The sequence below is a fragment of the Monodon monoceros genome, unplaced genomic scaffold (genome assembly GCF_005190385.1).
Source record: "Monodon monoceros isolate NGI ecotype Baffin Bay Population unplaced genomic scaffold, NGI_Narwhal_1 Super_Scaffold_22, whole genome shotgun sequence".
Lineage (NCBI taxonomy): Eukaryota > Metazoa > Chordata > Mammalia > Artiodactyla > Monodontidae > Monodon > Monodon monoceros.
In genome coordinates, this window is record NW_021703779.1 from 66569991 (window position 1) to 66642079 (window position 72089).

General features: G+C 35.5%; 1 pseudogene; it reads right to left on the reverse strand.

The window, feature by feature from the left end:
• Positions 1-4605: 4605 nt before the first annotated feature.
• On the reverse strand, positions 4606-35116 carry LOC114906372 (annotated as a pseudogene).
• Between the last annotated feature and the right edge of the window lie 36973 nt (positions 35117-72089).

Consider the following 72089-nt stretch of genomic DNA (forward strand, 5'->3'; position numbering starts at 1 on the left):
TTGTACCTGCTAGTACAGTAGAGAAGTAGTATACTGACAAGAATATAGACAGTATCATCAGTAGGTAGTAGGCTGGATAGATTTTATTCTTGTAATTTTAGTCAAATGACTTTGACCAATATATAGTTTTGCTTGGGAGCATTTCCCAGTGTGGAAGATGAAAAGCTTGATTATGAATACAACTTAGTTAACTTTGCAACAAATTGATTCCATTTGTTAACTTATGGAAAAACGGCTATGATTTCCAAACTGAAATAAAATCATATTTTTCTGATAGCTCAAACTGGAGAAGAAAGAAATAGGAGAAGAAAGAACCAATCTTCACCTAGAACACCTATTTGTCTCAGGATGAACTACCCTCTAGTCAAGAATTTGATTAGTTGCTTTCACTGTCTCAGCAATAAAATCAGAAAATTATATATTGGGAATAGAATGTGGATGAGGTATAACAAGACTTCTCTTGTAATTCCAGTTAGAATCCAGTATAGTACAGTGCCATGAGCACTGAATTTGAAGTCAGACATATCAGTAATAAAATCCAAGCTCTGTTTCTCAGTTGCTGTATGACTCTTCACCATCTACTTCAACTATCAGCCTATTTCCTGTTCTCTAAAAATTGGGATAACAATCATCCAACTGCTCACAGGATTTTGAGGATTAAATAAACCACAATATATCAAAGTACCCAGAACCATTTCTAACACATAGTAGATGCCCAACAAATGTGGTAGATCTGAACCTCTCTGGTTTCCTCTTCTGTAAAATGAGTTATGGGGTGGATTAGATGTTCTCTAGCTCTCCTGAGACAAAAGACTCTAAGACTCATAACATCTTAACACTGCATTTAGCAATCTTTTGGGTGAATAGTAGAAAACAGAAAAGAATGGAGGTAATGTACTGTACTACAGCAACTCACTTCAGTTTATGCAACCAATGTACTCTAAAAAGATTTGTAGAAAGGGAATATAAGGCCCAGATGGCGGTAAGAGAATTATCTAAGTTAGAAGTCAGTATCAGAGCTAGAGCTAGAAATCCAAATCAATCACTGTAGATCAGATCTGGGGCTTTTTCCTCTACAGTCTACACTAGAGCCAATTTAAGACTCTCTTGGAACAGTTATTTACTAACTTGAGCAAATCCACCGAAAACTAGGCTAGGTTTGTCTTTGGCAACCTATCAATCATTTTCTTATTTTCTTTATAGATAACTAGTACCCTTAAGACTCTCTTCAGATAGTCCATCCAGATGTCCTTTCCCATAACTTTCTAAATTGTAAAGCAAACTCATCTCTCATCGTAATTTACCTGTTCTATCTCCTATTTGTTTCTTTGTAGCAATGACTGGTAATAAATTAGCAGTTAAAATAATCCAGCCCACAATGCTTACTTAAGAAAGTGGAAAATTTTAGGCATTGAGGCATATAGGAGCAGGGATATAATTTTTGTCAGGGGTCCTTTTTAAGATTGCTTTAAATAATAGCCACATCGTCTAAAGGGTGAAGGTGCAGCAAAATATTTCTGAGCTTTTAACCTTATACATTTTACCAAATGATATAATCAAATACTTAGAAAAAAATCTGGAGAAAAGTAGATTGATAGGGAACTAAAACTGAAGGTAAATGAAAGGTGCTGTGATGTCTACTTTTCATGATAGTATAGTTTGATGTGTTACTTTTCAATGATTGAATCACTTATCAAAGTAGAAATATAACTTGTACTAACAAGGTAAGAAAGAGTTCACAGTTTGTGGGGCTGTTGGTCTAAGAACAAATTGTAAGAAAGAAAAATTTATTATAAGATAATAAATGAATCCAAAAGCAAAACTTTGTGTCTATCAGAGAACAATAGTTTTAAAAGACAAATCTGATTCGGTTGTTAAATAAAACTATGAGCAGTTATCTTTAGATCAGAGTCATTTATATTTCTAGATGTAAGTAAGCCATATTTGCAATTTAACAATTTGCATTAAAGTCAAAAAAGAAAAAAAAAAGCTACAATTCCCACCAATGGAAAATAAGAAAACTCTATTTCACAGATATTTTAGTCTGTAATAATCTCTTCTATGCTTCTCTGGGATGTTCCAAATGTAAATAAACTTACCCTTTAAGTAGAAAAGACAAAGCATCAATGATAAACAAAATGGAAGATTACCACATTGAAGTCACATCATATAGTCAAATTATGAATTAGCAAGAAAGTTAAATAGGTTTAACCCAAACATAGCAAAAAAGTAATTTCTCATTTCATTAACCAGTGAAAATAATCTTCATTTATACATGCTCTCTTTTACAATAGGAAACATCACATATGAATAGTGAGTACTTAGCAAAAAAACGAATCGATGGAAAAAGGATTAATCTCCAAAATATATAAACAGCTCATCCAGCTCAATATTAAAAAAACAAAAAACCCAATCCAAAACTGGGCAGAAGACCTAAATAGACATTTCTCCAAAGAAGACATACAGATGGCCAAGAAGCACATGAAAAGCTGCTCAATATCACTAATTATTAGAGAAATGCAAATCAAAACTACAGTGAGGTATCACTTCACACCAGTTACGATGGGCATCTTCAGAAAATCTACAAACAACAAATGCTGGAGAGGGTGTGGAGAAAAGGGAACCCTCTTGCACTGTTGGTGGGAATGTAAATTGATACAGCCACTATGGAGAACAGTATGGAGGTTCCTTAAAAAATTAAAAATATAATTACCATATGACCCAGTAATCCCACTACTGGGCATATACCCAGAGGAAACCATAATTCAAAAAGACACATGCACCCCAATGTTCACTGAAGCACTATTTACAATAGCCAGGTCATGGAAGCAACCTAAATGCCCATCAACAGACGAATGGATAAGGAAGATGTGGTACATATATACAATGGAATATTACTCAGCCATAAAAAGGAACAAAATTGGGTCATTTGTAGAGACATGGATGGATCTAGAGACTGTCATACAGAGTGAAGTAAGTCAGAAAGAGAAAAACAAATATCATACATTAATGCATATATGTGGAACCTAGAAAAATGGTACAGATGAACCGGTTTGCAGGGCAGAAATAGAGACAGAAATGTAGAGAACAAACGTATGGACACCAAGGGGGGAAAGCGGCGGGGGGGTGGGGGTGGCAGTGTGATGAATTGGGAGATTGGTATTGACATATATACACTAATATGTATAAAATGGATAACTAATAAGAACCTGCTGTATAAAAAAATAAATTAAATTAAATTTAAAAATTAAAAGAAAAAGAGCCTCCATAATTGCACTTTGAACGAAGAATGCCTAAACAGACGTGCTCTTAATAGAATTTCATGAAATATTGGCATTCTTTCATGGATCAATCATACATTAAGTAAGGAAAAACACTTTACCTACTTAACCTAGATTAGTAGTACACTTTCTAAAATCTAACTTGGTCACTTCTCCACATTTGAGACTGCTACATCAGAAAAGTGCAGGCACATGTTAATTTGTTCATCTTAGTTGGGTAAAATATAGATATTCCTGGGGAGATGGCAAGTAGTACAGCTGGTCATCAAATACTTTCCCCCAAGAATCCTGGCCTTCAAGAGTCTAGTCTTCTTTACAATCTTATGAGTTTTCTGCCCACCGTGTATGTTATGCTCCTGACCTCCATTAGGCTGGAAGTTATTTGCATAGCTGGGCAAAACATTTTATTCCAATTTATTTATTTTCCACTTTATTTCTTCCAGTTATGAGTTGTTTAAGATAAAAGATGAACACATTTAACCAGGACTTATAGTACAGTTGACCCCTGAACAACACAGGTTTGAATTGTGTGGGTCCACTTATACACAGATTTTTTTCAATAAACACTACAGTACTACACAACCTGTGTTTTGTTGAATCTGCGAATGTGGAACCACAGATACAGAGGGCCAGCTATAAAGTTATACGCAGATTTTCAACTGCAAAGGGGGCTTGAAACCCATAACCTCTACGTTGTTCAAGGATCAACAATAGTTGTAACTTGAGTCGGTTCAATTTTGTTGTTATTTTTTGTTGGTTGGTTTAAAAACACTGGCCAAGATTTTTGAAAACCAATCAACAATTCTGTGAGAAATGTAAATGATGTTAAGGCCATGCAAATTAATCTCCTTTTAAAATACAACCTAACAAGGGTTGAGTGCAAATTGGGTAATCATTAAAAATGTGTTTCACTTTCATTTAAAAGTATGAAATGTTGAATTTCTTGGTGAGTCTTAACAGTGATATTTACCAAAGAGAAAAATATTTAATGAGCAAACCTTAATTTCTTTGATTTAATTTTGCAGATTTTTTATCAATGAAACATTTTTTTATTTAAGGAATTCAATTAATAGTCATTAAATTACTAGGTAAAGATTCTCATAGTAATCTAAATTTAAAAGTTGATGAATACAGATTAAAAGTCAACTGAATTTCTGCTTGAATAGCAAAAACAAACATAAAACACAAAAAGTAGCACTGTCCATTGTATGATGCTAAATGAGGTGTTTTTGGTTATGTAAACATATTAAGTAAACATATTTTCCCTGTTTTTATTTTTATGCATCACATGTGAATGTAGACAGAGATTTAAAACTACCTTGAGTTAAAAAGAAACCAAAACTTTTATTCTATACTTTATTCTGTATAAAGTACTTTATTCTGTAGTACTTTGGTCCTAGATTTTTTAATGTAATTTTTGAGGAAGATATTTCATATACAACAAGTTAATGCTAGCTCAGTCTAAGACACCTACAAAAACCCGTCTCTTGCACTTTTCAACATAATATACAAAACTGTAAAATCTGTCAAGGTGGAAACTCTCTGGAATTAAAGTACTGGAAAGTACAGCAAGGTAAAAGAAAGCATTATATACAAATAGTGTTAAGCATTCTGTAATGTATGGCATTCTTATTGTAATTGGAGTGAAACTTATCTATACATACACACAAAATATTTCAGAAGCCAGTGAAGTAAACAAAAGCGCCAGTTCTTTAAATTACACTTGATCACGCAGACGAGCAAGTCTCTGTGATAGTTCATCCTGGAGAAAGCAAAAATTAAAAGTCACAGGGCTGTGACAAATATAAATCACTAATATTTTAAATAGCTCATATTCAAATAAGATTTAAAATCTTGTCTCAAAAATTCACACAAAAATATTAAGAATTTACTTTTTTTAAACATTTCAAAATAAATGGAGAACTTAATAGAGCAGAAGGCTATGAAGGGGAACAAATTCAATTGTTAAATGAAATATGCATGCAATGTCCATCATTAAGGAGTTAAAGGCTAATTACATCTTGCTTATTTACGATGATGTCATATTATAGTAGAAAAATACTCTTTATAATAGATAAAAGGAGAATATATTTGCTTATATATACATATAAATACACATATATTTAATTCATTCATCAAGTTCATACAAATCAAGATAAAATCCAACTTCTACCTGTTCCATGGAAGTTAACACCTGTGCCAAAAGAACCTGTTTGACCTTGTGGTAGTTCCATACTGAGATCAAGGCTACAATTTTAAAATAATTAACATAAATGAATGTTAATATAAGCATTTTTCTCCTTATCTAATTATAACAAGCTTATAATTGTTATTATAAATTACAAAAACATGCTTATTGCAAATTTGAATATTCTACCTAGCATTTTACCTTAATTTAAATAAACATAATACTGGTTCAATTTTATAGATGCAAATAGAACTTAAAAATATTCTGGGGACTTTCCTGGTGGTGCAGTGGTTAAGAATCCGCCTGCCAGTACAGGGGACATGGGTTCGATCCCTGGTCCTGGAATATCCCACATGCAGTGGAGCAACTAAGCCCCTGTGCCACAACTACTGAGCCTGCGCTCTAGAGCCCGCACACCCAGAGCCGGTGCTCTGCAACAAGAGAAGCCACTGCAATGAGAAGCCCGCTCATCACAACGAAGAGTAGCCCCCCCACGCCGCAACTAGAGAAAGCCCGTGCACAGCACAAAGACCCAATGCAGCCAAAAATAAATTAATTAATTAATTCAAAAATACAAATTCTGGGCTTCCCTGGTGGTGCAGTGGTTGAGAGTCTGCCTGCTGATGCAGGGGGCACGGGTTCGTGTCCCGGTCTGGGAAGATCCCACATGCCACAGAGCGGCTGGGCCCATGAGCCATGGCCGCTGAGCCTGTGCGTCCAGAGCCTGTACTCCGCAACAGGAGAGGCCACAACAGTGAGAGGCCCGCGTACAGCAAAAAAAAAATAATAATAATACATATTCTGAATGTCCATCTTAGGATAAATGAATTACTAATTTTAAAGAGTTTTTGATGAGCCCTAGTGGCAACCCATGTGTATGATAATCTTATGATAGAAAAGTGAATAAAATATAGGATAATGATCTGGTCATCTGAACAAAAAGAAAGACCAAAACAATGGTTATCCAATGTACTGAATTTACTGGAGATTACTATGTGTCTTCTACTGTAAAGAAAATTAATGTGCCAAAAAAAGATAAAACAGGCTAGACATATGTAGCCTCAGGATCAATATCCACATCTAACATTTGAGCTAACTACAAGTTCAGTGTTTAGATCCTGAGCTACCCTTGCTAGAAATCATTACTTGCATCTACCCATATAACTGAAGTTTAGAAAAGTTAAGTACACTTGCCCAAGATCACTCTAGTGACAGATAGGATTCAAATCCAGGTTTGTCTCCTTCCAAGGCCACGATTTTAATCTCCATTATAAATACTCCTGAGGATACAAACTACTCTTTCTGCCTGTCTCTAGACGAGTGTATGCCAATTCCAGTTTGAAAACACTACAGTGAATACAGTAACTTCGTCATTAGGAGATTCTAGAGACAGATTGTTATTTAAAAGGTAAAGATATAGTATACTAAAATTTTGCTATACTTAAACATCTATAAGGATGGGTATTTCGACATCAATGGTTCTACCTATTTCTACTGCTCCAGTCACCACCCATTATTGACAGAAGTAATCACTCGATTTTGGCTCCCTACACTCAAGGAACATTTGTCATTGTATGGAGGCATTTTTGGCTGTCACACCTGGGGGGGAGGGGTGATATTACTTGTGGGTAGATGCCAGGGACACTACTAAACATCCTACATACATAGGACAGCCCCTAGGATTATTAGCCCAAAATGTCAACAGTGTCAAGTTTGAGAAATCCTATTCTAAATTTTATAAAAAAGTTGTCTACTGAACTTGATTTCCACTGAGAGTCAGTAAGGCTGTGATACGGCAATATTCGTTTTGAAAGACCTCCCTTGCTCTATTTTCAAGCCCAATCTTCTTATTTCGTCTTTGGTACAAAGAGAAACAAGTTCTTAGCCTCATATTAATAAAATGGAGTCTTTTTACACATGCCTTAGTCTCTCCTATAATACTTAAAAATCATCCTTCTTACTAACTCCTTGTTGGATATGGGCTATATTAGATACTAACAAAGCAAAATAGTGTACCACCTACCCTCTGGCCCTGTTCTCAAATATTGCAAACCTGTTTTATTAACCTAGGTTTTAACCCACTAATGAGAGATACAACAGTGAACTAAAGAGCTGGTAACTAATTAAGTTCTTTCTAATTAAGCATTAGTTTCAACACTAGAATAATATTAATCAACTCTATTTTCCAGGTGTCTTTAAGAACCTTATTTCAACCTATTACTCTACATTTGAAGATAAAGCATAAAACTTTAGTATCACCCAGTTTTAATCTTTATCTTTGAAAAAATATTTTTAATTCTTTACTATAATGTTCTCTTGAACTGAGTAAAATACCAGAGAATACTGATATAACATGACTTCTGTAGCACTGATAATATTACAGTCAAGTCATTCCCCTCAAACATGAAGAGCCTAAAATAAATAGCCTAACAGATACCCTATTTCTAATAGCTGGGCCAGAAAGGGTGTTAATTATTTACTTTTTTAAACAACAAATAACCATGTACAACAATGAAATGCTGCCATCTTTTGAACTCCTTGGATGTTTTGCACATATTGCTCAGTTTGCAGGACTCAAACTTGGCTTAAGACTTAATGGCCTGATCATAGTAGAATTCTTTTGGAAGATCCTATTAAAAACAATTAAACATTTGAGATATGCTGAACACAGACCGTACAGAGGAAACTTTTTAAACACTCCTGCCTCCCTCAGTCACCTTCCTTCATTTCTTATCACACACTAACCGAATCTATCTCCAGAGATTTTTAAGAAAATACTAAGATGATTGGAACAAAGTCATATTTTTATGAGCATGACAAAGAGCTGGATGTTCTAAAGGTCCTTGAAGCACTAAATTCTAGGGTCAAAAACCTAACTCTGACCATTGGTGATATTTTTATCCACATTACATAATTGTAGGACTTGTAGATATTAAATCAAGATTATTTCAAAAGCATCTGAATAATTTCTTACCCAGCTTCATCTGCCATTTATTGAAGCAGCATATCCACCTGGTTCTAGAATAAAAAAATAAGAATTTGTATTTGAATGGTATTTGCTTTTTGGGTAGTTTTTGTTTCTGACCTAGCTTTAAAAAGGGGGAACTGATCTACAGTTTTTAAAAGAAAGTTTTTAAAAAAATTTTTACCACCAGAGGGAGCTGAATTATCTCATAAAATGATTTATTTATGAATGTTAAATTATAAAGCCTTAAACTATGAGGTTATGTGAAAAATATTCACAGTGATATTCACATATAATTTGAATCTGAGTAATGTAGCTCTCTAATGGAGTGAACCAACTTTGCTCGTATTTAAAATGTAACAGACTTAAATTTTAGATTAATCATAACTGTCCTTTCTGCTAGTTGATGCAAATTTGATATTAAGGATTACTTTTTTTTTTTTAAGGATTACTTTTTAAAGTATCTAGAGATGAATAAAATATAAGTATTTAGATATTTACAACAGTACAGGAGTTCTCAGGGAATAGAGTCCAATTAATTTAAAAAAACTTGTTTTTAACTTATTTAAAATATTTTGAACATACAGGTAGGAGCTCTAAGACATAGTTACAGCTCTACCACAAGGTACCAAATTTTAAGCAAACCTCTAATAATGTTGTTGGGCCTTAGTCTCTCTTGTCTTTCATTCACCTGCAAAATATAAAGAAGTTCAGAAAATAATAGATCAAATACTTCTGTGCATTTAGATTGTGTTGTTTTTACTTCATATCTAAAATACCATTATTTGTGTTTTTAAAATTTACTTAAATGGCATTATACTAAGTATACTATTCTGCACCTTGTTTTTTTTAATTCAACCTTATAAGATCTAATTATATTGAGATCTAGAGCTCTAGTTCATTAACTTTCACTCCTGTATAGTACTGTAATATAAAATACTCTCAACTGTATTTATCCATTTTATTTCTGGACATTTAGACATTTTCTCCTAATTTCTCCTGATTATAGACAATAGTGCAATGAACATTCTTATGTAGAAGTATGTTTATACACATGTAGGTCTTTTGTGTATAAATTTAAAAATAGAAGTACTAGGTTATAGGTCACATGCATTTTCATATACTCTGATTTATTCAACAAATATTAACTGAGCACCTACTTTATGCCAGATATCATTTTAAGTGTTAGGGATACATCAGTAAACAAAAATAATTAAAAATATCCCTGCCTTCATTAAGCTTACATTCTAGTGTGTGCACATGAAAGGGAGGGGCAAATAAAAACTTTTTAAATTATGTGGTTTATTAGAAGGTGATATGTACAATGCAGAAAAATAAAGCAGGGATGGTAGATAGGGAGTACAGCACTCAGTGGATGTGCCACTGGTGTACTTCTAAGTAGGATGATCTTAAAAGACCTCACTGAGAAAATGACATTTGAACAAAGAACTGAAGGAGGTGGGGGAGTGGGCAATGAGGATGAGTGCAAGACAGATGAAGAAGATTCAGGCAGAGGAACCTGCAAGTGAATGGCTTTGAGGAAGAAATGTACATGGTGTGTTTGAGAAATAACAAGGAAGCCAATATCTTAGTAGAGTGATGAGCAATAATAGGAGATAAGGTCAGAGAAGCAGGATGAGGCAGATCCTAGAGGGCACTATAGGCCACCATAAAGAATTTGGCTTTTATTTTGAGAGACATGCAGAGCCACTGAAGGGTTCTGAGCAGAAGAATGACATGATCTGACTTGTTTTATCAGGATTGCTCTGGCTGCTATGTTAAGAATGGACTGTAGATATTACCGCATTGCTTTTCCAAAGTGAATATGCTAATTTAAATTCTAATTACTCATTAGCAAGGTATGAGAATTTGGGCATCTAAGCATGCCCATTTCTGTTGTAAATTTTGGTTGACTCTTTATGAAAAATGTTTTGTATATACTTGAATATCCCCAGCACCTAGCACAATACCTGAAACAGGAGAAGGTGCTTAGCAAATGTTAGGTGAATGAATCTCAAGATTTTTCAGAGCTAAAAGGCATTTAGATATCATCAAATCCAACCCTACATTTTACAGCTATGAATACTGAGGCCCAAGGTAGTGAGTATCTTAAGGTCCCAAACTTAATTAGTGACAGAGTAGGGATTAGAAATCCAAGTGTCCTGACTTCAAGTCATTTTTCCAGTCCCCTTGTGTTTTCCTAATCTTGACCATAAAATCACCTAAGGTGCCTGAATAAGAATCAGAAACTCTAGGACAGTGCTTCTCAAAATCAGGGCATAAATATCACCTGTAAATCTTATTAAAATGATTCCAATTCAATGTATCTGTGGATAGGGTCTGAATTTCTGCATTGCTAATAAGCTCCCAGATGATACAGATGTTCCTGATTTTTGCACCACACTTTGGGGAAGCAAGGCTCTGGAGGAGGTATAAACGTAATGACTATATATATGCTCTCTATAAGACATATACATGAATACTTTCTTCTTAACTCTAAAACATGAATATAAGCTTGTTCTCTTATTATTTACCTCTTAGTGAAAGGCATCACCTTCAGTAAAATTCTGATGGATGGCTATTGATTTTTCTCCTAACCTGTTTTGTAAATTATCCATATTATCATCTTATGTAGTGATAACAAGTTTTTTATTTGATGAACTATGTGATAGGTGCTGGGATCAAAAAGAAGATTGGTAATGATATAAATCTTCTATTTTAATATTCAAGTTTCACAAAATCTTTATTTCTGGCTCACATGACATCCAAACTAGTTTCAAATTTAATTTTCTCTGTAGCACATCTCTAAGCTGCAGATGTAACAACATCCTAGAAAACATCCTAGTTTTCTGAAAAATAATTCATCTTATAATTTACTATTTGTTCATCTGTGATCTATGCCTAATAACATACCTAAAGAGTAGGCAGGAAGCAGAATATCTGCAATGAGATGACTTAACTGGGGTTAGGATAATACCTAATACCCACTGGCCTCAGTGAGTCCCTAGTTCAATGCTTTTATCAATAAGGACCACTGGCAGCAGGGCAGAACCAAGTTCCATACTCTCTAGACATGTGACCTATAATAATTCTTAGAACTTCAAAACAAGATAGGAAATGTCATCTTCTAACATGTCCTTAGGAATCCAGGGTCAGAGCATAACTTCCTACTTGCATTTTGGGGATACACCATGTTTACTTCACATTCTAGAGATGATTTAGGTTCACAAAGCCATTATATTTTGAACTTGGGTAATTTTTAAAAGTTAGTGTAAGTAGAGAAACTATTCTTACTTGTGGTGTTGTTAGGGTTGTAGTACTACTCATTGTGTCTTCCATTTGTTGCGTTTGAACATCCAGTGTTTCAAACTGCTGTTCAAATTTGTCCATCAGGGCAGAAATCTGCAAAAAGAAATATGGTCATAAGAAAAAAACTTACTCTGAAAAGATATTATCTGAACATCAATATATTTATTTATCTTTTTTACCTTTTCAAGGTTCATACTCCTCAATGTAGCATCCATAGACTTAACTACATCTGCCATGGACTTGGTTACCTATTGGGAGTATAAAAAAAAAGACTGAGAATCCTATAATATAAACAACCTCAAAATTTATGTAGTTTCTTATATTACTTGTAGATCATCTTATAAAATTTATCTATCGTTTCCTTAACAGTAAAAGTACACTATGTATTTCTGGTCTAGGCATCGACTATCTTTTATCTTTGACTATTCATTGGAAGACAACTAATTAGACCTTAGCTGAAAAGCCACTGCCAAAATCGGTTTCCTCAGTAAGCATTTTGACTATCTTTCTCCTGCCCAGGAAGGCGAGTACCTTTGTAACACTTTGCAGTAGATTTAGATTTCTGACAATTCTTAATACCTCCAATAACTTAAATCAAGAGTTCCTATTATTTACAGATATTAAGGCTTACCTTGCCCATTGTAACTGCAGTTTGAACTCTGGCTGCCACAGCATCAACCCTAGCACTCATTCTCAAGAAATTAATTGTTTGATTCTTCTAGCGGATTGCATTTTCAGCATGTATTCTTGCAACTTCTGTATTGCCTTTCTGAATGGCCTGTTTTAAACACAGCAAAAGTAAACAGTGAAGACAAACACCAAAAGTAAATATAGGGAGCAAAAGTAGATATTTTAGAAAGAGGAAAACAATGCCCAACTAACATATTTTTAATATTTAAGAGCTTTTACAATTAGTATTTTTAGGAAATAAAAGGAGAATTTATAGCCCTTTAATTTTTTATTTATGACTAAAAGATATATACTCATTAACATTTTAACAAATTAGAATATAGAGTTTAAAATTTTTCCCATAATCACTCAGCCATTACCACTATTAATATTTCAGTATAAAGTATTCCAAGTACATAAACCTATTTATTGAAATATTACAATATAAATTACAAGAGTATATGCATCAGAGCATACTGTTTTCTCACCTAATTAAAATTTTTTAAGTCAATAAATATATAACTACATCATCACTCTAAAGACTGTGTTGAAAGAAAAAAAGAGGCTGTGTTGTATGCATGTACCATTAATCAGGGCTTTCCTCATGTGTGGTAAAAACACTACTGATAGTACATAAAATTATTTTAGATGTTACACAGACATAAGTATCTTCATTTTAATCATGCATTTATTTAAATGTATATCTGAAATGGATATGACTAGCACAGATCCATGCTTTCTGCTATACTGTAATAGCTATGGCCAGGTATGAAGTTAAAAGTCAATTTAAAGAAAAATGTTAAATAGCTCAGATGGTACCCCAGTATAGCAAAATCGATAGGGTACATAAGTGACTGAAATTAGAGCACATGGAACAGTTAAGATCCCTGTTTGCTGGGTATTTAGTTTGTTTCCAATTCTTCAATAATATAAACACCAATGTGATAAATACATTAGTATATGCAACCTCAAACACTTTCCAAGTTTTTTTCCTAGTTAACATCCATAACTACATATAGCTACAATTTTTTTTCTTGTGATGAGAACTTTTAAGATCTCTTAGCAACTTTCAAATATATAATAAAGTATTATTAACTGTAGTCACCACGCTGTACATTATATTCCCAGGACTTATAACTGATAGTTTGTACCTTTCAGCCATCTTCACCCATTTCACACACACCCACCCCCCACCTCCTTCCTCTGGCAACCACAAATCTATTCTCTTTATCCATGAGTTTTTTTTTTTAAGATTCCACATAAGTTAGATCACATGGCATCTGCCTTTCTCTCTCTGACTTATTTCACTTAGCATAATATGCTCAAGGTCCATCCATGTTGTTGCAAATGGCAGGATTTCCTTGTTTATGGGTGAATAATATTCGACTTTATATATATATATATATATATGTGTGTGTATATATATATATATATATATATATATTCCAAATTTTCTTTTTCCATTCATCCATTGATGGACACTTAGGTTGTTTTCATGTCTTTCTTAAAAAATTAATTTATTTATTTTTGGCTGCATTGGGTCTTCATCACGGTGTGCAGGCTCCTCATTGCGGTGGCTTGTCTTGTTGCAGAGCACGGGCTCTAGGCGCGCAGGCTTCAGCAGTTGTGGCATGTGGGCTCAGTAGTTGTGGCTCACGGGCTCTACAGCACAGGCTCGGTACTTGTGGCACATTGACATAGTTGCTCTGTAGCATGTGGGATCCTTCCTGGACCAGGGCTTGAATCCGTGCCCCCTGCATTGGCCGGTGGATTCTTAAGCACTGCACCACCAGGGAAGCCCCGCATGTCTTGGCTATTGTAAATAATGCTGCAATGAACGTGGGGGTGTATATATCTTTCTGAGTTAGTGTTTTTGTTTCCTTCAGATAAATACCCAGAAGTGGAATTGCTGGACCATATGGTAGGTTCTAATTTTCACTTTTCAAGGAACATCCATACTGTTTTCCATAGTGGCTGCACCAATTTATATTCCCACCAATAGTGCACAAGGGTTCCCTTTGCTCCACAACCTCTCCAACACTTTTTGCTTTTTGTCTTTTGTGTGTGTGTGTGTGTGTGTGTGTGTGTGTGTGTGTATGTGTGTGTGTGTGGTACGCAGGCCTCTCACTGTTGTGGCCTCTCCCATTGCAGAGCACAGGCTCCGGACGCGCAGGCCCAGCAGCCATGGCTCACAGGCCTAGCCGCTCTGTGGCATGTGGGATCTTCCTGGACCGGAGCATGAACCTGTGTCCCCTGCATTGGCAGGCGGACTCTCAACCACTGCGCCACCAGGGAAGCCACTTTTTGTCTTTTTGATGACAGTCATTTGATAACAGGTGTGAAGTGATGTCTTATTGTGCTTTGATTTGCATTTCCCTGATGATGCGTGATATTGAGAACATTTTCATGTACCTGTTGGCAAATTGGTATGTCTTTTTATGAAAAATGTATATTCAGATCCTCTACACATTTTTAAATCAGATTGTTTGGTATTTTGCTTTTGACTTGTATAAATTCTTTACATATTTCAGATGTAAACGCCTTATCAGCTGTATGGTTTTCAAATATTTTCTCCCACTTTTAACTTAGGATAGAGTTAGTTGCCTTTTAAATTTTTTCATGGCTTCCTTTGCTGCGCAGAAGCTTTTTTGTTTGATGAAGTCCCACTTCTTTATTTTTGCTTTTGTTGCCTCTGCTTTTGGTGTCGATTCCAAAAAATCACTGCCAAGACCAGTATCAAGGAGTTTACCATCTACGTTTTCTTCTAGAGTTTTATGACTTCACGTTTAAAGTTCAAGTCTTTAATCCATTTTGAGATAACTGCTGTATATGTTTTAAGACAGTGGTCCAGTTTTATTCTTTTGCATGTGGCTGTCCAGCTTTCCCAACACTATTTACTGAAGAGACTGTCCTTTCCCCATTGTATATTCTTGGGTCCTTTGTTGCAAATAAATTACCATAAATGTGTGGGTTTATTTCTGATTTCTCTATTCTGTTTCATTGATCTACGTGTCTGTTTTTATGTCAATATCATGCTGTCTCATTTACCACAGCTTGGTAATATAGTTTGAAATCAGGAAGCATGATGTTTGAGCCTTGTTCTTTCTCAAGATGGCCTTGGATATTCAGAGTCTTTTGTGGTTCCATATAAATTTTAGGACTGTTTGTTCTATTTCTATGAAAACTGCCATTGGCATCTTCATAGGGATTGAACTGAATTTGTAGATTGCTTTGAGCAGTATGGACATTCTAACAATATTAATTGTCCCAACCCATGAGAATGGAATATCTTTCCATTTATTTGCATCTTCTTCAATTTCTTTCATCAATGTCTTATAGTTTTCAGTGTAGTCTTTCAGGTCCTTGGTTAAGTTTCCCTAGGTATTTTATTTTTAATGAAATTGTAAATAAGATTGTTTTCTTAACTTCTCTGATAGTTCATTATTAGTTATAGAAACACAACTGATTTTTGTATATTGATTTTGTATCCTGCAACTTTATTGCATCTATTCTAATTTTTTTTTGGTGGATTCTTCTATATATAATGCCATGGGTTTTTTTATATGTAATACATGTTATCTGCTAATAGAGACAGTTTTACTTCTTCCTTTCTGATTTGGATGTCTTTTATTTCTTTTTCTTGCCTAACTGCTCTGGCTAGGACTTCCAGCAGTATGTGGAACAGAAGTGGTAAAAGTCGGCATCCTTATCTTCATCTTAGAGGAAAACCTTTTAGCTTTTTTTCCTTGGGTATGATGCTAACTGTGGGCTTGTCATCTATGGCTTTCATTATGGTGAGGTACATTCCCCCTACATCCACTTTGTTGAGAGCTGTTATCATGAATGAATGTTGAATTTTGTCACATGCCTTTTCTGCATCTATTGAGATGATTATATGATTTTTATCCTTCATTTTGTTAATGTGGTATATCACCCTGATTGACTTGTGGATGGTGAACCATCCCCACATCCCTGGAATAAATTCCATTTAATCATGGTGTATGACCCTTTTAATGCATTGTTGAATTTGGTTTGCTACTATTTTGTTGAGGATTTTTACATCTATGTTCATCAGGGCTATTGGCCTATAATGTTCTTTTCTTGTAGTTTCCTTGTTTGGTTTTGGTATCAGGGTAATGCTGGCCTCATAGAGTGAGTTTGGATGTGTCCCCTCCTCTTTAATTTTTTGGATGAGTGAGTTTGAGGTTGATTGGTATTACAGTTGACCCTTGAACAACACGGGGCTAGGGGTGCCAAACCCCACTCAGTCAAAAATCCATGTATAGCTTTACAGTTGGCCTTCTGTATCTACAGTTCTGCATCTGTGGATTCAACCGACCATAAATAGTGTAGTACTATAGTACATCTTGGTTGAAAAAAATATGTGCACAAGTGGACCTGTGAAGTTCAAACCTGTGTTGTTCAAAGGTGTACTTTAATTCTTTAAATGTCTGGTATAATTCACCGGTAAAACTATCTGGGCCTGGACTTTGTTTGTTGGGAATATGCACGTTTTAATACTGCTGTGCTTGCCTGAGATTTGAAAATTCAAAAATTATTTTTAGATTATTTCTAATTTCCTCAATATACAAAAATGTAAGACCAAAATCTTTTTTATGCTTTCTCTTTCCTTGAAATAGTTGGGCTTATACTTTTAGAAAAGGATGATGCTAATACATCAATTTTAAGTATTTTTTCTTCTAACTCAGCCTAACTATTTCTTTCTCCTTTTCTGAAAGTTTTCTTCCCATAAAGTTTTCTCTATTAAGAGCATAAAATACCCAAAGTGACTCAATTTATGGGTAGGATATACGCTATTACCAAAGATCAGAGTAAGTTAATAAAATATTAAAAATAGATATAAAAATACACGTGTGCAGAAAAGAGTTAACACAGCAAGCCTGAGTCTGCTGTCCTTCGAAACGTCTGTTTGCAAGTTTGGCGTGTAACTAGCATCTAGGAACTTGGATTTGGGGAAGGTTTCCATCTTTCCCAGAACAGTTAAGAATGGCTCACTGTGTCTAAACTCTTTATACAAACAATGTGGTTTATGCCAAACAATGGATTTCCTTCTGGGAGACTGGAATTTTGGTGTGTGCTAGGCAGAGGATCCCTGCGTGACTACCAATAAAAGCCTTGGACTCCTAGTCACAGGAGAACTTACTTGGTAGACAACATTTAACATATGTTGTCACAATTTGTTGCTGCAGGAATTAAGCTTGTCCTGTGTGTTTCCACTGAGAACTCTTGGAAGCTTAAGCCTGGATTCCTCCAGACATCACCCCATGTGTTTTCCCTTTGTATCCTTTAGTGTAATATGTCATAGCCATGAGTCCAACTATATGCTGAGTCCTGTGAATCCTAGAAAATACACAATGCACAAGTCACAATATACATTAATTCTATGTACTATGTATATATAAAACTTATATTCAATGGAATATTACTCAGCCATAAAAAGAAATGAAATTGAGTTATTTGTAGTGAGGGGGATGGACCTAGAGTCTGTCATACAGAATGAAGTCAGTCAGAAAGAGAAAATCAAATACCGTATGCTAACACATATATGTATGAAATCTTTAAAAAAATGGTTCTAATGAACCTAGGGGCAGGACAAGAATAAAGACGCAGATGTAGAGAATGGACTTGAGGACATGGGAAGGGGAAGGGTAAGCTGCAACGAAGTGAGAGAGTAGCACTGACATATATACACCATCAAATGTAAAACAGCTAGTGGGAAGCAGCCGCATAGCACAGGGAGATCAGCTGGGTGCTCTGTGACCACCTAGAGGGGTGGGATAGGGAGGGTGGGAAGGAGACGCAAGAGGGAGAGGATATGGGGATATATGTATACACATAGCTGATTCACTTTATTATACAGCAGAAACTGACACATGATTGTAAAGCAATTATACTCCAATAAAGATGTTAAAAAAATAAAACCTTGGGCTTCCCTGGTGGCGCAGTGGTTGAGAGTCCACCTGCCGATGCAGGGGACACAGGTTCGTGCCCTGGTCTGGCAAGATCCCACATGCTGCAGAGCGGCTGGGCCCGTGAGCCATGGCCGCTGAGCCTGCGCGTCCGGAGCCTGTGCTCTGCAACGGGAGAGGCCGCAACAGTGAGAGGCCCACGTACCGCAAAAAAAAACAAAACAAAAAAAACAAAAAAAACACAAAACTTTAGAGACTAAAGAAATTCAAATGAGCCAAAAAATGTGAAATATTATTCTGACATACAGACTTTATACTTCTCAGTAACAGTGGTTCTGGCTACAAACCAAAGGACAGTCATTAGATCTAGGCAATAGAACAGTTAGGTAACAGTACAGTTATACTCTGTGTTATGAGCCATACTTGCACACATAAGTAGAAATAAACAAAAAAGCCATTATTAATTATGTCAAATAATAAATAATTTACTTAATAGATATTTGGCTTAAAATGCTAAAGCCAGTCATCCTTCTTCAATGTAAAATAAACTAAAACAACCACTCTTCCATCATATAACTGTGCTCATTTCATGAGTTTAAAAAAAAGTAAAAAGATTAAAAATTACTTACCTTGGGGCTTCCGTGGTGGCGCAGTGGTTGAGAGTCCGCCTGCCGATGCAGGGGACACGGGTTCGTGCCCCGGTCCGGAAGATCCCACATGCTGTGGAGCAGCTGGGCCCAGGAGCCATGGCCACTGAGCCCGCGTGTCTGGAGCCTGTGCTCTGCAACGGGAAAGGCCACAACAGTGAGAGGTCCGCATACCACAAAAAAAAAAAAAATTACTTACCTTTTTAATCTTGGCCTTTTCAGCATTTTCTTCTTTATCACATTTCTTGGCATTCCTATTAAGTTCCTTTGCAGCAAACTTCAAGTTAAATAGGTGTTCTGAAATTATATGTTAAGGTTTAAAAAAAAAAAGTCATTTCCCAACCTAACTGAAAACAAGATGTTAAAATTAGAAAACTTATAAGATTATGCTATTTACACCAAATATTCACAAAGTATTTGAGGAAACAGAACAATTTTTATCTCTTCCACGTTTGTTTTCTGTTAAAATTAAGTTAATTATTTTAAGAAATAATTTTAGAAGAAAATAAGTAAGAAAAAGAAATAAATAAAACTTAATAATTTTAAGAAACTTAATTATTTCTATTAAAACAAACTGATGGTTTTCAAGGGGAAAGGTGGGGGGAGGGATAAATTAGGAGTTTGGGATTAACATACACACTACTATATATAAAACAGATAATCAACAAGGACCTACTGTATAGCACAGGGAAATCTACTCAATACTCTGTAATAACCTATATGGGAAAAGAATCTGAAAAATAATATATGTATATGTTTAACTAAATCACTTGGCTGTATACCTGAAACTAACACAACATTGTAAATCAACCATACTCCAATATAAAATAAAAATTTTAAAAATTAAAGTAATGGCAAGAAAGATTAATTACAAAGGGAAAAAGAGCAACTTTATAGTAGAGAAACCTGGCAGATACCACCTTACCGAGGATGATATCACCAGTAATAAAACATTTCAACACCATTTACCTTCTGAAATGATGAACTGGGAAGAGTACAGCATACTTATATGGTGGTGTTGTCAAAAACATAACCTCAATTTACTCCAGAGAAACCGTCAGGGAATCCTGTACTGAGAGAGACATTCTATGTAAGATATAACTGACCAGTGTTCTTGTCAAGCGTCAAGTTCATGTAAAGCAAAGAAAGACTGAAGAACTGTTATAGAATGGAGAAGACGAAGGAGCCATGCCAACTAAATGCAATGCGTGATTGGATTCTGAAACAGAAAAAGGACATTAGGGGAAAAACTGGTGAAATCCAAATAAGATCTGTAGTTTAGTTAATATTGTAGTGATGTGGATTTCCTTTGGTTTATGATTATGTTTATGTAAGGTGTTAACATTAGGAGAAGCTCGGTAAAGGGAATAAAAGAAATCTCTGTACATTTCTGCAATTTCTCTTTAAGTCTAAAACTATTTTAAGATTAAACATTTTTAATTAAAAACGACAAAAATATAATGGAAATAAGACCCAAATAAGCAATACCACAAATCATTCATTTTCATGACACAAGCAAAAACAAATATGAAGTAATGCACATGAATCTGACAAAGCAATGTGGATTATTTCAAAACCAACTGCTTTATATCATGATTAAATCACTATTAAGAATGATTCTATGTGTTTTCTGCCCTTTAGAAAAAGGTAAAATCTATTTTTTTAAACCCTGATTCTATATTTCTTTGGGACATTTATAAAGGATGCAGGGTTCATTTTTTTGAAAGGCACACATACACTATATAGTTTAAAGAGCTGTTAGTTTGATTATATCACTATCAGAAAATAAGCATTATTCGATTATTTACCAAAGCTAAACCATAAATTAACCTTGTTCATCTCTCAAAGGCTTCATGGTTTTAATTTAACACCTTATATTTATGGATAATGAGAGGGAAGACTTGCTACCATGAGTATTTTTCATCAACAACAGATATAACTAGAATTGTTAAGAAAATAAGTATATGTGTATGAATTTCTGGGTAATTTTAATGTATCATATACATTACATTTTTAAGTAAGATTTATCAATTTCAGCTAGGTAACTGAGAAAATTATAGCTCCTTTTATAAACAGGGTTTTTTAACCTAAGCACTACTGATATTTTGGGCTAGATAATACTTTGTTGTGGGGGATGTCTTATGTATTCTACGAAGTTTATAAGCATTCCTGGCTTTATCCACTAGATGACACTAGCAACCCCTCTGTTTTACGAATTACAATAACCAAAAATTTCTCCAGACATTGTCAAATGCTACCTGGGGAGGGGGGCAAAATCGAACCCTGCAGAGAACCTGAATCACTGAGATAGATGGAAATAAAGAAAAAGGTAATGATTTTTTTATTTTTCAAATCATCTCCCAAATAGAATTGCTGTCTCTGTAGAAAAAGTCACTATTGTTAAAAGCTGAATTAAGAAGCCAACTATTTTAGATGAATTCATATATATATTCATTGTTGTTTTTAAAGAATGATTTCAGTTTCCCTTAAACCTGAAATTTACTACAAACTGCAGATACTGAGGACTGACTACCTACTATAGCCAACTCTAATTTAATATTAATGGTTAAGAATGATCATGATATAAAATATTAGCCAAAAATATTAATAGGAGATCCATTACTAAAGTCCATTTAATACCATAAAGCTTTTCCCCCTTCATCCTAAAAAGACATGAACCACTTCCATTAATATGGAGGCCTACACATTTATAATAACACCTTGAAATACTGGATAAACTACAACAAATGCCCTTTTAAATACAGAGCTTAGATTGTAAAAATGGAAGGAAAATCCTCAGGAGACAGAAACAAGGAGGAAGAAGTAAATATTAGTAGTAGGTAAGCACTGAAGCCCCTGAAGACAAAGCCCCCTATGGAGCTCATGAGATGAGACGCTGGAACTGAATTTTCTGAATAAACCTAGAACCTTGAAGGCTATAACATTAGCATAAGGGTGTCATAGAAAGAAGTCTTATCAGCTGGCAAAGGAAGATGAGATGACAAGGTTAACTGTCATTACGGGCCTTGGCTCACAGCTGGGGGTGGAGCAAACTAGATAAAAGAAAATTAGACAAAGCTGAGGAGAAAATTAGCAAACTGGAGAGGCCCACGTACAGAAAAAAAAAAAAATAGCAAACTGACTATAGATCTGAATTAAGATTAGAGTGTAAAAATAAGGTTAATATGAAAGAGAGGACAAGAAATAAAGAAAACAGAATAAAAAGGTCTAATATCTGCAATACCACAAAGATATAATAAAGACAATGTGCAAAATGTTACATTCAGAGATAATACTTGAGAGTCTTCCATAACTGATGAGAATAAAATCTTTAGACTCAAGAAACACAAATAAACAAAAAATCAAACAAAAAAACAATCGCAAGCAGAACATATAAAAATCAATCCAGAGAGGCAGAGTCAAGATGGTGGTGTGGGAGGATGTGGAGTTAGCTCCCCCAACAACTAGGGAGCCTGCTGGCCGCTGGTGGTGTATTCTAATGCCCAAGGAGACAGGAGGAACCCCAGAGTGAACCAGTTTGCAGGATCTTGGTTCGCAAGCCTGGGGTTAGGCAGAAGCTACTGCGGTGGGAGCTCCAAGTCTGAACCACTGGACTAACAGAGAACCTCAGACCCCAGGGAATATTCATAGGAGTGAGGTCGCACAGAGCTCCCCATCTCAGCACCAAGACCCATCTCAGGTCTACCCAGTAGCCTACAAACTGCAGTGTTGGGAGCCTCAGGCCAAACAACCAGTAAAACAGCAGCACAATTTCACTTAAAAAAAAATAAGATGGCAAAAAATATGCCACAGATGAAGGAGCAAGGTAAAAATCTACAAGACCAAATAAATGAAGAGGAAATGGGCAATCTACCTGAAAAAGAATTCAGAGTAATGATAGTAAAAATCATCCAGAATCTCAGTAACAGAATGGAAGTACAGATTGAGAAAATACAAGAAATGTTTAACAAAGATCTAGAAGAAGTAAAGAACAAACATAGATGAACACCACAATAACTGAAATGAAAAATACACTAGAAGGAATCAATAACAGAATAACTGAGGCAGAAGGATGAATAAGTGAGCTGGAAGACAAAATGGTAGAAATAACTGCTGAGGAGCAGAATAAAGAAAAAGGAATGAAAAGAATTCAGAACAAGCTCAGACACCTCTGGGACAACACTAAACACAACAACATTTGAATTATAGGGGTCCCAGAAGACAAAGAGAAAAAGAAAAGGTCTGAGAAAATATTTGAGGAGATTATAGTTGAAAACGTTCCTAACATGGGAAAGGAAATAGTCACCCAAGTCCAGGAAGCACAGAGAGTCCCATACAGGATGAACCCAAGGAAAAACACACCAAGATGCATATTAATCATATTAACAAAAATTAAATTCAAAGAAAAAAATATTAAAAGCAGCAAGGGAAAACCAAAAAATAACATATAAAGGAATCCCCATAAGGTTATCAGCTGATTTTTCAATGGAAACTGCAGGCAAGAAGGGGTGGCAGGATATACTTAAAGTGATGAAAGAGAAAAACCTACAACCTAGATTACTCTACCCAGCAAGGATCTCATTCAGATTCAATAAAGAAGTCAAAAGCTTTTCAGACAAGCAAAAGCTAAGAGAATTCAGCACCACCAAACCAGCTTTACAACAAATGCTAAAGAAACTTCTTGAAGCAGGAAACACAAGAGAAGAAAAAGACTCACAAAAACAAACCCAAAACAATTAAGAAAGTGGTCATAGGAACATACATATCGATAATAACCTTGAATGTAAATGGATTAAATGCCCCAGCCAAAAGACACAGACTGGCTGAATGGATACAAAAACACGACCCATATATATGTTGTCTACAACAGACCCATTTCAGACCTAGGGACATATACAGACTGAAAGTGAAGGGATGGAAAAAGATATTCCATGCAAATGGAAATCAAAAGAAAGCTGGAGTAGCAATACTCATATCAGATAAAATAGACTTTAAAATAAAGACTGTTACAAAAGATAAGGAGGGACAGTACATAATGATCAAAGGAACAATCCAAGAAGAAGACAAAACAATTATAAATGTTTATGCACCCAACACAGGAGCACCTCAATACATAAGGCAAATGCTAACAACCATGAAAGGAGAAATCGACAGTGACACAATAACAGTAGAGGACTTTAACAATGGACAAATCATCCAAACAGAAAATAAATAAGGAAACTCAAGCTTTAAATGACACAATAGACAAGATAGATCTTATTGATATTTATAGAACATTCTACCCCAAAGTGGCAGAATACACTTTCTTCTCAAGTGCACACGAAACATTCTCCATGATAGATCACATCTTGGGTCACAAATCAATCCTCAAAAAATTTAAGAAAATTGAAATCATATCAAGCATGTTTTTTGACCACAACGCTATAAGACTGGAAATCAATTACAGGAAAAAAATTGTAAAAAACAAATACAAGGAGGCTAAACAGTGCACTACTAAATAACCAAGAGGTCACTGAAGAAATCAAAGAAGAAATTTAAAAAATTCATAGAAAAAATTGACAATGAAAACACAATGACCCAAAACCTATGGGATGCAGTAAAAACATTTCTAGGAGGAAAGTTTATAGCAATTCAATCTCACCTCAAGAAACAAGAAAAATCTCAAATAAACAATCTAGCCCTACACTTAAAGCAACTAGAGAAAGAAGAACAAAGAAAACCCAAAAACAGTAGAAGGAAAGAAATCATAAAGAACAGAGCAGAAATAAATGAAATAATAATGAAGAAAACAATAGCAAAGATCAATGAAACTAAAAGCTGGTTCTTTGAGAAGATAAACAAAATTGATAAACCCTTAGCCAGACGGATCAAGAAAAAAAGGGAGGGGAGGCAAATCAATAAAATTAGAAATGAAAAAGGAGAAATCACAACTGACACTGCAGAAATACAAAGGATTATAAGAGACTACTACAAACAACTATATGCCAGTAAAATGGACAACCATGAAGAAATAGACACATTCTTGGAAAGGTACAATTTTCCAAGACTGAACAAGGAAGAATTAGATAATATAAACAGACCTATCACAAGTAATGAAATTGAAACTGTAATTAAAAATCTTCCAACAAACAAAAGTCCAGGACCAGATGGCTTCACAGGTGAATTCTATCAAACATTTAGAGAAGAGCTAACACTGATCCTTCTCAAACTCTTCCAAAAAACTGCAGAGGGAGAAACACTCCCAAATTCATTCTACAAAGCCCCCGTCACCCTGATACCAAAACCAGAAAAAGATACCACAAAAAAAGAAAATTATAGACCAATATCACTGATGAACATAGATGCAAAAATCCTCAACATAACACTAGCAAACAGAAACAAACAGCACATTAAAAGGATCAAAAACCATGATCAAGTGGGATTTAACCCAGGGATGCAAGGATTCTTCAATATATACAAATCAAACAATGTGATACACCACATTGATAAATTAAGGAATAAAAACCATAGGATCTTCTCAATAGATGCAGAACAGCTTTTGACAAAATTCAACACCCATTCATGATAGAAATTCTCCAGAAAATGGGCATAGAGGGAACATACCTCAACATAATAAAGGCCATATATGACAAACCCACAGCAAGCATCAAACACAATGGTGAAAAATTGAAAGCATTTCCACTAAGATCAGGAAAAAGACAAAGATGTCCACTCTCACCACTCTTATTCAACATAGTTTTGGAAGTCCTGGCACAGCAATCAGAGAAGAAAACGAAATAAAAGGAATACAAATTGGAAAAGAAGAAGTACAACTGTCACTGTTTGCCGATGACATGATAATATGCATAGAAAATCCTAAAGATGTCACCAGAAAATTACTAGATCTAATCAATGCATTTGGTAAGACTGCAGGATACAAAATTAATGCACAGAAGTCTCTGGCATTCCTATATACCAACAATGAAAAAAACACATAGAGAAATTAAGGAAACACTCCCATTTACCACTGTAACAAAAAGAATAAAATACCTAGGAACAAACCTGCCTAAGGAGGTGAAAGACTGGTACTCAGAAAACTATAAAGCACTGATGAAAGTAATCAAAGATGACATAAACAGATGGAGACATATACCATGTTCTTGGATTGGAAGAATCAATATTTTGAAAATGACTATACTACACAAAGCAATCTACAGATTCAATGCAATACCTATCAAACTACTTATGGCATTCTTCACAGAATTAGAATAAAATATCTTACAATTCATATGGAAACACAAAAGAACCCGAATAGCCAAAGCAATCTTGAGAAAGAAAAACAGAGTCAGAGGAATCAGGCTCCCGGACTTCTGACTATACTACAAAGCTACAGTAATCAAGACAGTATGGTACTGGCACAAAAACAGAAATATAGATCAATGGAACAGGATAGAAAGCCCAGAGATTAACCCACACACATATGGTCACCTTATCTTTGATAAAGGAGGCAAGAATATACAAAGGAGAAAAGACAGCCTCTTCAATAAGTGGTGCTGGGAAAACAGGACAGCTACATGTAAAAGAATGAAATTAGAACACTCCCTAACACCATACATAAAAATAAACTCAAAATGGATTAAAGACCTAAATGTAAGGCCAGACACTATCAAACTCTTAGAGGAAAACATAGGCAGAACACTCTATGACATAAATCACAGCAAGATACTTTTTGACCCACCTCCTAGAGAAATGGAAATAAAAACAAAAATAAACAAATGGGACCTAATGAAAGTTAAGAGCTTTTGCACAGCAAAGGAAACCATAAACAAGACCAAAAGACAACCTTCAGAATGGGAGAAAATATTTACAAATGAAGCAACTGACAAAGGATTAATCTTCAAACTTTACAAGCAGCTCATGTAGCTCAATATCAAAAAAACAAGCAACCCAATCCAAAAATGGGCAGAAGACCTAAACAGACATTTCTCCAAAGAAGATATACAGATTGCCAACAAACACATGTAAGAATGCTCAACATCATTAATCATTAGAGAAATGCAAATCAAAACTACAATGAGATATCATCTCACACTGGTCAGAATGGCCATCATCAAAAAATCTAGAAACAATAAATGCTGGAGAGGCTGTGGAGAAAAGGGAACACTCTTGCACTGTTGGTGGGAATGTAAATTGATACAGCCACTATGGAGAACACTATGGAGGTTCCTTAAAAAACTACAAATAGAACTACCATACGACCCAGCAATCCCACTACTGGGCATATACCCTGAGAAAACCATAATTCAAAAAGAGTCATGTACCAAAATGTTCATTGCAGCTCTATTTACAATAGCCAGGACATGGAAGCAACCTAAGTGTCCATCAACAAATGAATAGATAAAGATGTGGCACATATATACAATGGAATATTACTTACCCATAAAAAGAAACGAAATTGAGTTATTTGTGGTGAGGTGGATGGACCTAGAGTCTGTCATACAGAGTGAAGTAAGTCAGAAAGAGAAAAACAAATACCATATGCTAACACATATATATATAGAATCTAAGAAAAAAAATGTCATGAAGAACCTAGGGGTAAGATGGGAATAAAGACACAGACCTACTAGAGCATGGACTTGAGGATATGGGGAGGGGGAAGGGTAAGCTGTGACAAAGTGAGAGAGTGGCATGGACATATATACACTACCAAACGTAAAATAGATAGCTAGTGGGAAGCAGCCGCATAGCACAGGGAGATCAGCTAGGTGGTTTGTGACCACCTAGAGGGGTGGGATAGGGAGGGTGGGAGGGAGGGAGACGCAAGAGGGAAGAGATGTGGGAACATGTGTATATGTATAACTGATTCACTTTGTTATAAAGTGGAAACTAACACACCACTGTAAAGCAATTATACTCCGATAAAGATGTTAAAAAAAAATTTCACATGAAAACAAAAACAAAAGCTCGAGCAATCATCAACCTTAACAGTGAATAATTAGAATTCCTTTTAAAATCAGTACAGTCATCCCTCTGTATCCATGGATTTGCATCTGCAAATAGAGGCCCAACTAAGAGATGTGCATATCTGCAGATCTGGGTATCTGTGAGGGGAGGGGGGTGTTGGAACCAATCCCCTGCAGATACCCAGGGATGACTGTAACAAGAAAGTGATCATGATATATATATATATATATATGTATATATATATATATATATATACACACACATATTTTTTTAAATTAAGCATTGTTCTGGAGTCCTACCAAGCATGATAAGAAAATAAAAGGTATATAGATTACAATGGAAATCATCAAAAAATCATTACTTGAAAATACCCATAGTCTCCAACCCAGCAATCCCACTCCTAGGTATATACCATAGAGAAACTGTCCCCAGCTGACACAGCAAATATGTACAAGTGATCATAGCAGTATTGTTTATAATGACAGAAAACCATGGAAACAACCTAAATGTTCATCACTAAATAGAATGGATAAATTGTATGATATTTCTACAATAAAGCAATTATACTCCAATAAAGATGTTTAAAAAAAAAAGGTACAGATGTTAAAAAAAAAAAAAACTACATAGAGGTGAAAGTGAAAATGACATAATGAATGAATCTGAAGAACCATCTTGAATAAAAAATTATACCACACACATAAAATTGGAAAATATGCAAGGCATTAATTATATCCTAAGAATGTACACGTATGTTGTCAAATATAAACAAATGCATGGAAATGATAAATATGAACTTTTAGACAGTGGTTGCCTTTGGTGGGGAAATAAGGGAGATGAGTTGGTAATGTTTTATTTCTTAAGCCCAGTGGCAGGTAACTGGTCTTTTATTCTTTTTTGTACTTGCTCTTGGGGAGGTGAGGATTAAAGTTACATGATTTTTGTAAAAAATTCATTTCAAATAAAAGGTTAGATTGAGAGTTTATAGTCCTGTTCCATGAGATGGTATCCTTGCAATTTAAAAAAGAGGGTTGCTTGAAAATTAAAAGAAAAAAACCCAAAAGCATGTATTAAATAATACTGGTATATGGACAACACTGTTAGGAATGTGTAGTAGTATTATAACTTGGATACACTGAACCTGTTTGTGCTTGATATAAATTTAATATAAAATAGCTCTTCTCCAAGGCTGTCTTCAAACATTCTGGTCCTAAATTTTAAGTATACTCTGTGGAAACACTAATTTGAAATTTACAGTGTCAGTAGCTACTTACTCTGTATTCCCATGTTACTTTATATATGATGTACTTTTCTGTATTTCATTATAATTCTTTGTTTACACGTCTACTTCTTTAACTAGACTATGGACACCCTGAGAATATGGATGAACCCTAATTATCCTTATACCATCAGCTTAGTGCATTGATTAACGGAAGTACTCAATAGTTTTAAGTAAACGAATAGTAGAAAAAATGTTTTGCAATGGTACCTGATATACTGGGGAAAAAGCATCACTGATGTTGGGCAAGAGGACTCAATTACACATATAAGCTTACGAATAAGTTTACACTAATACAATGATGTTTATTTCTGTAGTATATTAGGATTCTACATGATTCCATTCAGGAAAAAAAAGGGCTCTGTGGCTAAGAGTGAGAAAACCAATGTCATAGCAGATCCCAGACTTTTTAAAAAATCCTTGGACTGGTATAATTAACAGAAAGAATAGCGCAGCACCAAAAATGTAGGAAGGAGAGTCTCACAATAAAGGACGGCTTTTAAAATTGAAGACATTTGGTTTCGGAAAATACTTTTTACATGGTCTCTTCTTATTTTTCCCATTTTGACTCATAAATATAGTGTAAAGCACATGATTCCATAGAGGTGGACTACATACTTTAGACTACCACCCCTGCCAAATATATTCATATGTGTCTATGTATCCCAGGCAACCTGTAAAACCAGTGTTTTTCTGATGATGTATCTTTTGTCCTAGGCCAGAAATCAAAACACTCCTCCGTCTAAAACCTTGCCTCTAACTCTCGGGTACCTTCTACAACCAGGGTAGGCGATTCTTAAATTCAGGTGCCTGCTATTCAAATAATCACCCGCTGTATACACTACAATAAGTGAATATCCTCTATTGCTAATGTGGAAAATAATGGCGTTGATTCAACCACTAAATTGAACTATGAACCAGAGTTGATATACTGTGAAATATTTTAGATATTTTAGTTAGCTGTAAATCCTTGGAGTATTTTTCTATTTGGAAAAAATAAAACTGGCAGAATAATCTCCTTCACTGACTAATCATAAATTCAATTTGGCAAAGTGGTTGCTATTAAGACAGTATTTATTTTTCTTTGCCAACTGAAAAGACAATGACTGAAATACTTTATTTTTGATGGATTGAAGGTTTAGAAAGGCTGAACAGTAATACATATTAACATAGAATAATGCATAAGGCCCTAAACTAGATCTTGGGTAATCCCAGGCTCCAGCAACTTGTGCTTCAGTGATGATGGCCTCCACCAGTTACCTGACTCTGTGTCTTCACATACAGCCCCTTTGCCCAGTGTACCCTTCTTCCTCCCCTCCCTACCATCTTCCTCTTAACCACTATGAGGTTTATTATACACCACCATGCCTGCTTTTTTGCTAACATAAACACTGACTCTGAAAAATTGGTCTCAAAGATCTCCATTAATGGCAGTAGGTTTCCCTCCTCCTGCCAAAATCCATGCAAAAGGAAAACACTAACTCACTTAGCCCTTGGGATTGATAAATAAGAAAAATCAATGAATCATCTGAACAATTATTTCAAATTTTCAGAAAGTAGTATTCCCTACCTTCTAACTCTATAAAATTAAAATTTAGAACATTACGTCATACAGGTGTACCTCTTTCTTTTTTTTTTTTTGCAGAACGCGGGCCTCTCACTGCTGTGGCCTCTCCCGTTGCGGAGCACAGGCTCCGCACACGCAGGCTCAGCGGCCATGGCTCACGGGCCTAGCCGCTCTGTGGCATGTGGGATCTTCCCGGACCGGGGCATGAACCCGTGTCCCCTGCATCGGCAGGCGGACTCTCAACCACTGTGCCACCAGGGAAGCCCAGGTGTACCTCTTAATAGGAAATATATCTATGAATAGACTTGTCTTCGAGAAAATCTAAGCTAGGTCCTCCCTAAAGTGATTGTGTTGATTCATGGTTTTCCAAACTCTTTTTAAAGCAAAAATCTCAAATGGAATGTCAATATATAGAAAGAGTAGCTCTGCATAACCCTAGGACTTGATCAAATATAACTGAAATGTGCTGTAAGTTCTGGAGGCACTATGGAAACGTGAACACACCAGAGACTTTGGAGCCGAGCTCAGATCCTTTACACTTACAAGCTCTGTAGCTTTCTTAGCTTTAATTGCCTGTTCCATAAAATGAGGACACTACCACCTGTCTTCCAGGGTTGTTTTGAGGTTTTGAGATAATATATAAAATCCCCAGCACAAAGTTTGGTACATAGTAGATGTTCAATAAATTGTCATTACCACCTCATGATTTAGATAAGTCACCTATCTTAACTGGGCAATACAGCTAGTCAGGGAATAAAAAAAATCCCAATGTGTCTTTAAAACATTCTATGTTGGGCTTCCCTGGTGGTTCAGTGGTTAAGAATCCGCCTGCCAATGCACGGGACACAGGTTTGAGCCCTGGTCTAGGAATATCCCATATGCTGCGGAGCAACTAAGGCAGTGCACCACAACTACTGAGACTGCACTCTAGAGCCCGCGAGCCACAACTACTGAGCCCACACATCACAGCTACTGAAGCCCATACGCCTAGAGCCCGTGCTCTGCAACAAGAGAAGCCACTGCAATGAGAAGCCCGCGCACCGCAACAAAGAGTAGCCCCCTCTCTCCACAACTAGGGAAAGCCCACACGCAGCAACGAAGACCCAACACAGCCAAAAATAAATAAATTTAAAAAGGAAAAAAAAACATTCTGTGTGATTTCATTTAATAGCAATCACACTGCTGACAGGCAAAGGGGAGAAATCACCTATGCCTTAATAGATTATTGCTTTCAAATTTAAATAACAATCATTAGGGTTCCACATATTTAATATGCATACAGAAGGAAACCTTGCTCTAAGATTTCAATCTGCTTCCTCAAGAAAAATGGTTATAGTCAGTTTACTAGCAGAAATTCATAGTAGAACTCTTACGTCCTGCCTACCTCTCTGAAGTGGGTGGAGCAACACCAAGGGAAAGTAAGTTATCCCAACATAGTAGGGCAGAAAGCTATTTGATTCCAAGTGCCAACAGTAGGATTTTACAATCCTTTACCTAGAAGTAAAGGTTGAAAACAAAGGAGGTAAGAGGAAGGAATAAGAATGTTCTACTAGCACCTGCCTGCTCCAGAATAAAGCAGCGGTGCCATACCATAGGTGGTTATTCATACATTTGATGAGAAAAAGTGGCATTATATACCCAACTTTCCTCTTTTTCAGCTCCCAGCATCTTCATCATCCCTTGTGTATGTCTGGGAGGTAGAGTTTGGGAACACAGAAACTCAGGGAGATCTTCAGAATTGAAAGAAACCTTAGAGATCGCTTGTCAACTTCCCTCATTGTACAGATGTGAAAACTGAAGCCTAGAGATGGGTAATTAACTGTGAATAGAAGAACAAGAAGGAATTCAAAGCCAGCTCAACTCTTATTTCTCTTTTTGCATTTTAACTTTCATAGTGAATTGCTCAGAAATGATCCTCAAATAGCATCAAATGATGAACGATAAGCATTCCTTACATAAAATACTTCTTGTAAGATAACATTCTACTAGCAAGCCAGGACATACATTGTAAGACTACTGTCAGGTGATATTTAAAAAACAAAATTTGAACTATTATTAATATCTTGGTTAAAGTATCACAATACATTTGTCAACACTAGCAAAGCCTCAGAGACTCTGATCTGTAATTCTGCTTTAGGATGTAAAGCCATTCACAATGGAGAGCATTTTTAAGGTAGCTGGCAATTTTTGCCTATAACACAGTCTCATCTGTCTAGGTGACTACCAAAGGAGACAATGATACCAGTCCAGTTCACAACATCCCTTTCTTTACTCTTATGTCTACAGTACCTATTATCTACTTTGTTGCTTCTCAACCTTTTTCAGGTTAGAATCCCCTAGAGAAAGAGATGTCAGCGACAAATATTTTCCCCAGGAAAAGGCACATTGCCATACAGCGTAAACTAACATGATATTGTGAAGCAAACATACTGTAATAAAAATTTAAAAAAATAAATAAATTTGGCTATTCCATCAAGTTGTTTAAAATGATATTGGATCTAATCCAACATAACTTCAGTGTATCTATCTGCCCAAGGACAGAAGTCACAATTACCATGCTAATTCAATTGTGTTAGCACATTTATTCTTCTTACATACTGTAACAATGAGATTTCTGCATTTCAAATAGGTGACAAATAAATGTTACTCAAGTTTCAGTTCAAGTTATTTATTTATGAAAGACAGGTCTGAGTCCATATGTCATTTTCTTCCTCTATACTCAAAGGAAAAGGTCTGGATTCTAAAAAAAGGACCAAGAGAACTAACCACTGCCAGATGGTATGAATGAAGTCCTCACTTCCTTTGATGGACTTAAGAGTAGTTATAGTTCATTTTTGTTATGTATTAAACTACTGATAATAGTACCATTAATTTTAATTATAGTCAGGCATACATACTTTTCAGTGAAAGAAAATTAGTAACTATCTTATTATTGGAAATCACATAGAGTAGGTTTTTAGGTGAGCAAAAGTAATTTGCATTATTAAAGTAGGGAATAAAAGCAGTTTTAGAGCTATTACCTCAAACCCTTCCAAAAGATCTGGCGAAAAAGATAGCAAATTGTACTCCACTTCTTAATACTTAACATGTTCAAAACTTCGTAATTTAGTAAGCCCTTACATTTCATTTTACCTTCACAAGAGCTTTATAAGGCTGACAGGTCAGTTAGTATGTTTACAGATGAGTAAACATTGCATAACAGAGGCTATATGAGTTGTTCTAACTCACATGTTTCTTAAAAGGCAGAACTGGGATTGGAAATTGATCTTCTGACTCATAATCCAGTGCTCTTTTATGATGGTGCTTTAATAAAAATCATCTAACACAACTACACTTCTATAAATTATATCCTTTAAACTGGGCCTTTTAGTCATCTACTCTGTTCATGAAATGACCTATTTCTGCACCTCCACAAAGGTTCACATTTTATTCTTGGTTTATCTTGGCCAGTTCAGCACCAAATATGTTACCAATATTCTCAGTACAGTTTACATAATTTAATCCTCTCACCAAATGTCTTTCTATATTTCAGACTTACAAATTAATGAATGAAAATAGTTTCAATATGAGCTATCAGAGAATTTCTATGACCCAATTTTGTTATTTTGCCAAGTTTCATTCAATAGCAAGATATCAAACTACTCTATTTCTGTAATGCCAATTTCTGGAAGAAGGACAGCGACATGAAAATCCTGTGATGGTATTTCACTTGCAAAAAACCACCTCATCCTTCTTCAATTCAGAGCTTCACACAGCTTGGTTCCTAATCTTGAACACATTGCTTAAGTGGTAACACAGGTGCAACTGATGGATTTTTGTGGCTTTAGGAAACTATGAGTTTCCTCACGTGCTAAATCAGATTATTAACAAGCAAGCAATCAACTTAGTTCGGAGGGCTGGTATTAAGAACTCATTACCAGTCACCTCCATCCAGAAAAAGGAAGAAGTTCCACAAAAACTATTTGCCCTCGTTACCCATTCAAAACCTATACCTCTGCCCCAAACCTCCGGCAAACTGTCGCCTGCTTCCACACCACTCTCCTTCGATTTTTCAGAAGTGGATAAATTCCCTGAAAGAACAGGTGACAGTAGCCTTCAACAAGGGAGGGTTCGTGTTCAGTAATCTTCTCAAATCAGCCCCACGTCCCCTGATTCAGGATGCTTGTGCTACCAGGAAAACAACAACAAACAAAACAAAATAAGCTGCCAAAGCCTACCAATCGGAGTCAGAACCCTCATCCCTCCTCAACTAGACCTAAAAGGTCACCACCAGGCACCTTCCAGGGCCCCAGGCCCTCCTCTCTCCCACCTCTTTAAGCCCTAGCAGCAGCTTTTAAGAAAGGAAAGGATACTCTCCATATTCGACATGTTCCCACGACTTTTCTTGGGAGGCGACAGCCAGGGGCAGCGGCAAGGATTTGACTGCAGTGCGCTCGGAGCGCAACTCTAGTCCCGAGCTGCTGCCGGCCTGGCTCCTAGGTCCGCAATCCCACTTCCTGTTTCTGCGCGAAGAAGGCGGGGGTGGGGTGCGCGTGGGGGGATGGAGCCGTCCGCGTCCGAGGGGCGGGGCTGGGGCAAAGCCAAAATGGCTGCTGCTCTGAGAGGCGGATAGGGTGTGTGGCAGTCGCTTCCGTGCGTTGGGGGTTAGAGCGCAAGAGGTTAAGCCCCTCCCCTTCGTGTCCTTAGCTGCACCCAAGCCTAACCAGCGCCTAACGGTTTTCGTCACCCAGCTTACTTTTCTAGTTCTTTCTTTTGTCCTACTCCAAACTCTCTTTAACCTTCTGCCCCACCTCTTCCCTCAGATTTCACACTATCCTTGACCCCTCACTTTTGTTCTCAGAGCTTGTCTTACGGATGAAGGAAAAAGGTATAGGGCTTTTAAAGTACTTTAAAAAAAGTTATAATCGTATGAAATAAGGGATTAGCGGGGTTGGTAGTTTTGAGTTGTGAGGTTCAATTAAAGTGTTAAAAAGGATATGATCCTAAAGTTTTTGGTTAGATGGGGAGGACGAAAAAAGTTAAGCCTAGGTTTAAGAGGTGAAGTTGCTGTGAAATATATATTCGTAATAAATAGTTTATTATTATTTTATAATAGATGGTGTAAAATATGAAAATTACTACCAAATCTTTAATGGACGGGAGGTTAATAGAAATGCTAAATAGCGGTTAGCATTTATATGTGAGTTATTAATATATCCAAAGGTAATTAATTAGACGCTGAATCTCTAGATTTATGGGAAGGAAGGGGATCTTTGGCGTTGGTGTCGCTGCATTTCAATTCAAAACTCTTAGACATTCCAAGAAAGAGCTCAGAGATACTACTTTGGGGGGAAAAATAGCTAGAATAATTATACCCTTATGGAGGAATTTTATAAGCTTGGCGTTTAAATTTTTCTTATCGTTAATATTTAAATATGTGGGGAAAAGAATGAGTAAATAATTGGCTAAGCCTCTTTTTACCTTTAGGATCATTTCCTGTTGAAAACTAAAATGGTTCAAAAAGCTAGTGTTTTACTCTTTTGTGTTGACTATTGGTAGGCTTCAGACTTATCGAATTATAAAACCCTTAATGCTGGAAAAACCTTTTTGAGTATAGTTCTGGGGAAGAACAATCTGTAAACCACATCCATAGATAAAACTGTATAAAGATTTTTATTTATATCTCTCCATATGTATATATTTGGGATGCAAGATTTACTTTTATGGAGACAGACAAAAGTTGACAGATTTCATTATTGTTTCATCACTTTCCATACTAGGTAAACAACTAACTGTATTTCACAGTTTGAGAATTCTTTTTTTGGTAAAAAGGTAAAAAAAATGTTTTAAAAAGTTCGTCCCTAGGTTTTTAATATGTGTTAACACAGCTCTTTCAATAAATCCACATGTTGACAGAACAATCCACTAAAGCTTAAGCATTTCCAAGTTTTATGTATTTTAGTTATATTCTTTTTTAAAAGAATAAGCCTTTTTTAAAAAGTGTTTTTAAAGTGTTTTTGCAAATTGTAGAACTTCTTAGGTTGGGATCAGGTTTTTAGTAAAGTTAAAATCTGAAGAGATTTGTCCAGTTAGGAATTTGTTATTGCTGTCCATCTAAAGTAAAAAAAAAAAAAATACATAGCCTATATCTTTGATTTACTAACCACTTAGAAGATTAAGAAGTTGTTTTTATTTTTATGAGTTCTAAACTAATTTTTACTCCAAAAATTGCCCTCATATTATTCCTTGGACATCTTATTTCTTAAAGTTAGATTTAATAATTCTTTTGATCTTAGGCACAGTAATAGAACTATTGAATGTATATGCATATTCAGTTGTAACTGCTGCTGTTGAAAGCAAAGAATTGAAATCTGTTAAAATCATAAACTTGTTTTATGGCAGAGCAAATATATTACAGAGAAAGGAAATACATCAAATTTTAATTGTTTTTATTAAACATTGAATGCCTATAAAACAATATTTGTAAAACATGAGTACAGAATAAACAAAAGCAATACAACAACCTCCTGTGACTTATCACCCATTATGAGAAAAGAAAATTACCATTCCCTATAAATTCCCTTATGTACTCCTTTCCTAATCACATTCCTTTCCTTCCCTCTTTCGAGGCAACTACTGTCTCAAATTTATATATATTTTCTCTGTTTTTTTAATACTTTTACCAATAGTATTTGCATCCCTAAACAATATGTTCTTTAGTGTTGCATGTTTCTGAACTTTGTGTAAATGAAATCATAACTTTTTCTTTCTTCTTTGACTTCCTTTTGTAACTCATCATAATGTTCCTTATTTGTGTTGCTACATATAACCATAGTTCATTCATTTTCACTGAAATAGGGTATTCTACTGTATGAATATATCATAATTTATTCATCTATTCTCCTGATGGTGGTTATTTGGGTTGTTTCCACATTAATATAGCCTCTAAGAATATATTGGTGTTATATTAACACATACTCTGATTAAACACTAAGATCAATAACTTATTTTAGTCTCCTAAACATGTTAGTATGAAATATGGAAATGTTTAGTTTATCATAGTGATGATTAAGGTTAGTGTTTTTAAAGCCAGATGTAGTCTTTAAAATATAATTTTACTCTCTCACCCTAGGCACAATTATTCATTCATTGTTCATTGCATTTAGTCATATTTCCTGTTGTTTTGAGTTATCTTAGGTATTGGCTTTGTTTCTTCCACTCTACCAGATTTAGTAATACCACCTACCCTGTCTAACCTAGATAGGCAACTACCTTTTTCTTCTTTCACTCTTAGAACAGGGCTATATAGTGATAAAGATGATAGGTATAGGACCTCCCAAACTGTTCTTTGTGGACTTAGTTAACTCTAAATAAGAAGGTTTAACTGAAACAAAATAAGTCACATATTGATAAACTCAGATATGGTAAAATTCACCTATTGAAACTTAGGTGTGTTTTAAGAGATCCTGAATTTTTACTGGGATAATTGAGATGTAAAGAACCAATATAGTGTCTTAACTCAGCAGCTATTGAATGTGTTAAACTTCAGCATGAATAAAGCTAATGTGGTAATTATAATTCTCCCAGGAAATTGAGTTATTTTCATGATTCTTCATTCTTAGTTCTCTAAAAATTTTGCAATCCATTGTATTACAAAGAACAAGCTTTCCTTTTTAAAGTTAAAAACATTTATAAAACAATTGCAGTAAAATCTAAATTACGTAATTTTTAAAATTTAATTTAGGTTGTTTTGTGACAACACAACAATGTTTTTGTTATATTTTAGCAAACAATTTCAAGATGATTAGAAAATTAAATGGTACATGACAGTTAAACTTTCCTTGAAGTAGAAAGAAAGGAATACATCAGAAAAGAGAATGGTGCATTATATAGTACCTCTCAAACTTTAGTGTTCTTGTTAAAAATACAGATGGTTGGGCCTCATCTCTATAGATTCTGATAGAATAAGTTTGTAGCAGGGCTCAGAAGTCTATATTTTGTGTCTGTTTGTGTACTGGAAATGAAAATTCTAATATAGAGAAATATAAATCTTATTATTCTGCCTAAAATAACTCAATTTGGATGGAACTTCATGGTTTACAAAGTGCTTCTTATACATCATTTCGTTTGATACTTAAAGTAACCTGAGGCAAACTGGCAGGCATTATTATCCTTTTTACCAATTAAAAAAAAAGAAAAACAAAGCTCAGAGAGATTATATGATTTGCCTAAGCAATTGTTTGTTTGTTTGTTTTTTTCTGTACGCGGGCCTCTCACCGCTGCGGCCTTTCCCGCCGCGGAGCGCAGGTTCCGGACACGCAGGCTCCGGACGCGTAGGCTCAGCCGCTCCGTAGCACGTGGGATTTCCCCGGACCGGGGCACGAACCCGCGTCTCCCGCATCAGCAGGCGGACCCCCAACCACTGCGCCACCAGGGAAGCCCCAGCCTAAGCAAATTTTGAGCAAATGGAGTCTGTATTCAATTCAGGACCCTTTGATTCCTAATCCAGTACTTTTGAATGTACGTAGCAGATTGGCAAGGAAGAATCATGAATAAGACCACTTCTTGCTTTCTATAGCTCAAGTACCCATTTAGCATAAGAGTAAAATGAAGAATTATTCCAGCTGGCTGGCAGTCTTTCTAATTTCTATAAGCAGAGTATTCAGTTTCTTGGAAATCCTAGCAAGGTATAGACGAGGCTCTTTCCTGTTCGTAATGGAAAAACTATTTTCCTAGGCAGACAAAGAACACCTTGCTGGTTTCATTGTTCTCCTGTGTTTTATTTGATTTTCAAAATTTCATGGTCTAGCACTCTTTAAGTGGCAGGTGAAAGAGATTAGAGCTATAGACGAGGTAAAGCTCTTTTAGCTGAGGCAAATAGAAGACGAGGTGGGAATAGAAGTTTAAAGACAAGAGGAATTGGTTTGAGTGGCTGCCATAGGTGACCTGAAAAATTATCCAATTTATAATTAGGAAGTGAGAGATGAGCAAAAGGAGACAAGATGAGAATCTGAATGTAAGGTTTAAGTGAACAGAAAAATAATGAAAAAATAGTCTTGGGTAATTAGGAAAAATCCCTCCACATATTTACCATTTCTATATGTGATAATTTCTATTATTTCATTGTTATTTTAATAAGAAATGGTAATATTTGGTGATTGCAATGTATAGTTATCAGAAAGAACATTTCTATAGAAACTTTTATTGTAACAGAGCACTCAACACTAAAATTTCTCTTTGCCAGGAAATCTTTTTAAACTTGAATAATCAGTGAGTTGATTCTTAAAGGGTGATATTGTGAGAAAGAACAAAGCATTTGCTGTCATTAGAGATCTTTCCACTTAAGATGATTCCAAAATAGTTTTGAGAGTTGAATGATTCAGAAATTCTTTAATATAGGTGTAAGTGTTCACAGAGAAGTTAAGTTTTTATTTTTCTTTTTTAATTGAAGTATAGTTGATTTATATTAGTTTCAGAAATATAACATAAGTGATTCAACATTTTATATATTATACTCCATTAATGTTACTATAAAATATTGGCTATATTCCCTGTTCTATACATTACACTCTTGTAGCTTATTTATTTCATACATAGTAGTTTGTACCTCTTAATCCCCTTCCTACATCCCTCTACCCAGTGTTAACCACTACTTTGTTCTGTGTATCTGTGAAGATTCCACTGAATATATATATATATATATCTTCTTCATCCATTTGTTGATGGACACTTAGGTTGCTTCCATATCATGGCTATTGTAAATAATGCTGCTGTGAACATTGGTGTACATATACCTTTTTGAATTACTGTTTTCCTTTTCTTCAAATATTTACTCTGGAGTGGAATTGCTGGATCATATGGTAGTTCTATTTTTAGTTGTTTGAGGAGCATCCATACTGTTTTCCATAGTGGCTATAAGCAATTTACATTCCCATCAACAGTGTACTAATGTTCTCTTTTCTCCACATCCTCTCAAACGTTTGTTATTTGTTGTCTTTTTGATGACAGTCATTCTGACAGGTGTGAGGTGATATTTCATTATTTTTTTTTGATTTGCATTTCCCTGATGATTAGAGTTGTTGAATATCTTTTCTTGTGCCTATTGGACATCTGTATGAGTTTTTTGGGAAAAATGTCTATTTAGTTCTTCTGCCTATTTTTAATTATTTTTTGATGTTGAGTTGTATGAGCTGTTTATATATTTTGGATATAAATCCTTTATCAGACATATCAATTGCAAATATTTTCTCCCATTCAGTAAGCTGTCATTTTATTTTCTTGATGGTTTCCTTTGCTGTGCAATAGCTTTTAAGTTTAATTAGGTCCCATTTGTTTATTTTTGCTTTTGTGTCCCTTTCCTTAGGTGACAGATCCAAAAAAATATTCCCAAGAATTATGTCAAAGAGTGTACTGCCTATGTTTTCTTCTAGGACTTTTATGGTTTCTGGTCTTACGTTTAGGTCTTAAATCCATTTTGAGTTTATTTTTATATGGTTTGAGAAAATTTTCTAATTTCATTGTTTTACATATAGCTGTCCACTTCTCCCATCACCACTTATTGAAGAGACTGTCTTTTCTCCATTGTATATTCTTGCCTCCTTTGTTGTAAATAATTGACCAAAAGTGCCTGGGTTTATTTCTGGGCTGTCTATTTTGTTCCATTGATCTATGTGTTTGCTTTTGTGCCAGTACCATGCTGTTTTGACTACTGTAGATTTGTTGTATAGAATGAATTCAGGGGCGTAATACTTCCAGTTTTGTGCTTTTTTCTCAAGATTGCTTTGGCTATTCAGGGTCCTTTGTGGTTCTATATGAATTTTAGGATTATCTGTTCTAATTCTGTGAAAAAATGTCATGGGTATTTTGAAAGGACTTGCCTTAAATCTGTAAATTGCTTTGGGTAGTATGGACCTTTTAATAATAATAATTCTTCCAGTCCATGAACACAGGATATCTTGCCATTTCTTTGTATCATCTTCAAGTTCCTTCAATGTCTTATAGTGTTTAGAGTGTAGGTCTTTCACCTCCTTGGTTAAGTTTATTCCTAGGTTTTTTTTTCTTTTTGATGCAATGTTAAATGGGATTGTTTTCTTGCTTCCTCTTTCTGATAGTTCATTATTAGTGTATACAAAAACAACAGATTTCTGTATAATAATCTTGTATCTTGCAACTTTACTGAATTCACTTATTAGTTCTAGTAGTTTCTTGGTGGAGATTTTAGGGTTTTCTATATATAGTATTATGTCATCTGCAAATAGTGACAGTTTTACTTATTCCCTTCCATTTTGGATGCCTTTCATTTCTTTTTCTTTTCTGATTGCTATGACTAGGACTTCCAGTACTATGTTAACTAGAAGGGGAGAGAGTGGGCCTCCTTGTCTTGTTCCTGATTTTAGAAGAAAAGCTTAGAAACTCATTTTTAATAAAGCTTTTCCTTATCTCTATTATTTTACCATCCAGGAGCTGTTTGAAAAAAACTCTTAAAAGAAGAGAAAGCAAAAATAAGAGACTTTTATCAGAAGAGCAGGTGAATGCAAGGTAAAAAGCAAACAAAAAAATACTAGCTCTCTTAAAAGACTATCCTCTACTCCTGTACCCCATTTTACTGGCCACAGAACCTATACACTTAGCTCCAGATACTACTTTTATTTAGTATTACTTTCTTACTACTTTTCATCCCAGATCAATTTTGGAATTCAAGTCAAAATTCTGTCAAAGTCCTTCCCCTGGTTTTAGAAATTTATCTAGTGATTGTTTAAAACAGAGTTAGCATGCTTTGTACATTTTTCAAGTCCTCTATATTTTAGTACTTATATTCTTTGATTTTTGAATTTTATTTTCTTCAAAATCAGCTATAGTGTGGTCCACTGTTCTTACCTCTAGATCAAGGTTTCTCAACCAGCACTATAAACATTTTGGTCTGGTCAATTATTTGGTTTTAGGAGCTGTCCTACATGTTGTAGGATGTTTAGTAGTATCCCTGGCCTCTACCCCTTAGATACCAGTAAGCCCCTGCCCCTCAACCTGTGACAACCAAAAATGTCTCCAGAGATTGCCAAATATCCTCTAGAGGATAAAAATCACCTCCAGTTAAGAACCACTGCTCTAGCTCTAGAATGATCTAGCACTGCCTTTATATTAAACTGATAGACACACAATGACAGCAACAAAAACATCTTTAAGCTTACTCTTTTTCAGGAATAACCATAGCAAGATCAAAGCAACATAACATCTCTAAGTTTCAAACCATTTTACTATAATTAGTAAAATTTATACCCAGGAAAGGATTTTTAAATCATTGCAAAATTTTTCACTTTGGAGGCAGCGGCAAGAGCAAGGCATTTGGAATCATTCAGAGCTGGGTTTGACTTTCTGGATCTTATACTGAATAGCTGCTTATCTTGGACAAGTTATTTAACCTCTTTATGTGTCAGTTTCCTCAGTTGCAAAAACAGGGATAATAGTATTTATTTCCTAGGTTTATTGTGAGATTATCTTGAATGTTGGAATAGTTAGAATAGAGGCTCTCAGACAGTTAGACATAGTAACTAAGTAATGTCCTCTCTAGCCAAAAAACAAACAAAAACCAGAAAACAAAAACAAAACAAAACACCCCCCCCCTCAACAAAGAGTAAACGTCATCAAGGAAAGTATCTGAAACAAAAGAGAAAACCGTACTGATTGATTTAAAAGCATGCCTTTGGTGCTTGGAAAAATTTAGGCATTTATGTTAACCATTCCTTGAGAAAGAATTAATGTCAAGAGAAGGGCTAGAGAAAGACAGTTACAAGTGCCAGAGGGGCTTTGATCAGAATATACTTTTTAATATTCTTCTGTATAGAAACAATGGGTAAATGTTGATTGAGTCAGTGTGTACAATCATAGAGTGTATGGGTAGAGTAAATATGAATTTGCTTCTAGAATCTTGAGCAACTAAGAAGAGCTGATCTTTCTATGACTCATCCAACTCAATGTTAGAAGGAAATAGTCATTGTTTTTTATTTTTAATAAGTTAAATAACAGTAAACATGCTTCTAATATTAAATGATTCTTTTTATAGTTTTAGAAATTTTATTTTTATGAGAAATTTTTTAAATTAAAAAATATAAAGAATAATATAGTAAACACCTGTGTTTCCACCTCCTCCAAGAATGTACAGCAGTCAAGATTTTGTCACAATTCTTTCAAGTCCTTTTTAAAATAAAATAAACAATATGGATGAAGTTGAATTCTCCCTTTACCACACTTACTAATCTTATACTTTATACTCCCTCTTGAAGACAACTATTTTATGAGGTATTGTGTATCCTTTTACGTGCATAAATATACATTCATGTATAATATACAATATTTTGTATATGTTTTTAAAATTTACATAAATATTACATATAGTATATGTCCAGGTTCCATACTTTTTTTTTTTGCGGTACACGGGCCTCTCACTGTTGTGGCCTCTCCCGTTGTGGAGCACAGGCTCCGGACGCGCAGGCTCAGCGGCCATGGCTCCCAGGCCCAGCCGCTCTGTGGCATGTGGGATCTTCCCGGACCGGGGCACGAACCCGTGACCCCTACATCGGCAGGCGGACTCTCAACCACTGCGCCACCAGGGAAGCCCCCAGGTTCCATACTTTTTACTCAGCATTGTTTTTGAGATCTATCTGTGTTGATGTATCTACATTTGTATATATAATAACCCATCATATTAATATGCCACATTTTATTTATCTATTCCCCTCTTGATGGACATTAATAGACTGCTTTCATTTTTCTTTCAATTATAGGCAATGCTGCTGTGACTCACTGTGTCTCACTGTACACATTTGCAAGAGTTCTCTAAGGTATATACTGGAAGTGGAATTACTGGGACATAGGATAGAAATAGCTATTTTAAAATAAAAGAAGTACTATTTTATATGTTAAAAGGTTTTATGTACTGAGAAATGAAGATTCAAAAAGGAGTTAAATTTGCATGCATTTTGTGGAAGAGCTGGCTTTTATTTGGGAACTGGTGCCTTAGAAGCCAGACATGCCTGCTTATTTCAAGAACAATTCAATGAAATAGATTGCCTCCTGTGTGCTCAGCACTGCACAGCTGACATTATCAGTAGCAGAATACTGAGCTGGATGGACTCTGAGTCTGATCTAGAATGGCTTTTATTATGCTCTTATTCAGTCAGAAGGAAAGACTATCTACAGGACAAGATGAATGTATCAGGCAAAAGTCTACAAAGGATAAATATATCAGGTTAAGTGCCTATTTGATTTGCATAGCTCTGGTCTAGAAGGTTTGTCATATACTTCCATCCTCTCTGAACCTCACGGTTTTAAAGACAATTGTTAGTCAGTTGTAGCTGAGATATACTAAAACTTAACACTTCCATGTATATAGTACTTTCCTAAAATGGGTATTGGGTAAGGCATGTGAAGATATAGAGGGAAATATACTTATGTATCACTTGATCCATGATAAAACTAGAATAAAAGAGGCAACCAGTTAAAAGACAAATTCTGATAAGAATGTAAAGAAAAATAAGAATTTATTTTTAAGTCAGGTCCTAAGCTGAAGCTTAATCAGAACTAGGCAATTATCCAGACAGAAAAAGTAATAACCTTCTATTTCTGTTTTTCAGATTTAATTCTTTGTCAAAAAGAAATCATCCAATATTTCACATCTATCTAACTGAAGTTCACTATTTGGAGGTAAGAGATAAAGTTTAAAGAGACACAAATTTATAAATTAGAGGAAAAAAGAGGGGTTATATAACTTGGTAAAGACCATTTATCAGTTTGGTGTGAATTATGCCTTTCATTCTTTATTTCAGCCTTCAGATAACCCATCATTTAAGGTGCACTTATGAACAGGGTAGAAAGGATCATCTTGAAAATTCCCTTTGATAATTATATTAATAAATAAAGGATGATTTGCATAAATAGTTGTTCAACTTTGGATAAAAGAAAAAAGATTATAGATATACATTTGACAAGCCTATGCTCCAATATATTATTCTTTTACATTTCTTTTGTTTGTTTGTTTAAAGTTGTATTACTCTATTAGTGTTCCTCTCTCCTTTGTTATTAACCTTTCTCTAATTTTGTTTTTTTGTTTTATTTTTTTTTACTAATTCTCATATTCATCCTCAGTACAACTCTTTTGGATAATTTAAAATTTATGCTTGACCAAGGAATCTCAAGCTCATCCTAGATTTCTATACTTTAGATCCAAAGAGGTGTACTGGAATTCATAGGATGCATTGCAGTTAAGATGAAGATTTAGTTAATAGTCTTATGCCAGGTGCATGAGTGTATAAGTGTCCTAGAAGCCCAGCAACTTCTAAAAAGATGCCCCTTAAAAATTTGGTATCAAATATTCAGAGTGATACAATCACTGTGGTAATCACACTGGTAAACAACTTTGGTTACTTACATAAATTGTTATTATCTTCTTTTATGTATGCCTTACCTCGTCTATTAATTTATAATCTTCTTTAGGACCAGGTTATTTTATTCCTTATATGATTTTGACCCCTGGAACCAACTGATTTACTTGCATATATTTGAAACTTAGTACACTTTTAATGTTGATGAAGTTTTATTATTACTTTTAAAAATAGAATTATTCGTTTCATTCAGAGAGCTGTCTTCATATCCAGTTACATTTTCTTTCTTTCTTTCTTTATTATTATTTTTTAGACAGCAGGTTCTTATTAGTCATCAATTTTATTCATATCAGTGTATACATGTCAGTCCCAATCGCCCAATTCAGCACACCACCATCCCCACCCCACCCCCTGCGGTTTTCCCCGCTTGGTGTCCATAAGTTTGTTCTCTATATCTGTGTCTCAAATTCTGCCCTGCAAACCGGATCGTCTGTACCATTTTTCTAGGTTCCACATACATGGGTTAATATATGATATTTGTTTTTCTCTTTCTGACTTACTTCACTCTGTATGACAGTCTCTAGATCCATCCATATCTCAAAAAATGACTCAATTTCATTCCTCTTTATGACTGAGTAATATTCCATTGAATATATGTACCACAACTTCTTTATCCATTCGTCTGTCGATGGGCATTTAGGTTGTTTCCATGACCTGGCTATTGTAAATAGTGCTGCAATGAACAGTGGGGGGCATGTATCTTTTTGAATTATGGTTTTCTCTGGGTATATGCCCAGTAGTGGGGTTGCTGGGTCATATGGTAATTATATTTTTAGTTTTTGAAGGAACCTCCATACTGTTCTCCATAGTGGCTGTATCAATTTACATTCCCACCAACAGTGCAAGAGGGTTCCCTTTCCTCCACACCCTCTCCAGCGTTTGTTGTTTGTAGATTTTCTGATGATGCCCATTCTAACTGGTGTGAGGTGATACCTCATTGTAGTTTTGACTTGCATTTCTCTAATAATTAGTGATATTGAGCAGCTTTTCATGTGCTTCTTGTCCATTTGTATATCTTCTTTGGAGAAATGTCTGTTTAGGGCTTCTGCCCGTTTTTGGACTGGGTTGTTTGTTTCTTTAATATTGAGCTGCATGAGCTGTTTATATATTTTGGAGATTAATACTTTGTTGATTTTTTTGCAAATATTTCTCCCACTCTGATGTTTGTCTTTTTGTCTTGTTTATGGTTTCCTTTGCTGTGCAAAAGCTTTCAAGTTTCATTATGTCCCATTTGTTTATTTTTGTTTTTATTTCCAGTACACTAGGAGGTGGATCAAAAAAGATCTTGCTGTGATTTATGTCAAAGAGTGTTCTTCATATGTTTTCCTCTAAGAGTTTTATAGTGTCTGGCCTTACATTTAGGACTCAAATCCATTTTGAGTTTATTTTTGTGTATGATGTTAGGGAGTGTTCTAATTTCATTCTTTTACATGTAGCTGTCCAGTTTTCCCAGCACCACTTATTAAAGAGACTTTCTTTTCTCCATTGTATATCTTTGCCTCCTTTAGCATACATTAGTTGACCATAGGTGCGTGGGTTTATCTCTGGGCTTTCTACCTTGTTCCATTGATCTGTTTCTGTTTTTGTGCCAGTACCATATTGGCATGATTACTGTAGCTTTGTAGTGTAGTCTGAAGTCAGGGAGTCTGATTCTTCCAGCTCAGTTTATTTCCCTCAAGACTGCTTTGGCCATTCGGTGTCTTTTTTGTCTCCATACAAATTTTTAAATTATTTGTCCTAGTTCCATAAAAAATGTGATTGGTAATTTGATAGGAATTGCATTGAATCTGTACGTTGCTTGGGTAGTATAGTCATTTTCACAGTATTGATTATTCCAATCCAAGAACATGGTATATCTCTCTATCTCTTGGTATCATCTTTAATTTCTTTCATCAGTGTCTTATAGTTTTCTGCATACAGGTCTTTTGTCTCCCTAGCTAGGTTTATTCCTAGGTATTTTATTCTTTTTGCTGCAATGGTAAATGGGAGTATTTCCTTAATTTCTCATTCAGATTTTTCATCATTAGTGTATAGGAATGCAAGAGATTTCTGTGTATTAATTTTGTATCCTGCAACTTTACCAAATGCATTGATTAGCTCTAGTAGTTTTCTGGTGGCATTTTTAGGATTCTCTATGTATAGTATCATGTCATCTGCAAACAGTAACAGTTTTACTTCTTTTCCAATTTGTATTCTTTTTATTTCTTTTTCTTCTCTGATTGGTATGGCTAGGACTTCCAAGGCTATCTTGAATAATAGTGGTGAGAGTGGACATCCTTGTCTTGTTCCTGATCTTAGAGGAAATGCTTTCAGTTTTCACCATTGAGAATGATGTTTGCTGTGGGTTTGTTGTATATGGCCTTTATTATGTTGAGGTAGGTTCCCTCTATGCCCACTTTCTGGAGAGTTTTTATCATAAATGGGTGTTGAATTTTGTCAAAAGCTTTTCCTGCATCTATTGAGATGGTCATATGGTTTTTATTCTTCAATTTTTTTAATATGGTGTATCAAATTGATTGATTTGCATATATTAAAGAATCCTTGCATCCCTGGGATAAATCCCACTTGATCATGGTGTATGATCCTTTTAATATGTTGTTGGATTCTGTTTTTGCTAGTATTTTGTTGAGGATTTTTGCATCTATATTCATCAATGTTATTGGTCTGTAATTTCCTTTTTTTGTAGTATCGTTGTCTTGTTTTGGTATTAGGGTGATGGTGGCCTCGTAGAATGAGTTTGGGAGTGTTCCTTGCTCTGCAATTTTTTGGAAGAGTTTGAGAAGGATGGGTGTTAGCTCTTCTCTAAATGTTTGATAGAATTCACCTTTGAAGCCTTCTGGTCCTGGATTTTTGTTTGTTGGAAGATGTTTAATCACAGTTTCAATTTCATTACTTGTGATTGGTCTGTTCATATTTTTCATTTCTTCCTGGTTCAGCCTTGGAAGGTTATATCTTTCTAAGAATTTGTCCATTTCTTCCAGGTTGTCCATTTTATTGGCACAGAGTTGCTTGCAGTAGTCTCTTAGGATGCTTTGTATTTCTGCAGTGTCTGTTGTAACTTCTCCTTTTTCATTTCTAATTTTATTGATTTGAGTCCTCTCTGTCTTTTTCTTGATGAGTCTGGCTAATGGTTTATCAATTTTGTTTATCTTCTCAAAGAACCAGCTTTTAGTTTTACTGATCTTTGCTATTGTTTTCTTTGTTTCTGTTTCATTTATTCCTGCTCTTATCTTTATGATTTCTTTCCTTCTGCTAAATTTGGGTTTTGTTTGTTCTTCTTTCTCTAGTTCATTTAGCTGTAAGGTTAGATTTTTTACTTGAGATATTTCTTGTTTATTGAGGTAGGCTTGTATAGCTATAAACTTCCCTCTTAGAACTTCTTTTGCTGCATCCCATAGGATTTGGATCATCGTGTTTTCATTGTCATTTGTCTCTAGGTATTTTTTGATTTCCTCTTTGATTTCCTCAGTGATCTCTTGGTTGTTTAGTAACGTATTGGTTAGCCTCCACGTGTTTGTATTTTTTACGTTTTTTCCCCTGTAATTCATTTCTAATCTCATAGCGTTGTGGTCAGAAAAGATGCTTGATATGATTTCAATTTTCTTAAATTTACTGAGGCTTGATTTGTGACCAAAGATGTGATATATCCTGGAGAAAGTTCCATGTGCATTTGAGAAGAAAATGTAATCTGCTGTTCCTGGATGGAATGTCCTATAAATGTCAATTAAATCTATCTGGTCTATTGTGTCATTTAAAGCTTCTGTTCCTTATTTATTTTCATTTTGGATGATCTGTCCATTGGTGTAAGTGAGGTGCTAAAGTCCCCCACTATTATTGTGTTACTGTCGATTTCCCCTTTTAGAGCTGTTAGCAGTTGCCTTATGTATTGAGGTGTTCCTATGTTGGGTGCATATATATTTATAATTGTTATATCTTCTTCTTGGATTGATCCCTTGATCATTATGTAGTGTCCTTCCTTGCCTCTTGTAACATTCTTTATTTTAAAGTCTATTTCATCTGATACGAGTATAGCTACTCCAGCTGTCTTTTGATTTCCATTTGCATGGAATATCTTTTTCCATCCCCTCACTTTCAGTCTGTATGTGTCCCTAGGTCTGAAGTGGGTCTCTTGTAGACAGCATATATATGGGCCTTGTTTTTGTATCCATTCAGCAAGCCTGTGTCTTTTGGTTGGAGCATTTAATCCATTCACGTTTAAGGTAATTATCGATATGTATGTTCCTATGACCATTTTCTTAATTTTTTGGGTTAGTTTTTGTAGGTCCTTTTCTTCTCTTGTGTTTCCCACTTAGAGAAGTTCCTTTAGCATTTGTTGTAGAACTGGTTTGGTGGTGCTGAGTTCTCTTAGCTTTTGCTTGTCTGTAAAGCTTTTGATTTCTCCATCGAATCTGAATGAGATCCTTGCTGTGTAGAGTAATTTTGGTTGTAGGTTCTTCCCTTTCATCACTTTAAGTATATCATGCCACTCCCTTCTGGCTTGTAGAGTTTCTGCTGAAAAATCAGCTGTTAACCTTATGGGAGTTCCCTTGTATATTATTTGTCATTTTTCCCTTGTTGCTTTCAGTAATTTTTCTTTGTCTTTAATTTTTGCCAATGTGATTACTATGTGTCTCGGCGTGTTTCACCTTAGGTGTATCCTGTATGGGACTCGCTGCACTTCCTGGACTTGGGTGGCTATTTCCTTTCCCATGTTAGGGAAGTTTTCGACTATAATCTCTCAAATATTTTCTCTGGTCCTTTCTCTCTCGCTTCTCCTTCTGGGACCCCTATAATGCGAATGTTGTTGTGTTTAATGTTGTCCCAGAGGTCTTTTAGACTGTCTTCATTTCTTTTCATTCTTTTTTCTTTATTCTGTTCCACAGTGGTGAATTCCACCATTCTGTCTTCCGGGTCACTTATCTGTTCTTCTGCCTCAGTTATTCTGCTATTGATTCCCTCTAGTGTAGTTTTCCTTTCAGTTATTGTATTGTTCATCTCTGTTTGTTTGTTCTTTAATTCTTCTAGGTCTTTGTTAAACATTTCTTGCATCTTCTCGATCTTTGCCTCCATTCATTTTCTGAGGTCCTGGATCACCTTCACTATCATTATTATGAATTCTTTTTCTGGAAGGTTGCCTATCTCCACTTCATTTAGTTGTTTTTCTGGGGTTTTATCTTGTTCCTTCATCTGGTACATAGCCCTCTGCCTTTTCATCTTGTCTATCTTTCTGTGAATGTGGTTTGTTCCACAGGCTGCAGGATTGTAGTTCTTCTTGCTTCTGCTGTCTGCCCTCTGGTGGATGAGGCTATCTAAGAGGCCTGTGTAAGTTTCTTGATGGGAGGGACTGGTGGTGGGTAGAGCTGACTGTTGCTCTGGTTGGCAGAGCTCAGTAAAACTTTAATCTGCTTGACTGTTAATGGGTGTGGCTGGGTTCCCTCCCTGTTGGTTGTTTGGCCTGAGGCAACCCAACACTGGAGCCTACCTAGGCTCTTTGGTGGGGATAATGACAGACTCTTGGAGGGCTCACGCCAAGGAGAACTTCCCAGAACTTCTGCTGCCAGTGTCTTTTTCCCCTTGGTGAGCCACAGCCACCCCCGCCTCTGCAGGAGATCCTCCAACACTAGCAGGTAGGTCTGGTTTAGTACCCCCTGGGGTCACTGCTCCTTCCCCTGTGTTCCAATGCACACACTACTTTGTGTGTGCCCTCAAGGAGTAGAGTCTCTGTTTCCCCCAGTCCTGTAGAAGTCCTGCAATCAACTCCCACTAGGCTTCAAAGTCTGTTTCTCTAGGAATTCCTCCTCCCATTGTTGGACCCCCAGGTTGGGAAGCCTGACATGGGGCTCAGAACCTTCACTCCAGTGGGTGGACTTCTGTGGTATTGGTGTTCTCCAGTCTGTGAGTCACACACCCAGCAGTTAAGGAATTTGATTTTACTGTGATTGCACCCCTCCTACTGTGGCTTCTCCTTTGTCTTTGGATGTGGGGTATCTTTTTTGGTGGGTTCCAGTGTCTTCCTGTCGATGATTGTCCAGCAGCTATTTGTGATTCTGGTGTTCTCACAAGAGGGAGTGAGAGCATGTCCTTCTACTCCGCCATCTTGGTTCCTCTGTCCGAAGCAGTTTCAGGCTCTTTTTGGCCCTTGTCTTCTGGTCCTCAAGCCACCACATGTCAGCCACTTCCGCACCCTCACAGTTTCTCAGTGGTGCCCGCTCACCCTACATATCTTTTATTGAAAGAGATATGCAAATGTTTGAGGAGTAAGAAATTTAGAGCAGATTAATGGCTGAAAAGAAAAGAGAAACTCTTACGCTATTTTCAATAGCCAAAAATGTCTGTTAAAATCATGTTCCTCCTTAAGTGAATGGTATATCTAAAGTTGAGAACTCCCTGTTTAATACAAATATCAGATTCTTTAGATCTTAACATATTACATACTTTTGATACCAGTCAGAAACTGAGCTTGAATCAATATCCCACAGAATTAGCAGTGGAAAATACTCTCTTATGAACCTTAGGTGTCTTTGGGCTGATAGTGATAAAAAAAATTATCAATTGTGGTGCTAGCAAGATTGTTCCTGATTTTATGAATGGTGTAATTACAACTTAATTGACTGATGATCCTGCAATTTTGCAGTTATTAAATATCATATATTAAAGTGCCCTTCTAGGATTTCCTGGGTGGCACAGTGGTTAAGAATCTGCCTGCCAATGTGGGGGACACGGGTTTGAGCCCTGGTCCGGGAAGGTCCCACATGCCGTGAAGCAACTAAGCCCTTGTGCCACAATTACTGAGCCTGTGCTCTAGAGCCCACGAGCCACAACTACTGAGCCCGCGTACCACAACTACTGAAGCCCACATGCCTAGAGCCTGTGGTCCACAACAACAGAAGCCACCACAATGAGAAGCCCATGCACCACAACAGAGAGTAGCCCCTGCTATGGCAACTAGAGAAAGCCCCCACACAACAATGAAGACCCAACACAGCCAAAAATAAATAAATTAATTAATTAATTAGAAAAAGTAAAGTGCCCTTCTGGTTAGAATACCTTTCAAGAGAAGTGTGTCCTCCCCGACAACACAAGACAATTTTCATTATGAATTGTTAAAAAGAAGACCATGTCAAAATACCATGTTATTAAGTGTTACAGCAAGCAAGTCCTGTTTTATTATTATTTTTTAACTATATATGAAGCATTTTAGTGATAGAAAGAAATATAGTAAGAACTTTTAAAAAGTGGCCCTCTATAAAATGGAATAGACAAAGAACTATCTTCAAGCTTGTAATCATAGGAAAAGTTGCGATCAGAAACTTCACAGAGAGCACACCAATTTTTTTTTATTATTCAAACAGAAAGTCACAAAAATTATAATCATCCTCATCAGTTCACTCAGTCGTATGTAATTAATTTTTTTATCTTGATCTTTTGTTATCACTTTTATAAATTCATCAGTTTTCCATTAGAGTTCTGAAAATCCTTATTCATTCAGTTCAGCAGTATAGTCAGTTACCAGAGAGAACACACCAATTTTATTGCAACCAACAGTTTCCTTTTCTTCATGAAGCAGACCTATGTTTTTTTGTTTGTTTTTTTTTTTGCGGTACGCGGGCCTCTCACTGCTGTGGCCTCTGCCATTGCGGAGCACAGGCTCTGGATGCGCAGGCTCAGTGGCCATGGCTCACGGGCCCAGTGGCTCTGTGGCATGTGGGATCTTCCTGGACCGGGGCACGAACCTGTGTCTCCTGCATCGACAGGCAGACTCTCAACCACTGCGCCACCAGGGAAGCCCAGACCCATGGTTTTAATTACTTTTGGAGAATTTTTCTTTGTAGATAGGTTCTCCCCATAATGTCTTTGTACTAATGGCATAATAGGGGATATCTTTGTTGAATCTAATTAATCAGTTATCACACATTTATTGATACCTTCTATTTCCCCACACTCTGTATGAAAAAGAAATGTAAGACATGAATCCTGTCCTCAAGGAAGTTACAACTCAGTTGTAGGAATCAACCCAGCATATATTAAACAATTAGATAACATTAAGTGTTAACTTTGCAGCACTGGTGTAGAAGAGATCAGTGTTGATTAGAATGCTCAAGGTTTTATGGAAGACATTAAACTTAAAAGATTAGGATAGGCCAAGGGGAAAAGGAAAGTAATTCCAGATTGGTAGAATGACAATATTGAAGATACAGGGGTAAGGATTAATACCTATTTCCACTTCAGGGGTATGCCTGTGCTGGTTTAGTCAATAACTCCACCTTAAATCCTAACTGGGACACTATAAAACTCTAGTTTTTATATAATTAAGTACTGTATTTCTTGTTTATTCCATGGCATATATTCACTGACTGAAAACACTACCAATCAAAGAAGCATATCAAGGATAATATCTTAGTACCACTTCCCCAGTTAACTCTGTCCTAAGTAGTAGAGGTTAAAGATGGCAATCTTTAAAGTATAGTTCAGAGCTGTATGATATTAAAATAGTTTTACAGGTTTCAGAACCAGATGAGTGAGGCTGAGAAATCAGTTGTCCCTTGTTTATCAGTTGACATTTATGGCATCATTGCACTATTTTACACATAAGCAAACATAAATCATTGGATATTTTACTGTATTATGTATAGTTACATCAACATTTTTATCACTTTGCACTTAATGTAACACAAAAACAATGATGCCACAGTAAGGTCTCATTATTACTAAAGAACTCAATGGCATGTGAATAATGAGACAATTTGCAAGTTGTGAATAAAACTGAGGTTGTTAGTATTGAAAGGTGTATTCTTTTCATTTGTTCTCCTGAATAAATTTTAAACTAATACCATCTTATTAGATGGGATATCAACTACCACACAATTCTAATAGAAGAGTGAAGGTGAACCCAATTTAGGCATTTGAACCAAAAGAAATACCATTTTCATTCAGGTATATTTGGAGAATATTTTGATTGTTTGAATCATTCATTTTAGAAATTGATAGCATTGGTTCCTGTTCAGACTGGTTAACTATATGTGATTTAAAGCAGAATTTTGGTGTTAACAAAATTAATTTTAGATTTGGTATAAACTAGAACTAGAAAGCAGGTTTCAGTAAATCATGATTGTTTTCCTTTAAGTACAGAATAAAGTTCAACACAATTTCTTGGTCTTTGGAAGTTACCTAGGAAGATTGCAGATTGTTGTTTGCTCATGACATGGGAGAACGGTGTGTGACATTTGATAGTTTGTGTTCAGAGAGGTTACAGAGCAGTAGCTCAACTTCTCTGGATATTTGAGACAAAGATATGTACATTAGAAGAACCATTGATAATCCTACATATTGAAAAAATTTTGAAAATTTTAATAGCTCCAAATTAAGCAAAGTAGTTTTATGCAGTGTCTTTGGTATAGCTAACCTTCTGTAGATGTAGAATAGAATTATATAAAGTTAGAGATTCTAAGGCTTGTAGTGATCTAGTCCAACCCTTTCATTTTACAGAGGAGAAAACTAAGGTGCAAAGTGGTGAGGTGACTGCCAAGTCCCACACACAATATTAGAATCAATATTAAAATATAGATATCCTCCCTTCTAATCTAGTCCTTTTAGTTTTTCCTATAACATATTGCCTATATGAGACATAGTATGATTGGAAGGTTGTTGTTAAAGTAAATCTTATCACCATCCACTCATACACCAGAAATTTTCAATATCAGTGATTCTTATGTAATCCTGTTTTAATATTCCCTAAAGAGAATAACACATTATAGCCAGCAACTATTTAGCATGAATTAGTTTATTAAGGGCTAAGTGCTTCAAAATCTAGAGACGATAGAGCACAGGTAAGTTTCAGTACAGAAAGGAAAAAGGTCTGGAAGATGTAATGGTGTCAGAAAGGGCAGGCCTGGGTGGGAAATTACACCTTGGTATCTCCCTAGGAGTAGGATAGGAGTGGAGCGTTGAAAGAGGGTAGTATGTGGAAATGGGAAGTGGGAGTGGTATTGCACTTAACACAAAGTTCATTTCCTTCACAAATGAGAGAGGAGATAAGTAAGGGTTTAAGAGAAAAATAAAAATAAAAAAAAGCAAAACCATTTGCACAACCAAAGTTTTTATTACAAGCACTGTCTCAAAAATAGCCTGTTGTTTTGGACAAGCTGTGTGGCAGTAGGTTTAGGGAAAAGGACAGGGATGCTATACATAGAATTATATAACAATATATGAATGACTTTTTTTTCAATTAATAGAAGTGAATGAGACAACTATACAGGGCTTAATGGAAAAAAAAGAACTACCCAAACAGCAAAAAGGGCAAGTTCCAAATTTTAGATTGAACGTATATTTGGAATGGGTGCTTGTTATTAAAGAGCCCGTAGTTGTATTTTGTATTTTTATACATATTTTTTTACTTGGATGTTACAAAGGAATGAACAACTGAACTTTTTTTTTTTTACCTAACTCCCCTTCCACTCACCATGATATTATTGTACATAACCCCTTTTCTTATAAAAAAATTAAAAGTTTGTTTCCAAAAAGGGAAAAAATAATATGTTATTGTGCTCCTAAAAGTGAAGGAGAAAACTAATGGCATAAGCAAAGTAATGAAAGAAAGTGTTTTCTACAACAGAGTTTCATAGAAATGACTAAGAATACTGAATTTCAGTTCTCTCTAGCAAAATGGGTCTCAGATATGCTGCCTTTGTTTCCTTTTTTTTAAAGAGAATATGTGGTCTATCTAAGTTTAAGAAATCCATTTCCTGGCTGGAATAGATTGCCTTATATTTTAACTGTGTGGGTCTTCATATATAGTTTTTATAGAATAATATAATTTGAAAATAAAATCTTATGGCATGGTATATAACTGAATGGTATTAGCTAAATGAATGACTGAGCAAAAAAGAAATAGTTTGGTTCTCCTATTCTTTTCCCTTGGCTCTGACATAAGTACAATGAGTTGTTGTCAGGGCATGCTATATATAATCAAAAATTTATTTCGTTTTACAAAATCAAGTTATCTACCTTTTTCTTTTTTCTTTTTCTTTTTTTTTTTTTTTTCGGTACGCGGGCCTCTCACTGTTGTGGCCTCTTCCGTTGCGGAGCACAGGCTCCGGACGCGCAGGCTCAGTGGCCATGGCTCACGGTCCCAGCTGCTCTGCGGCATGTGGGATCTTCCTGGACCAGGGAACAAACCCGTGACTCCTGCATCGGCAGGCTGACTCTCAACCACTGCGGCACCAGGGAAGCCCTATCTACTTTTAATTACAGTGTTGATTTCTGTAATAATTGAAAAATGAAAAAAACTCAGTCTTGTCTGCTATTTTTTAATTGATGAAGTTATTGGTAAGTGGCTGTATTTATAGTATGTGCCCTCTGTAGAAGGCCTTAAATATGACACTAGGCATTACTTATGTGGACTAATTAACTGGGTATAGGTCCTAAGCCAGAATTTTTTTCATAAACCTGCTACTATCCTGAGATCCCAGGTTTAGGTATAGCATATGACCCCACATGTCCTTAGTGAAATAGAGTGATGACTTCCAGGTATAGTAGATCTTCCTTATTCAATGGATTCCATATGTGAAGATTCGCCTACTCATTAAAATCTATTTGCAACCTCAAATCAATGCTTGCAGTGTTTTGTTTGTTTGTTTGTTTTCATACATTGCTGACATAAATAAAGCAGTGAAAAGTTTGATTTGCCCGAAATGCAGGTTTCCAGATGAGGTCAAATAAGGCCTTATTTCAGCTCTCAAGTGTTCTTTTCATCATCTATTTAGTGCCACATTTTTTTTTGAGATTTTGTTGTTTAAAATGCCCCCAAGTGTAGTGCTAAAGTGTCGTCTAGTGTTTCTAAGCACAAGAAAACTGATATACGTTATAGAGAGAATACATTTGTTAAATAAACTTCATTCAGGCAAGAGTTATGGTGCTGTTGGCTGTGAGTCAATACTAATTAATCAACCATATATGTATGTGTATATATATACACATACATATATAAAGGTTTGGTAAGACAGAAAAACATGCAAACAAGGTTATGTATTAATTGGTTGAACAAAATGTTGTGACCAGAGGCTTGCAGAAATCTAATCCTTTATTTTCCCTAGGAATAATGGTTCATTATTTGCTAATTAAGTGTTTGTGGTGACTTTATGTAACATAATTACTGCAAATAATGAGAATCAACTATATGTATTCTTACTTTGTAGTGCTTTCGAATACATACAGAATACAGTAAGAATACATACAGAATCAATATACAGTTGATTCTGTATGTATTCTTACTGTGTTTGTAGTGCTTTCAATGGGAAATGGGTCTTCTGTATGCTTTTTAATTATCTCCTGGCCAATTGATGACGTATAGTTTCTCTGAATCTTTAGTACATCTGTGGAGTTATTTCTTCATTTTATATTTTGTCTTCTCAGGATAAAAAAAAATTTGAAGATCATTTTATTCAGTATGTCTTTGTCGTGGAATTAAATACAAATTATCCAAAAAGATTTAATTTATAATGTTATGTGACCATGTAAGTAAGCTGACTTGTGTCAGATGTTTTAAATATTTCAGTGTCATATAGTATAAATACACCTTTGAGCATGTGTCTACAGCAGTCAAAAAGGTCAATCATATTTTTAAAGTAAACATTTTTGTTCTCTTCTACTCCCTTCCTAGTAGTGGACTTTCAGCATTCCAAGAGTTTTGCCCTTGGCCTTCTTGATTCCCTCACTTTAGCACTCTTGTGCCAGTTTTCTACATCTAACTAGCTCTTTGTCAACTGAGCCTGTCCTTCTTAGAACCTCTACCTTAAAAGACTAAAAATAATAATACAGCTATTTTTGGTCCAAGAGCTCCTTTTCTCTTCCTTTCATTCAGGAAATTCCCACAGCATTTGTTATGGGATTATGAAGTAAAACATGAATCAGCCTTAGACAATCCTTAATATAAAGTTAATCAGTGTCAGGACCCTCATATATTATCCTCATTGTCAGAAAAAAGAATGACAGCATTTCTAGGTAAAGGTAAATACAAAAAGGTAAGATTGAATGAAAATTCCAAACCTGTCTCAAGATGGGTAACATATGGATAAACATATATTTCTATGTGAACCAGTTTAGTTATGCAGTAAGATTTTCATTTTGCTTCAGCTGTTATTTAATAAAAGCCAGGTAATTATGATCAGGAATTTTGGAGGTGTTAAAAAGTATTAAACCATTGGCAATGTGAAGGAAAACATGGGTCTTTAAGATTCTTGTTTAACTTTTTAAAAAATTTTATTGGAGTATAGTTGATTTACAATGTTGTGTTACTTTCAGGTGTACAGCATAGTGATTCAACTATACATGTACAAATGTATTCATTCTTTTCCAGATTATTTTCCCATATAGGTATTACAGAGTATTAGAGTCCCCTGTGCTATACAGTAAGTGCTTGTTGGTTATCTATCTTATATATAGTAGTGTGTGTATGTTAATCCCAAACTCCTGATTTATCCCTCCCAGACACCGCGTTTCTCCTTTGGTAACCATAAGTTTGTTTTCAGAGTCTGTGAATCTGTTTCTGCTTTGTAAATAAGTTCATTGGTATCATTTTTTTAGATTCCACATATAAGTGATATCATATGCTATTTGTCTTTCTCTGACTTACTTCACTTAGGTCCATCCATGTTGCTGCAAATGGCATTATTTCATTCTTTTTAATGACTGAGTAACATTCCATTGTATATATGTACTACGTCTTCTTTATCCATTCCTCTGTCAATGGACATTCAGGTTGCTTCATGTCTTGGCTATTGTATACAGTGCTGCAGTGAACATTGGGGTGCATGTATCTTTTCAAATTATGGTTTTCTCTGGATATATGCCCAGCAGTGAGATTGCTGGATCATATTTATTTTAACCAGCTTTAGCATTGCTTTTCTGTTCTTGACAAGCTTACAACAGGTACTTTGTTAATTGAATATCTTAAAATACTATGACATTTTAATACATAATTATTGAATTCATAATGCTGTGCATTCCTAAATTCTGGCATGAACTTAGAAGGCCTTGAATATAAAACCAAAGTTTCTTATTACATTAACATCCTTAACACAAAATGGAGCATGATAGCCAGAGTTTGTTTCTTTCTCTTTCTTTCTCCCTTTCTTTCTTTCTTTTTTTCTTTCTTTCTTTCTTGGAGTAAAATTGCTTTACAATGTTGTGTTAGTTTCTGCTGTACAATGAAGTGAATCAGCTACATGTATATCTATATTCCCTCCCTCTTGGACCTCCCTCCCACCCCCACATCCCACCCATCTAGGTCATCACAGAGCACCGAGCTGTGTTCCGTGTGCTATACAGCAAGTTCCCATTAGCTATCTATTTCACATATGGTAGTGTATTCATGTCAAACCTAATCTCCCAATTCGTCCCACCCTCTCCTTCCCCCCCGTGTGTCCACATGTCTCTTCTCTACGCCTATGTCTCTATTCCTGCCCTACAAATAGGTTTATCTGTACCATTTTTCTAGATTCCACATATATGCGTTAATATATGTTATTTGTTTTTCTCTTTCTGGCTTACTTCACTCTGTATGACAGACTCTATGTCCATCCACATCTCTAAAATTGGCCCAATTTCATTCCTTTTTTATGGCTGAGTAATATTCCATTGTATATATGTACCACATCTTCTTTATCCATTCATCCATCATTGGACATTTAGGTTGTTTCCATGTCCTGGCTATTGTAAATAGTGCTGCAATGAACATTGGGGTACATGTGTCCTTTTGAATTATGCTTTTCTCATGGTATACCCCGCAGTGGGATTGCTGGGTTATATGGTAATTCTATTTCTAGTTTTTTTAAGGCAGCAAGAACATACAATGGGGAAAAGACAGTCTCTTCAATAAGTGGTGCTGGGAAAACTGGATAGCTACATGTAAAAGAATGAAATTAGAACACTACCTAACACCATACACAAAAGTAAACTCCAAATGGATTAAAGACCTAAATGTAAGACCAGACACTATAAAACTCTTAGAGGAAAACATTGGAGAAACACTCTTTGACATAAACCACAGCACAATCTTTTTTGACCCACTTCCTAGAGTAATGGAAATAAGAACAAAAATAAACAAATGGGACCTAATTAAACTTAAAAGCTTTTGCACAGCAAAGGAAACCATAAACAAGACGAAAAGGCAACCCTCAGAACAGGAGAAAATATTTGCAAATGAAACAACGGACAAAGGATTAATCTACAAACAGCCCATGTAGCTTAATATCATCAAAACAAACAACCCAATCAAAAAATGGGCAGAAGACCTAAATAGACATTTCACCAAAGAAGACATACAGATGGCCAAGAGGCACATTAAAAGATGCTCAACATCACTAATTATTAGAGAAATGCAAATCAAAACTACAATGAGGTATCACCTCACACCGGTCAGAATGGCCATCATCAAAAAATCTACAAACAATAAATGCTAGAGAGGGTGTGGAGAAAAGCGAACCCTTTTGCACTGTTGGTGGGAATGTAAATTGGTACAGCCACTATGGAGAACAGTATGGAGGTTCCTTAAAAATCTAAAAATAGAACTACCATATGACCCACATAAACAGATGGAGAAATATACCATGTTCTTTGATTGGATGCTACTTATCTTTATCAGGAAGTCTTTAGTGCCTTCCTTCAGCCTGGCCTCATTTACTCTATCAAACAAAAATTCCTCAAAATTTCTTTCTGGTATGTAGGTATCACTCCAGAGTTTCTAGAGTAAGACTTGTTTTTTATATCATGACTCTGCCACCTTTGACTTCTGGAAAGTTAATTTCCTCATCTATAAAATTAAGATAGTTTTATTTTCTTCATACATCTGTTGTAAAGATTAAATGAGATAATATACTTTGCAGTATTTAGCAGACCACAAGAAACACAGCTAATGTTCAATAAAAAGTTAATATTTTATTGTTGAGCAGCAGCAGTAGTAGAATAATTTTAACAGTAGTAATTGTTCTTATCGCTATATTTTGTTTTGTCATAGCAATATGTTGTGTCATAGCAAATGTTAACACTTAGCTCATTGAATAATTCATAAGTCTCATTTTTGCTGTTTGATAGTTTCCCATGAGATTTTAAGAAAAGTTGAAAGTATTGTGACTTTCATTATTTATAAAGCTAAATAAGTTTCTCTAGTGGTGGGTGAGAGTGAGAGAGAGAGAGTGTGTGTGTGTGTCTTCTGTATGGAATTTATTCCACAACCTTAATAATGGAAAAAGTGTTCTTATTGAGAAAATAGTACAAATGTTTTATTTTTCTAGCACTTCGGCTTTAACATAGATCTTATATCGTTTACTGTATAAATTAACTTTAGGATTTTGCCCGTTCATTATAATGCACTTAAAGTAGTAATACTTTCCAAAAAAAGTAAAATATAGTATTTTTGTCTACAGTTTATTATTTCATTTTTTTTTGAATAAGGACTTTCTCAGTTATCCTTTGTCTCATAGAAGACACAAGAGCTAAATATTTTTATAGTGGCATACCACCTATGCATTTTTCTAAAAGATATAGATATATATTCCATTTGATTTTTAGGAAAGGTTAAGAGAATGGATGTCTGATTGAATGCTCACTGTGTATTTTCCATTTAATCATCAAATAGACATATGAAGTGTATTATTACCCCCATTTCACAGATAAGAAAACTAAGGTACAAATATTAAGTAACTTATTCATCATAATGTAGTTTATAAATTATAGATACACATTTAAGCCCTGGTGTGTTAGGATTCTGAGACTATCATAATCTTTATCTGCTATATCATGCTGGTTTCAATGTTTATCGAAGACTCTATGATGTTTTAAGTACCATGCTGGGCACTTTACATAGTACATTCTTTCATCTTAAGTTTCATAGCATCGATGTGGATAGAAATTATATACAGTTTATAAATGAAAGATGAAAGACTTTAAGAATTTAAATAATTTACTCATGGTTCCATAGCTATTAAATGGCAGAGCTTGAATTTGAATTTATATCAGTTTAGTAATTCCAGAGCCTAAAATATATCATATTTTTTAACCCAGATAGCTGATGAGAAGTCATCACAATCCAGTGATTATTTGTATTGCTCATAATAATGTAACATGATACTCTTTATTGTGAATTTTAATATTTATCTCACATTAACAGTTCAATTCTGGGTAGAATCCTGATTTTATATCCCTTAGTTCATTTGACATAGTATAGAGATTAATAATACCTTAAGAAAAATGGTTCCAGAAGGATTCTCAAATATATCCAGAGGTTCTTTTGATTTACAAAATGTTTTGATTATTTTAAAACCCATTCAGTATTTTCCAATGTTGTTAAATGTGTTATGCATAGTAGTCAAAATGTCTTGTGCACAATCATGAAACACCTGTTAAGCAAATCCAGTATAAAAGTACAAAAAATACAGGAGATAGAGAATGAATGAATGAATTCCTAATACCCTTTATCCTTCTTGGCCTTGAAATTTGGAATCACAAAGTAAACAAGGCTAAAAGCATACCCAAGAAAAATATAAGCTCTTTTAACCTGTTTTTCTTTTGATTACTGTGGATTTTTTTTAACGTCTTTATTGGAGTATAATTGCTTTACAATGGTGTGTTAGTTTCTGCTTTATAACAAAGTGAATCAGTTATACATATACATATGTTCCCATATCTCTTCCCTCTTGCATATCCCTCCCTCCCACCCTCCCTATCCCACCCCTCTAGGTGGTTACAAAGCACGGAGCTGATTTCCCTGTGCTATGCGGCTGCTTCCCACTAGCTATGTATTTTACGTTTGGTATTTGTAGTGAGGTGGATGGACCTAGAGTCTGTCATACAGAGTGAAGTAAGTCAGAAAGAGAAAGACAAATACCGTATGCTAACACATATATATGGAATCTAAGAGGAAAAAATGTCATGAAGAACCTAGACGGGAATAAAGACACAGACCTACTAGAGAATGGACTTGAGGATATGGGGAGGGGGAAGGGTAAGCTGTGACAAAGTGAGAGAGTGGCATGGACATAGATTACTGTGGATTTTAAAAGTCAGTAGAATTTTCTAGACTATCTATTTAAATGCCAAAGTATGTCTAGTGCTCTGATACACATTTGGTCTGTCATGTTTTGTGCTTTCTGGCTTTCTGATATACTTGCTATTGTTGCATCACACTGACATTTCCCCAACCAGTAATTTAATTTTGACATATAAAAAATTGCTCAAGGTCAGATGGTCATTGAGGTATATGCTAATTTTCTGATATTCTGCATTTTCTGATTAAGGAAAATTATTCTGCTTGATAGTACAATATACTCTTTTACAAGCATGACTATAACAGCTGATAATAATAGCTAAAAAGGGATTCCCAGGCTAAATGTAAGCTTCTATAACTGTATTTTTGTTGGCTATAATTATCATTTACTATGGATTTCGTATAAAGAATGACAGTGAAAGGTTGAGGATAACAAGGATTTGAAGAATACACCTGCTAAAATAAGATTTCCCTTAAAAACAAAGTAATGAGAGGAGTATTTTATTCACATTTTGTGGCAAGTACAGGCACCTAACAATATTTTCAAAGTGGCAAAGAATAGTGGTAAAAATTGATAATGTCTAGAGAGATCAAAAGATTTTAAAATATCAAATTGATATCAGAGAATCCACTTGGTACTAGAATAACAACAACAAAAATAGGGTATCAATAGGAAAACAAAGAAGTATTCAGAAGTAGCTATCAGCTTTTATTCAAATTTACACATAAAGAGCAGGATAGGAATTAAACTGGACTACAAGTTAGAAGTGCCCAGGCTGAAAAACAAAAATATGATTGGAAAATATGGAAAGTCTTACATTTAGAAAGAACAATGGAAAACCCAGGTTCTTGGTGAAAAAGTCCAAAAGTTATAGGGATATAAATGCATATGCTATGCTGAACCTGAGGCTTGATTTTCTAGATAGGCTCAGGAAAGAACATTTCCAAATTGAGGAGGCAAGAAAACAGGTATGAAACATGAAATAATGCCTTAACATTTGCTAGAATTATATGGACTAGCTGGTCAATAAATGCTGATGGAACTTCATATTGAGGTCTGAGCACATAAAAATTGGGCAGGATAATAATCATAACTACATAGTTTGGTTCATCTCGTAACCAGAGAAATTAGATCTAAAATTACTGATGTCATGTAAGACTAAAAAGTCAAATGAATCAATAAGTATTTTGTAAGTATAAGTTAAGTATTTTCTAACTCTTGGTATAATCTAATGCAGCTTTGGAAAGTCGTTTTTGTAGGAATCAGCTCATGTATGTAGCTGCTGTGGGGCCTACTTTATTTAGTTGAATAGCACCATTTCAAGTTACACATTATGGTAATACATGGCATTCAGAATAAAAGGAGAAAGAATACTCAGAGTCTCCAAACTTGAAGCGATCTTAAAGACACAGTAGACCTCTGAACAGTGTGGGGGTTAGAGATTCCAAACCCCCGTGCAGTTGAAAATCTGCATATAACTTTTGACTCCCCCAAACTTAATTATTAATAGTCTACTGTTGACCGGAAGACTTACCTATAATATAAACAGCCAATTAACACATATTTTGTATGTTATATGTATTATATACCGTATTCTTAAAGTAAGTTAGAGGAAAGAAAATATTAAGAAAATCATAAAGAAAATACATTTACAGTACTGTACTGTATTTATCAATACCAAAGTTTAAGTTGTCTATTTACAAGATGAATCATCTGTTTGTTAGTACCCACATCAATGTTGTCTTATATGATAGAAAACACTGTAGATGTTTTACATATTACTAACACAAGGCATCAAACGTGAAAAGATAATGTGAAACAAATTCATATTTATTTATAGGTATAACAGTTCATGCATTGATAATGAAGAAGCAGCAATATGATTGATTTATGGTTAGCCTAATAAATAATACAATTGCTTTACAGTAGCCTAGCCTGTACACTAAGGAATGAATCATTATAAAGTTTTTATGGCATACAGTATTACAGACATATTCATAATGCAGTATTAGGAACATTGTTACATTTTTTTTAAGAACCACTTAACCATGATTAACCATGATATGCAGTTTCTACCATTGAGAGAGAGAGGCATACTGTAGCCTAAGGCTAAGTTAAAAATCAGTAAGGAAACTAACACATTATTAATGTTATATTAAATATCACTCACTTTATGCCTATGTAATGATAGGCTATCTACTTCAATACACATCATGCACATGATGTTCCACATGATGAATGCTTAGGCAATGATGATGTTGATGGTGACACAAAGATATCTCATACAGTTCTTGCCATACAGTTATTAGATTTTCACAGACACACATAAGCAACAGATAAATTTATTATCTGTATGAAATGATGATTATTTACTATTTATTAAGTGGAAGTGTATCATCACAGAGGTCTTCATTCTCATAGTCTTCATGTTGAGTAGGCTGAGGAGGAGGTAGAGGAAAGGTTGGTCTTGCTGTCTCAGGGATGGCAGAGGGGAAAGAGGTGGAGAAGGTGGAAAGGGAGGCAGGAGAGGCAGGCACACTTAGTGGTGTAATTATGGAAATACATCGTAATTTCTGTCTGACATTTTTCCATTTCTCTAAAAATGTTTCTATTTGGTACCAATCCTTCTTCCACCGTTTGCTTTCGTTTCAGTGCCTGTATCATAGAAGGGTCCATGTTGTAAAGTAAGTCAAAAGCAGTCTTGAATAATCAGAACCTTTCTGCCAGATTGTCAAAATCACTTTGTTTTTTGGCACTGCTTTTTCTTTTTTTTTTTTTTTTTTGCGGTATTCGGGCCTCTCACTGTTGCGGCCTCTCCCGTTGTGGAGCACAGGCTCCAGACGCGCAGGCTCAGCGTCCATGGCTCATGGGCCTAGCCACTCCGCGGCATGTGGGATCTTCCCAGACAGGGGCACGAACCCATGTCCCCTGCATCAGCAGGCGGACTCTCAACCACTGCACCACCAGGGAAGCCCGGCACTGCTTTTTCTACGACTTCTTCCTCATCATCTGGCACTGGTTCTGAAGCACTCGTCTCCATCAAGTTGTCTTCTGTTAAGTCCTCTGGTGTGGTGTCTATCAGCTCTTGAATTTCTCCAAGATCCATATCTTAAACTCTTCACTCCCTATCTTGTTTGCCATATCCACAATCTCTTTCAAAATGTCCTTGATTGGCTCTGTCACAAATTCTGTGAAGCCATGCACAACATCTGTACACAGTATTCCATAGAGTGCCATGTGTAATGAGCCTTAAAGGTCCTTATGACCCCCTGATTTAGAGGCTGTTAGAGATGTGTTTGGGGGCAAGTAGACCACTTTGATGCTTTTGGTGTTGAATTCGTGGGGTTCTGGGTGACTATGGGCATTGTTCAATATCAAAAAGAACATTAAAAGGCAGTCCCTTACAGCCAAGGTATTTCTTAACTTCAAAGACAAAGCATCAATGGAACCAATCCAGAAAAAGGGTTCTCATTGTCCAGGCCTTCTGGTACAACCAAAAGACTTGCAGCTGGTGTTTAACTTTTCCATTCAAGTCTCAGGGATTAGCAGCTTTATAGATAAGGGCAATTCTGATCATAAACCCGACTGCATTTGCACAAAACATTAGAGTTAGCCTATCCCTTCCTGCCTTATATCTTGGTGCTTGCTTCTCTTCCTTACTAATAAATGTCCTTTGTGGCATTTTTTTTTCCAGAATAGGGCACTTTCATCTGCATTAAAAACCTGTTCAGGCAAATATCCTTTCTCCTCAATTATTTTCTTAATGGCATCTGAGAACTCATCTACTGCGTCTTGGTTAGCAGAAGCTGCTTTTCCGTTATCTTGACAGTTTTAAGTCAAATCTCTTTCTAAAATTATCAAACTATCCTTTGCTGGCATTAAATTCTCCAGCTTTAGCGCCTTCACCTTCCTTTTGCTTTAAGTTGCCATATAGTGACCTGGCTTTTCTTGAATCATGTTAAAGTCTATAGCTATGCATTTCTTATAGCAATCCTGAACCACATAAAGACTGGACTGTCCATATGACATAAAAAGGTATTTCACAAAAAGTGCAAAGTTTTTATGCCTGCCAGTGTAGCTGCAGTGAAGTCTTCACAAGTTTCCATTAGTTTTTTTTTTTTTTTTACAGTGGTCCTTACATTGGATTCATTTATCTTGAAATGGCAGGCAACCACAGCTGCAAACCTCAATCTAAAGAATTCAACTTTTTCTTGTGTGTCATTTACAAGGCTTTTCTTTGCTTCTTGGGAGCACTTCCAGCATCACTAGCCGCACTTTGTATGGATTCCATGGTGTCATTCAAGGTTTACGATATTGTACTAAACATGATGAAAAATACTCGAGACTCAAGAGAGATGACTTTTTACTGCAATATGCAATTTGCTGGAGAGAGGAGCTGCTCACATGGAAATTATTAGTGTCACACTGCCTTTTAAGTGGATACTGGCAACACTTGAGCTCACCTCAATAGCAACAGGAGGTGGCTATGAAATTATTACAGTAGTACAGTATGTAGTACAGTTAATTTATGCAGTTATGATTTAATACTACACCTTTACATTTGCTTACATTTCTTTTGACTGCAAATGGTACCATGTATGAGCTGTGTGTGCGTGTTTTGATAAATTTTAACTTTTTATAATAGATTTGTGTATATTTTATGGTAGTAAATGATGAAATAAACTAGTATATACATATATTTTATACATTCATGACATACCTAACTTTTTCTTATTTTTTCGATATTTCTAGGCTACATGGTTCAACTGAGAGTTTTTAAAAATCGTTGCAAATATCCAATAAATTTTCCAGTACATTTATTGAAAGAAATCTGTGTATAAGTGGACTCAAGCAGTTTAAATCCGTGTTGTTCAAGGGTCAACTGCACTCTGATTTAGCCCATTGTTTAGGTAATTCAGTAGCAATCTCATCTACAATGTGATCAGTAATCTTGTATAAAAACAAAACAAAACTCTGTGGGCAATAGTTTTTCATCTTGATTATTTTCTACATTGTTTAATATCCTTGGCAGCGAAGCAGTCCTTTCTTTGTTTTGTACAGTACAACTTTATTTTAAATCTCTTTCTTTTCCTCTTGTCATTTGTTAAAATTGGGGAAAAGGAGCGGAAGCAAAAACAATATTCAGGTTATTTGCAAGTTTTCTTTGAGCTCAGCTAATTCAGGATCATGGCATAGTGTGTGTGTGTGCGTGCATGTGTGTGCGTGCGTGTGTGTGTGTGTAAATACATAATCTATCTTCCTCATAATCAAGAATATAATATAATGTATTTTTTCTCACCAACCAGGAAAATGGTCACAAGTCATTTTCTTAATTTTAAAAAATTCCTCATTAAAATTATTCTTCTCCACTGTCCACAGCATTGATGAAACAGACACCTACTCACAGGGTAAAAGCTCCATAAGGAGAGAAATGCATGTCTATTTTGTCCACCACTCTATGCTCAGTGTTTAGCATTATTCTTGGCAAATAGAAGGCACTCAATAAGATATCGGTTGAATGAATAAAGGAATTTATGGCCCACTGCGTTCTGATTTTCTCTTCCACTACAGAAATTGCTATTGTTATTTATCAGTGTTGTTATTTATCTAACTTCCAAGTCTGATGAACATTTTTTTAAACGTCTTATTTTACTAGATAACACAACTTCATTTCACAATGTTGATTGCACTGATTTCTCTTTGAAACTTTCTACTTCATAGCCCTCTTAAACAAACATTTTTATTGGCTCTCCTTGTACATATTTAACTGTATTTTCTCTATGCATTTCCTGGACCCCTCTTCACCATCTAAATGTAGGTATTCCCAGGATTCTGTTATGCAACATTTTTCCTGATTTCACACTCTCTCCTTGGGTTAACTAATTTACAATTTATCTTCTGTTACCTATATAATGATGACTCAAAAATCTATATGTCTAGCCCACATTTCTCTCACTTTAGCTTCACACTGCATTATTCAACTCTTGCTAGATATCTCTGTCTCATAGGCACTTCAGCATATCTAAAATTGACCTCATCATTTTTCTCTCAAAAGAGCTCTTCATTCAGTATTTTCAGTCTCATTTAGAGACACCATTTGCACCCAGTTACTCAAACCAGGATTTATCTTTTATTCCTCCTCCTTCATATTTTACATTTAATCAGTCACTAGGTCCTGCTGATTTGATATAAATATTTCTTGAATCTGTTCCTCCTTTTCTATTTCTACTACCACATAGTTCAGCCTCTCACCATCTCTTGTCTGAACTATTACAGCTTCATTCATTCAGTCAGTCATTTTATTCAACAATATTTTCCTTACGTCTATTCTTATCCCTTTCAAATACATCTACTCTACAGCTACCAGGAAGCTCTGTCTGAAGCAGAAGTCTTATGATGCCACACCTCAGCTTAAAGCCCTTTAATGGTTCCCTATCATTTGCAGCATAAGATTCACTCTCTTTAACATAGTCACATAAGATCCATTATGATTAGGCCTCTTCCTTTCTCTTTTAGCCTTATATTCTACAATTATTTGCTTTATACATTGTTTTATACCAATCCAGAGCTTTGCCTCCAAATCCATATGATGCTATTTATCACTTCTATGGATTTGCTTTGGACTTTATTCAGCCTGGAATTCCATCTTCTCTGAAACCAGAGTTTAAGACTCGGCTCAGATGTCATCCCTAGAAACCTTTTCATGGCCACCTCACTACCTCCTTGTATAATTATAATTATAGCATTCTTTGTACAGACAGATTGATTTATATTTTTTGGTTAGTGCTTCCCACTATATTGAACTTTTTGAAGGTAGTGACTCTATTTAACTTTTATTTATCTGAGCCTGTTATAATAATTCATTTGAAGTACCACCTAGTGGTACTTCTCTAGGTGGTACTTCAAAAATATTTATTGTAGTCAATTGATTTATTGTGTGTGTGTGTGTTTGGTTTTTTATTTAATTTTCTAAAACATTTTTATTGGAGTATAATTGCTTTACAATGTTGTGTTAGTTTCTGCTATATAACAAAGTGAATCAGCTATATGTATACTGATATCCCCATACCCAATCCCTCTTGCGCCTCCCTCCCACCCTCCCTATTCTACCCTTCTAGGTGGTCACAAAGCACCGAGCTGATATCCCTATGCTATGTAGCTGCTTTTATCTTTGCCAAAGCTATACCTTTGGGCAGTGATTCCCTAAGGAATCAAGAGCTTTGAGTCATTGCAGGTGATCTCTGTCTTTATTTGCAAAAAAAACAAAAATAAACTGACATAGTTTTTTTTAAATACACAATTTTTTAAATACACAATTTTTAAATACACAATTTTTAAATTGTGTATTTAATTTAAATACACAATTACTTAAAAGTGTTATTGAATTTTTCAAAATTATTATATAGTTATTCAGTTAGTGACATTGAACATGACAACTACTGTCATGTGGGATTCTGGGAATATTTTCAGTATTAAAAAGGGGTCTTGGGCTTCCGTGGTGGCGCAGTGGTTGAGAGTCTGCCTGCCGATGCAGGGGACACGGGTTCGTGCCCCGGTCCGGAAAGATCCCACATGCCGCGGAGTGGCTGGGCCCATGAGCCATGGCCGCTGAGCCTGCACGTCCGGAGCCTGTGCTCCGCAACGGGAGAGGCCACAACAGTGAGAGGCTCGCGTACCGCAAAAAAAAAGAAAAAAAAAAAAAGGTGTCTTCATACTCAGAAGCTTGGGGACTATTATCTTGTATTGTAAATCGTGGAAAGCTGGAACTTGCTCTTTTTTTTTTTTTTACATCTTTGTTAGAGTATAATTGCTTTACAATGGTGTGTTAGTTTCTGCTTTGTAACAAAGTGAATCAGT